The sequence below is a fragment of the Dryobates pubescens genome, chromosome 1 (assembly GCF_014839835.1).
Source record: "Dryobates pubescens isolate bDryPub1 chromosome 1, bDryPub1.pri, whole genome shotgun sequence".
Lineage (NCBI taxonomy): Eukaryota > Metazoa > Chordata > Aves > Piciformes > Picidae > Dryobates > Dryobates pubescens.
The window spans coordinates 31,394,233-31,464,344 of record NC_071612.1 but is presented as its reverse complement, the minus strand read 5'-3'; the positions used below and the strand labels follow the sequence as shown (position 1 = coordinate 31,464,344).

Genomic DNA, 70,112 nt, shown 5'->3' with positions numbered 1-70,112 from the left:
GGTGACGGTGCCACCTTGAAGTGCTGCCCGTGCCTGCAGCTTGGGCAGTTGTCAAAGTGGTAAGTTGCATGCAACACACCAAACAAACCTGGCAGAGTTTTGCTTTCCTCTGGGGGCTAGCCAGATAGTTTTGAAATGCTTCTATTTATTTATTTAGCTACAAAGGCCCCTGTGAAAACATGAACCTCAAAGAGCAAGAAAACAAATCCATGAGGAGCAAATAATGTGACAAAAACCTTTCAAAGGCATTTCAAAGGAAATGCTGGAGTTGGCTTTTCAAAACTCTGCTGGTGGGACTTGATAGTTTCCAAGTTTTTTGTTGGTGGTGGTTCGTTGGTTTTGGGTTGGGTTGGGTTGGATTTGGTTTGGTTTGGTTTGGGTTTGGTTTTGGTTTGGTTTTGGTTTGGTTTGGGTTGGGTTGGTTTTGGTTTGGGTTGGTTTTGGGTTAGGTTTTGGGTTTGATTTGGGTTTGTTTTGTTTTGGTTTTGGCTCATTTTGTTTTGGTTTGGTTTGGCTTGGTTTGGTTTGGTTTTGGGTTTGGCTTGGTTTGGGTTTGGTTTGGTTTGGGTTTGTTTTGGGCTTGTTTTGGGTTGGGGTTGGTTCGGTTTGGGTTTGGTTTGGTTTTGGGTTCGGCTTGGTTTGGGTTTGTTTTGGGCTTGTTTTGGGTTGGGTTTGTTTTGGTTTGGTTTCATTTTGGTTTGTTTCGGTTTGGATTGGTTTGGTTTGGGTTGGTTTTGGTTTGGTTTGGTTTGGATTGGTTTGGTTCAACTTGTTTTGGTTTTGTTTTATTTTTGTTTTGGTTTGGTTTGTTTTGCTTGGTTTTGTTTTGCTTTGCTTTGTTTTGCTTTGTTTTCCTCCAGCAGCAATCATGACAGCCTGAGAATGATGCAAGTTTGTAATGAAGTAAATTTCATGTCATGATATGAGTTTTTGATCTATGCCACCACACCCTTTAGGAAAAGATTAGTGACCTTTGCACCTCCAAATGCTTTTGATGAGTATAGGAAATGAAAAATCCTTCTGAAAATGCTGTTCAAAGCAGTTGTCACACAAAGTAATAATCAGCTGTGGGGTAGTCACATTCTCTTCAGTTTTTCCTGCATGAATGTTATCTGCTTCACGGAAAATAGTGCAGATGTCCTATGCTGGAGGCAGCATTCCATGCCCTTATCAATATTTCTCTAAAATAGTTTCCTTTTGTACGTGAAAAGACTCTCCCATCTCTTGATGTGCCACAGGAACACTCAGCATTGCAGTCACTCTGCCTGCTGTACCCATATGCAGCCACATCATAGAATCATAGAATCAGTAAGGTTGGAAAAGACCTCAGAGATCATCCAGTCCAACCTATCACCCAACACCAGCTAATCAACTGAACCATGGCACCAAGTGCTACATCCAATCCTCTTTTGAACACCTCCAGGGATGGTGACTCCACCACTTCCCTGGGCAGCACATCCCAATGGCCAATAACTCCTTCTGTGAAGAACTTTCTCCTTGCTTTGAGCCTAAACTTCCCCTGGCACAGTTTGAGACTGTGTCCTCTTGTTCTGGTGCTGGTTGCCTGGGAAAAGAGACCAACCCCCACCTGGCTGCAACCTCCCTTCAGGTAGTTGTAGAGAGCAGTAAGGTCTCCCCTGAGCCTCCTCTTCTCCAGTCTAAACAATCCCAGCTCACTCAGCCTCTCCTCATAGAGCTTGTGCTTGAGACCTCTCCCCAGCCTTGTTGCCCTTCTCTGGACACATTCAAGTGTCTCAATGTCCTTCTTAAATTGAGGGGCCCAGAACTGGACACAGTACTCAAGGTGTGGCCTACCCAGTGCCGAGTACAGAATAGAATAGAATAGAATAAACCAGGTTGAAAGAGACCTTCAAGATTATCACGTCCAACCTATTATCCAACCCACCTAATCAACTAAAACATCAGCTGTACCCACATCATACTGGTGACAGAAGGTGGTGCTGGAAAGGAGCTGTTTGCACTTCAGAGAATCACAGAATGCATCTGATTGGAAGAGACTTCCAAGCTCATCCAGTCCAACCCTCAACCCAGCACTGAAGGGTCAGCACTAAATCACGTCCCTAAGCACCAGCTCCACACTCTGCTTGAATACCTCCAGGGCTGATGACTCCAGCCCTGCCCTGGGCAGAACATTCCAATGGCTGAGAACCCCCTCTGTGAAAAACTATTTCCTAATACCCAGCATAAACCTTCCCTAATGCAGCTTGGAACCATTTCCGCTGGTCTTGCCACTTGCCACCAAGGAGAAGAGGCTATCCCCTCCTTGCTGCAACCTCCCTTCAGGTAGATGGAGAGAGAGATGAAGTCTCCCCTCAACCTCCTCACCCCTAGAAGGTCCAATCCCTGTTTTTAACCACTCTCTGTTGTCAAAATTGTTTAGGGAAGTCTTGGATCCCTGAATTGACCAAAGCCATGTCCTGCTCTCTCAGGTGTATTTTGGAGAACATCTCTTATGAGGAGTGACTGGTTAGTTTGGAATAGGGGAGACCTCACTGCTCTCTACAACCCCCTGAGAAGACATTGTAGAGAGGCTGCTGCTGGTCTCTTCTCCCAGGTAATTAGTGACAGAACAAGAGGGAATGGCCTCAAGCTGCAGCAAGGTAGGTTTAGATTGGACAGTAGGAAACATTATTTCCCAGCAAGAGTGGTCAGGGATTGGAATGTGCTGGGCAGAGAGGTGGTGGAGTCCCCAAGCCTGGCTGTGTTTGAAGGTGGTTTGGATGTGGTGCTTGGGGCTATGGTTTAGGGGTGAACCTTGTAGAGTAAGGCTAATGGTTGGACTTGGTGATCCTGAGGCTCTTTTCCAACGTGAGTGTTTCTGTGGTTTTGTGATTACCTCCTGACTCAGTCCAGAACTGCAGCAAGCCTCTGCTCTGCCTCTGCCACTGGCGCAGCTCAAAGCCTCTGTGTTGGTTTTGCCCCAGAGGAGCAAGCACTGACCTATCTTTCTCTTGAGCCAATTTTTGTCTCTCCTTGGTCCAGTAAATGTGGATGTGGGTTGGTATGAAGACAGACAGATGGAGGAAGAGCTTCAGGATGTTGCTGTCTGTTGCAATCACTTGAAAATGAACCAGCAGGACCACATCTTTGCACAAAGGAGTAAACAAGCACAAGTGGAGCAAGCAGTTGAGATAACTCTGGTGTGCAGTGTCAGCTCACAAGCTGGGGGGAATCAACACACAGCAGGGAAGTTTGCCATTCTTCTCTGGCTTTTTTTAAAAGTTTGGGGTTTTTTGTTTTGTTTTGGACTGTTTGTTTTTTAATATGCTCTGTGAAAAATAGGGGGGGAGGGGAGGAGGAAAAGAAGCTCATAAAGAAAGGAAAGTGAGAACCTGGCAGCATTCTGAATGGATATTTCTAGTTTATCATTTGGATCTTCTTAATTTTGTTAAAATCCAAGAGATTTCTTGGGGAAAATAACAACAACAACAAGAAGAATAATAGAAATAACAACAGCAGCAGCAACAGTAATAATAACAACAATAACAACCTCCCATAAACATCTGATAAAACTTTCCAGCTAAAAGCAGTGACCTGTTTGGGCTGATTAAAGTTTTTCTCTAGGGTGCATCCAGAGGAGTGTGGCCAGAAGGTCTCAGCCTCCTTTCACTGGCCAGACTCCAGCCATAGGTATAGTCTCAATAGGTAGGATTAATTTCTTGGGGAAATGGAGACCCAGGCTGATGTGTGCATGCTTCTTCCCTTCAGCTTTTAAGTACAAGGGATTCATTCCCACTGGTGCCTGCACCCTCAGCAGGTTTGCAGATGACACCAAGCTGTGTGGTGGATTCACCTGAGGGCAGGGATGGCATCCAGAAGGATCTTGACAGGCCTGAGGTTCAACAAGTAACAGTGCAAGGTCCTGCATCTGGGTCAGGCCACTCCCAGGCACAAGTCCAGGCTGGGTGCAGAATGGGTTGAGAGTAGCCCTGAAGGAAGAGACTTGGGGATGTTGGTTGTTGAGCAGTTCCCCAGGAGCCAGCAGTGCCTTCATGCAGCCCAGCAGGCAGCTATATGGTGGGCTGCAGCCAGAGGAGTGTGGGCAGCAGGGCAAGAGAGGGGATTCTGCCCCTTGGCTCTGCTCTTGTGAGACCTCCCCCATTCCCACCTCAAATACTGCATCCAGCTCTGGTGTTCCCAGCATATGAAGGACACAGAGCTGTTGGAAAGGGTCCAGATAAAGGCCACAAAGATGATCCATATAGCAAAGGATCTACTGGCCCCATTGCTCTGCTCATGCCACCAAGGGGCCTCTGGGCAGCCTGCATGTCCCATCGGTTCTGCTCCACTAGCTCTGTGCATGGTGGAGTCCCACTGTGTTTCTTCCAGAGGTGACTCTAAATCCCTAGGGGCAGGAGCTGATCTTGGGGGGGCATGCGAGGGTGCTGGAAATGCCTGCATGGAGCCACAGCTCTGCTGAGAGAGGTTGAGGAATGGTCAGCTCCTGGAGGGTTAAGGAGCAGTCTGGTATTTAGCCTGGAGTAAAACCAAATGTTCCTTGCAAGAGCAGATGAGGATGCTGTGTTGCACTTCCTGGAATTCAGGGCTGGCAAAGGCAGGATCCTTTTAACTCATATCACATCAAGGTCTTCTGCACATTCCTGCTGGATAGGAGATGCTGGAAGTGGAAATTTGGCTCTGGTTGTTATGTGTTTCCAAAACAAAGTCCTTTTGGTGGTATTCTTAACATAGATTGAATGAGCAAAACAAAACCAGTAGATTTCTTTCTTTCTTTAATTTTTTGTAAGAGTCCTAGCTTCAGGGCACTGATTTTTTTTTTTTTTCCTGAGAGACATCCCCCAGCCCCCTGTAGATGCAGCCTGTTACATGAGGATGTTGTCCTCAGAGATTTTCTACTTTACCATTTCAGTATTAATAAACTGGGGGAAAAAAAAAATCATGGGGCACCACTGTGCCTTCAGAGGAAACAAACTCCTCCTCTTGGTCTGCTCTTTGGGGATCTTAGAATCACAGAATCTAAGTTCAAGTCCTGTGAGGAGAGGCTGAGGGAGCTGGGGTTGCTTACCCTGGAGAAGAGGAGGCTCACGGGAGACCTTCTTGCTCTTTACAACTCCCTGAAGGGAGGTTGTGGCCAGGTGGGGGCTGGTCTCTTCTCCCAGGCAAGCAGCACCAGAACAAGAGGACACAGTCTCAAGCTGTGCCAGGGGAGGTTTAGGCTGGATGTTAGGAAGAAATTCTTCACAGAGAGAGAGATTGGCCATTGGAATGTGCTGCCCAGGGAGGTGGTGGAGTCACCATCCTTGAAAGTGTTTAAAAAGAGCCTGGATGAGGCACTTGGTGCCATGGTTTAGTTGATTAGATGGTGTTGGCTGATAGGTTGGGCTTGATGATCTCAAAGCTCTTTTCCAACCTGGTTAACTCTGTATTCTGTAAGTAGTCTGCTTGATCTACCAGTGGCTTAGCCAGTCTCAAGAGTTCCCTTACAGTTAATGTTCATCCCATAGCTCTTTCCAGATGACAGTGGAAGAGGCTTGTCAGCATACAGTCAGCAATCAAGCAGTGTCATGAAATTAGGCATCAGTTAGAAGCTGAACAGAATCTCTTTCAAACAATCCCTCAGGCAAGTGACTCAACTGCCTTGGGAGCTTAGTACAGCCAGGACTGTTCACCTGAGCAGGACTGCATTTAATGCAGACTGTCTGGGTGAATACATTACATCTGTTATTTGGAATGTCATGAACTAAAACCCCTAGGTAGTGATACTTGAATTCAGAGAGATCTGGGGAGGTTAGACAATATAGAATCACAGAATGGTCTGGGTTGGAAGGGACCTCCAAAGCTCATCCAGTTCAACCCCTCTGCACTCAGCAGGGACATCCCCAACTAGATCAGGTTGCCCAGAGCCTTGTCCAGCCTCACCTTGAATATGTCCAGGGATGGGGCCAGAACCATCTCCCTGAGCAACCTGTTCCAGTGTTCAACCACCCTTCTGGTGCTGAACTTGTTCCTAACATCCAATCTCAATCTGTTCTGCTCTAGTTTGAAGCCATTGCCCTTGGTTCTGTCCCTGCACGCCTTTGCAAACAGCCCCTTTCTTCTTGTAGCCCCCTTCAGGTACTGGAAGGTTGCTATTAGGTCTCCCTGGAGCCTTCTCTTCTCCAGGCTGAACACCCCCAGCTCCCTCAGCCTGTCCTTGTAGCAGAGATGCTCCAACCCCCTGATCATTTTCATGGCCCCTCATTAACAGCAGCAAAGTCACTGCATCTAGAGGATGAGCACTCCTTTATCCCTCTATAACTAGCACTAACCACAAGCTGATCCATTTGATTTACCTGCTCAAACCCTCCCCTGGACACATCTGCAGACTCATGGGGTGCTCAGGCCTCCCCAGCAAATGGTAGAGACCCAAGGCCACATGGTTTAGTCATTATGTTGCCCTATCAATGTGTCACATTCAAGCTCTGACATCAGGATGGCATCAGGTTTCTCAGCACTGACTCCTTACTGAAGTGAAGCCACAGTGCTGGGATCTTTTGGAGTCATCATCTGCTCTGAGAATTCAAACAGGGTCAAAAGAGTGATGTTTTAGCCTCTGTAGAGATCTGAGACCCTTTCTTGCTGAAGGGTATCTCACCATCAGCCTACTTTGAGTTTGACTTTTGTGATGTTTTCTTTCTGCTGCAGCTGCTGGAAATGCAACAGGAGTTGCAGAGCTGGCAAAGCCATGGAGCTGGGAGGAGAGACCCTGCAGTGCCTGTGCTTACAGCCACCACTGGTTTTATTTTTGCTTCTGGGTGGGAAGCCAGCAGTTGGTTTGACTCCCAGTTTGAATGCCTCTCCTGAGTCTGGCTCTTTTCTCGTGATGGCAGAGAGATTCTGGGGCACTTTTACTAACCATGGCAGAGATGCATTCCTGGAGGAAGGGAGTGAGGGTGTGCAGGACCACAGGTTCAAGTGATTCCAGCTGAGAAACCCACTCTGGTTTGGTGGAGTGCAGGTTTTTACTGACCTTCATAAAACTGCCACCCACTTCAGCAAGACCACCCCCCTCCATGCCATACACATGCCCCTTCATGCTGCATGCCCCAGTGACCTGGCACTTCACACTTGCTTCTTCTGGGCTGGGGCAGGCAAAGCAGTGCAGAGACAAGGATGGCAGCAAGGAGAAGGGAGGAAACCATAGAATCATAGAATTGTTTCAGTGGGAAAAGACCTTTAAGATCATCACATCCAAATATTATCTAACTCTGCAGAGTCTGGTGCTAGACTGTGCCCCTTGGCACCCATGAGCAGGATTCACTCTTGGAGAGATCCAGCAGGGGTTTTTGAAAGCAAATTAGTTACATCCTTAATTCCAAATGATCCTTGCTGCTGAAATGGGAGGCAAACATCCTCTGCTGTGATCCCGCTTCACTTCCAAATAATTGAGGAGTGATACTTACACAAGGTGACTCCCTGCCCTAGCTCCCCTTGTCCCTACCCTAGCTCCTCTTGTCCCTAACCCTAGCTCCTCTTGTCCCTCTTATCCCCATTCAGATGCTAATGACAGTTCAAACCAAGGTTTGTGATTCACAGGCCTGAAGCAAAGCTGGGCAGAAGGTCTGCAGACAGTACTGGAGTGATCTATTTTTAACTCTCCTCCTTTCCTAAGTCAATATTGGTATAGGCAGCAACGAAAAGAGCCAACATACGGAGAAAGAATTTGGAGCTGAGCGAGCTTCAGAAGCTGTCAGAACAAGCAGTTCCACAGGGCAAAGGGCACTGGAGAGGCACTGGCAGGTGCTGAGTGGGCTAAGGGACCATTTGTCTCCCAGAGCACAAAAGCCCTCAACTTTTCAGATAATTTCAATGGCTTCTGTCCACTCAAGCTGTCTAACTACCTATATATTTTAACCTCTCTTAAGCAGCCTCTGACTTCCCTGTTAACAGCAGAGGCTGCAGCTATGCTGCTGAGTGCTGTTTGGACCAGCCCCCAGCCGTACAGCTGCTGATGTTTCTGGAGCAGAGCATTTCCTCAAACCCTTCATCTTGTCAAGCTGACTAAATCCTACTATGTTTTGGAAAAGGCTAATTGGAGCAGGCCTCATAGATTCATTCAGACCACCAGAGGCTCTGCTTCCAGCGTTATTAACAAGGGGTCCCCAAGAAAGTTTTGTAGAGGCATGGACTTAAAAAAACACCAAACCACCACATTTTTCTTAGAATAGTATAAAGCAGGTTGGGAGAAAACTAACTGATAGGAATTGGAAGAATTTATTTGAGTTTACTTTGGCTCTAAAGATGTTTTCTCCTGTTACAAAGAGAGAGGGCAAGCAAATTCTGTATCCTCTTGACAGCGAGAAGAGCACGTTTCTGTTCCCTCAGACTAGGAAAATAGGAAATAGGAATGAAGTGGCCTGCCCTTACTCTCTTCCTTCTTTGCAGTGTCCTTGACTGATGTACAGAGAGATCCTGCGAAGAGGACTGCTCTGATTTGGGCAAACTGCGTATCCTCAGTGCTATTTCCTCAGGCTTAGCCTGTTAATGTGAGGCAAAGGAAGCAAACCGTGGGTGGGAACAGGGGCAGGGAAGGTGAGGGATTCTCTCACAGTTCCCTTTCTCTGAAAGTAACCTCCAAAGGTAGAGATAGGACTGGGGGGAATGGAAAAAAACTAGAAATGGGTAGATTGAGATTGGATGTCGGGAAGAAGTTGTTCCCCATTAGGGTGGTGAGAGACTGGCACAGGTTGCCCAGGGAGGTGGTGGAAGCCTCATGCCTGGAGGTTTTTCAGGCCAGGCTGGATGTGGCTGTGAGCAACCTGCTGTAGTGTGAGGTGTCCCTGCCCATGGCAGGGGGGTTGGAACTGGCTGATCCTTGAGGTCCCTTCCAACCCTAACAATTATTCTATGATTCTGTGAAATCAGGATGGGCCTCCTTTGCCCAGCTCCTGCAGGACAGGTCCTTTTGGAGCTGCAGGCTGGGCCCTCCCACATTTGCTTCCTGCCTCCCTCCGAGGCACACACTCAGGGCAGAGGAAGGATGGTGGATAAGCTCTTCAAAGCATGAGATTGGGGCACAAAGTGTGTCTCATTGCTCCCTAATTCTACAAACCTGTTCAACAAACACTTCACTATTGATGTCTGTGTTCACTGATTCAGCACAGAGTCCTCTAGCAAAAAAAGAAGGCACTGAGGGCTTGGTATTGATTCCTGTACTTTTGAAACAACAAACGTTATTCCTTCTCTGTCCCAACCCCACTTTAAAAAGAGCAAAATACATTTTCCAAGTCCCTATTACTTCACACTCCACAAGGAATCAAAGAGTTTATTTCCCTGCCTCTTTCCTACACACCCTAAAGAAAAAAGTCAGATTAACCTGTGGTGAAAGCCTGCCTGGGGCCACTCAAGAGGATGACAAATATCCTTGGGATTTTGTTGGGGCTGTGTGCCAGGCATGAAATGAATGAATGAATGAATCAATAACCAACACCAGCTCCCCACTTGCAATCAAGTTATGGTGAAATAGTTGCTAGGAGGGACATGTGCCTAGCAAATGAAGTGATATTGGACACACAAACTCTTAGAGGACATCTTGCCTGATTCATGGGAGCTAGGAAATTGCCCAGTAGTTTATAGGTCTTCAGCTTTCCTGCCTTGCTTTAGAAACTCCTCTCAGAGTTTGGTTCCCAGGGATACTAAGCAACTGCTTTTTGGAAGTTGCTCCTGGTCTCTGCATTGAGTTTAGCAGTCAGAGAGCAGGGCTTGCACCAGGAGAAAGACCACTGGCACTTATGGTATAAATCTGGATTCCTTGCCATGCCCACCTTGTGGCTAGAACAAGGAAATTCCTGACTTCCCCAGCAAGGAGAAGCTCCCTACTGCCACAGCAACAATCACATCATTCTCATGGAGTTTTGTTTGTTTGTTTGTTTCACAGAATCACACAATTAACCAGGTTGGAAAAGACCTTCAAGATCATCAAGTCCAACCTATCACCTAACACCATCTAATCAACTAAACCATGGCACATCCAGTCTCCTCTTAAACACCTCCAGTGATGGTGACTCCACCACCTCCCTGGGCAGCGCATTCCAATGGCCAATCTCTCTTGCTGGGAAGAATTTCTTGTCATAGTATCAGTCAGGGTTGGAAGGGACCACAAGGATCATCTAGTTCCAACCCCCCTGCCGTGGGCAGGGACACCCCACACTAGAGCAGGCTGGCCAGAGCCTCATCCAGCCTGGGTTTAAACACCTCCAGGGATGGGGTCTCAACCACCTCCCTGGACAAACCATTCCAGGGCTTCACCACTCTCATGGGGAAGAACTTCCTCCTCACATCCAGGCTGAATCTCCCCACCTCCAGCTTCATTCCATTCCCCCTAGTCCTATCACTACCTGAGATCCTGAGAAATCCCTCCCCAGTCTTCTTGCAGCCCCCTTCAGATACTGGAAGGCCACAATTAGGTCACCTCAGAGCCTTCTCTTCTCCAGACTGAACAGCCCAAACACCTTCAGTCTGTCCTCATAGGAGAGGTGCTCCAGCCCTCTTCCTCACATCCAGCCTAAACCTCCCCTGGCACAGCTTGGGACTGTGTCCTCTTGTTCTGGTGCTGCTTGCGTGGGAGAAGAGACCAACCCCCACCTGGCTACAGCCTCCTTTTAGGTCACTGTAGAGTGTGATAAGGTCCCCCCTGAGTCTCCACTTCTCCAGGCGTGATTCTATGATTATGAAGAATGATGCTGCAGGAAAGAAGGACATGAGGAGTGCTAAGCATGGACTTGATTAATCCATGGAGGAGAATGCTTAGGCAGACCTCCAAAGGGAATTGCAGCCATGGCCTTGCACTGTTCTTGCAGCCTTATGGATCAGAATGAGAGCTGCTACCTGTCCCCTGTAGCAGAGTCTTTATTCATGTTGTAACCATGCAACAAGGGGAGCATCCCTGCTTCTCTAGGCTCCCCAAGGAGAAATTCAATCTTGGAGAACTTTATCACTATTATTATTATTAAAACTTGTTATTTTGATCTGAAAAGCACAGATTTTCCCACCAAGCAAGATGATCATTATGGAAAGATTTCAATGTAAGAGCCACCACTGCACTTTATTTTATCAAGTATGGATGAGTTTGCTCCTTTTGCATGGAGGCCAAGCAAACCACAAACTGCAGTTGTGCATTATGAAAGATTGATGGAAAATAAAGTTATTTTTAGATCCCCTCCTTTCACCACCACCTCCCCTTTCCCACCACATCTTCCCCTTTTCCACCCTACCCACCCCAATTTTCCCCTCAAATCCCAGAGCCTCTGGGCTCTGTTGGAGTCTCCTCCTACCCCAGGTGTGGGTCATATTGCCCTCCCCGCCCACTCCCCTTTTTAATCTCCCCCAGGAAAGGCAGAAGCCCTAAGCTGAGCCCATCTGGGTTGGAGGATCCTCCTCTCATCCCTGGTGAGTGTCCCTGGTGCACACTAGGTGATGGTGGTGGTGACAACAAAGGCTGGGGGGCCTGGTGGCCCCCCAGTTAGGTAGGAAGACAGTTGATGACTACCCCAATATCCTCTCTGGGTGCTGGCTGGGCCTCTTTACTGGGGGGAAGCAGGAGCTGAGTTGGGAAGGTGAAGGCTGGTAGCAACTTGGGGTCATTTCCTCCTTGTTTGTTTGTTTCTTTGGACAATGCACTGCAAAAGGAGAGGATTCCTTAAAGAAGGTGTTTTAAGCACAGCTGGGTCATCAAGGGTTAACTTTGTTAGGGGAAGCAAAGTGAAAGTTTTAAACCCCTGCTGCCATGGAGAGCAAATGCCTTCAAAGTGCCTATAGCACATGTTATTGAAAAGAGCACTGAAGGCATGTTCTGGTTTGAATTATTTTTCTTCACAGCACTCCTCTGACTTTATTGCCAAGGAAAAGACTTCCAGAGCCAATTTTTTAATCCTAATTATACCAGATTCGATCTGGAATATTTCCCTTGAAGTGAAGAGTTACACCAGATTTGCACACAGCAGAATCTGGCCCAGTTTGCAGATTAGACTCTTTCTCAGAAGACAGTTTGGGTTAAACCCCAGAATATCGAAGTCAATGTGCAGTCCCACAGTCTAAACCTGCCTAAGTGCTGCCAGCTTCCCCTGTCCTTCAGCCATGCCAGAGCTTCCTTGTCTGATCCAAGCCTGGGCTGTATCTTCACATCCACAGCTGTGGAGGAGGGACCTAAAGCTGCATTCTTCTCTCATCTCACTTTCTCTTTTTTCCCCCTCTGTGAACACCTTAATCGATTCAAGTGCCTCCAACCGAGTACTCCAAAGGACTGTTAACCACAGGCAAACAAACATGTAACTGAAAGCAGAAAGCTGCTCCCCGCAGCATTAGATGAGGCACAGACTGGAACTTGGGGACAGTTTCAGGCAAAAGAAAAAAAAAGCCAAATAGTCTTTTGTAGGAGTGACAGAGAAGAGGGAGAGGTTTCCCCTGGCTTTTCAGTTTGTCAGCCCCAATTGTCTCCCAGCTGCACTTCAGTCACTGGCACCCTTGGAATAGCTCTAGGTGCAACTGGCTCCTGCTTGTTTGCTTCCATGGCAGATTAGGGTTATGGAACTAAGCTCAGCCCTGTGCTTGAGTACCTCTACAAGAAGAGAGACAATGTGGTTCACAGCCCTGCCAATGCACCTCCAGCCCAACCCTGGTAAAGGCAAGACAGACAAATGCCTGCATTCAATGACTAAGAGGAATGCCTGGAGTGTTCCTGAATGTGTCAGCTTGGATGTTGATTCTTGCAATTCCTAACGGTGGGTTTGGGAAAGTCTTGAGTAAAACTCCTAACCTCCATTGTCTCCACATCAACACCAATTCTGCAAGCTCTTAGGAGGCATTGGTGGCCCTCCCTTCTCTTTATCCTTGGGGTGGGGGAAGATCCAAGCTCAGAATCTCTCCATGTCACAGAAACAGGGGGGATAATATTTTCTTTGTGATGGCACTTTGGAGCACAAAACACTCAGGATGGAGAGGGATCCATAGCTCCATAGCTTTAACTCCAGGTATACTACACCAAATCATCCTGAAGGGATGTGGCTGCTAATCACCAAGCATCAGAAGAAAACCTCTTGTGGGATGAAGTATTGAAATGACCTGCTAAGTCGGGAGCAATCCAGGGTAGCCAGAGAAAAGACCTCTTAAGTCTTTCCTGAGCTTGACACTTTGTGATCTTCAGCCTAGCTTGGCTCTTCCATGCCTGTGGCAGGGAAGTGTGGAGGACATGGGAAACCCAGGCATGTGCAGGGACTGACAGTGACGTAGACCAGGGCTGTCCTGGATTCATCCTTGTCAAGGGTGACTGTGACCACTATGTCCAGGGTGACCTCTGCAACAGCCAGGTTCCCTGAGCAGAATTCAGGATGGGGGTCCCTGAACACAGCAGCCCCAGGGGACAAAGCTGGTACTAGTAGTAGTGAGGGAGCATCAGAACAGCCCGGTCTGGCTGCGTTTGTGTCCTGCTGTAACCCATTAACTGCTGCAGCTTGGAAGAACAAAGGCAAAGATAAGGGTCTGGGGAGTTCTGAACAGAAATCAGAACTGGGCTAAATCAGCAGAGGAGCCCCTTGGATTTCAGAAGGAAGGCTTCTCCTCCGTGGCATGGGAGGTATTGCTTTCTCTGTTTTACTTGAAGCATGCCACATCCCCCTAGGCTGCTGGGCCCGGCTGGATTTGCAGGGGTGAAGGCTTCAGACCCTCGAGGATGGGAGGAGGGCCTCGCTTCAGCACCCTTTCCAAACCGGGCCGATCCCTTAATTAACACCAGAGACTCCAAAGGCTGGCGGTGCCACAGCACGGCCGGGCGCGCTGCTCCGCGGGCTCCGGTGCCCTCTAGTGTCGCGGGCGGCGGCGGCACTGCCCGGGCATCCCCGACGGGACGAGAGGCACCGCCGGAGGCGCTCGCAGCCTCCCTCCCCGTCGGGGCGGTGTCGGAGCCCCGGGGGAATCCCCGCCCTGGGGGTTAGAGGAGGGGGAGGAAGGAAAGACAGAAGCGCGCAGCGAGGCTCCAGTGAAGGGTTAGGCAGAGGAACAACTGTCCCCTTGCTCCTGTGCTGCCTCGCCTCACCCTTGAGCCGAGTTCGGGCTGCTTCTGCGCCAGAGCAGCCTCTCTATCCTGCCCCAGTCGAGAAGTCAGGGCGGAGCAGAAGGAAAAACAACGCCTGCTTTTCAGAGAATAAGGCTTTCAGGGCTGTTTTGGCATCTTTTAACGTCAAGAGCCAAATGCAACAATGAAAGCAAAACAGCTCAGCCTTGTGTCAGCAGTGGCCCCAGCGGGAAACTGACGGGCACGGGGGACTACCTTAAGCAGCTATGTGTGGAATCAAAAATAAAGGTTAGGGAGGGCAGGCTGTGCAAAGTTAATTTCTTTTGTCTGGCTCCCTGTTCTCCCGTTGACGCGGGATCCCTGCTACTCGGAGCCAAACTCGGTTGAGCAAATAGAATAAGGGAATCTGGTGGCGTGGAAAGGATGACAGGGGGAAAACAAAACAAAAAGCCACCTGGTAGGGCTGTAAATGCACACAGGGCTACTCCGCGGGGAGCACACATCTCCTCGGGGACCCGGGGGCTCCATGGTCCTCTGTTTAAGGAAGTCCTCAGAGATATTTCCTCTTCCTGCCGTGATAGATCCGAGCACAGATTTACAGCGACAAGCGATGAGAGGCCGCTCTGCTTTCTCCCCCTCTCAGTGATCTGATGGGTCTCTGCTCCAAGCTGCTCTTCACCACGCGGGGGTTCCTGCTCCAAAAGCAAAACAAAACACCCCAAAACGGAGAGCAGGCTGCAGCTGAGCCTCGCACCGAGCATCGCTGCAACGTGGGTAGCGATAATCAAACCCAGCCCTGCCTTCCCACCGAGACAAAAGGCTGCGGCCTCACGGCGAGGCTTCCCGCGGGGCCCAAGCTAGGGCACCCCCTTCTCGCCGGCCCATGCCCTGCGGGAGGCCGATCGGAGCCCCACGAGCCACCTATTAGGCTGCCTCAGCCAGCTGAACTCTGCCCGGGTCACCCTTGGGAGAGAGCCTCAGGAAAGGGCTCATTCCTTGCAGCAAACCGGGACTCCTCCAGGGGAGAAGGATGCTGAGCGGGGCGGCTCACAGCCTCCCTAGAAGCGTCCCAGAGAGGAGTGAGCTGCTGCTTTGTCGGTGCCCGCTGCCGGGACGCAGGCAGCACTGCGGGCCCGAGGAGGGACTCCCCGTTCCTCGGGGTGGGGCAGGTTGGGAGCAAAAGTAAGCAAGAGCTGCTCTAGCCCAGGCACCACAGTTTTGTCTGAGATGCGCAGCCTCCATCTGTTGCCGCATAAACACGCTAGCGGGATGCCTTGTGCTCCAGCTCTTCGGAGGAGAGGAAGGCGGGAGGAGAAGGGGGCCACAGTGGTAAAAGTCCCCTCAACCCCCAGCCTGTCCTTTCGCTAACCCCAAGTCCCTAGCGCCTCCCTGGACGGGACCCCCGAGCTCCGCACTGGGAGGGGGGTAGAGCTCGGCAGCCCTCCTGGAGGGTTTACTTTAACTGCTATCTCCTCTGCGCGGGACCAATCCATATGCACCGCCGACAATTGGGAGGGGGATCAGCCGAGGGGCTGCCCGGCCCTGGCCGTGCGGGTAGAGCCTGGGGCGGCAGGCTTGGGGCTGGCCGGCTTGGGGCTGGCCCTAAGCGCAGGGAAGGGGGAATCACGTCGGGGAAAGTGTCACCGCACTGCTGGCGGGGGGGTCCGTGACCGACGGGACATCGCCATCCCGGCCATCGCAGAGGCCGTTGGGGTCCCCCCTCGCAGGGCGAGCCTAGCCAGGCTTCACTAGCCGCCCCTCCCCAATTTGCAGCTTTTATTTTTCGCTGGGTCTTGTGAGATCCCACGTGGAAGCCGTTAACGACCGCTCGATAATGATCGTGACAAAGGCATTATTCAAATGAGGCAGGTAATTGCAAACAGAAGGCGCCTCCTCCCTTTCCCTTTTGCTCCTCTCTTGTTTTTTGCAAGAGTCTCTCTGGCGGTACGTGCCGTCCCGACGGTGCCGCTCCGGCCGTTACCTCCACCGCCTTAAACCAGATTAGGTTCACGCCGGTAAATCACGGCCCGAACCCGGCGGGATCACTTCGGAGCTCACAAGCCGTAGCTGCCGCACATCTTCGTGGTCTTAAACCTCCGAGAGCCCTCAGCTCCTATACCCAAGTCGCGATAGGACTTTCCCGCTATACTAGTTAAGGGGGTTCAGGCTGCTGGGCGCGCTCACTGCCCTCCCAGGTAGAGAGTTCGAGGGCGTGGTGGGTTTTGGTTCTTTTTTCAATCTCCTGGGCTGTCGTGGGGGTTGTTTTGCCGTGCTTTGGACTCACTGGGAGCCTGTTGTTTATTCACAAGCATTACGGTATCCTGTTAGCATTCCGACCAGGGGCTGCTCACAGATCTGACTCCGATGATTTCCTGGAGGAACATGTGGAAGCAATAGCGAGGTTGTGCACTCAGCCGAGCCGAGGATGCTCTAGAGGAGGGCGCGCAAGGGGCCGGGAGCACCGCCGGGGACCCTGTGAGCCCAGCCAGGGGCACCTCAGCCTGGGCGTCCGCTTTTCGCGGGGGTTCGCTCTCGTTTCTGCCGCCGCTTCCTTCGGGGCATCTTCGCTTCAGAGGCTTAATTTTGCTTCGCTTAGGAAAGAGACAAAAAACCGCCCAATCCTGGCGCTTGACTCTGAGAATAAACTTTTGTTTCATACCGAAAGGGAAAAAAAGAGGTGCAGGGTAGAAAGGCCGGACTGGGGATAGGAGGAAGGGGAAGAACCCTTTGGGCGCAGCTCTGGGGCTAGCGACCTCTTCGAGAGGTGGTCAGGGGGCTGGCAGACTGGCAGCGGGCAGGGTCCTCCCGCACCGCTCCTTTCCTGGGGTTGCAGTGCCCCCTCTCCCGCGGCCGCCGCATCGCCCCGCCAGCTCCTCTCGCCTCTCTCCGCAGCAGAAAAGGCTGCGAGGGCAGCTCCTCGGCAGCTCCCGCGGCCACCCCTTATCGCCGGCTGATAGCGGGGGCCAACAAAGCAGAGAAACTCGGTGCTGACTCCCCGGCGGGGATCAAAGCGGGGGTCTGAAGCGTGTTCAAATAGAACGGACTCGGACGTGCGCTGCCTTCGCCTCCGCGGGCACCTCCGGTTCTCGCTGTGCCCCCCGGGGTGGCTGGTCCCGGGGTTTGTTTGCCCTGGGCAAAGCGAAGGCAGAGAGAAAGAGAAGAGCTTTCCCGGTCCCGTCGGAGCAGCGGGGTCTGGGGGTTCTGGCTGCTGGCGAAAGTTACCTTTCGTTGTGTCTTTCATTCATAACTGTTAGTGATTCGTCTTTCCCCCTCTCCCTCAGTGCCTCCTGCTCCTGTCTGCCTCACGGCCGTCCATGCAGCTCTCTAGCCCAAGCCCAAGCTCAGTGGTGTACAAAGGACACGAGGAAGCCGCAAATTCGTTTCCAGATCAAACTCCCCATCCATAAACTCAGGCTGTGATCGTGGACACCGAGCCCAGCACCCGACCCACCGCCTCGGACGGTGTGAGGAGGGAGGCTCATTCATGAAATTGGGAGCATTCGGAGTTTTCATGAAAGTTTTTTTTTGGGGGGTTGTTTGCTTCTTCTTTTTTTTTTTTTTTTTTTAGAATTTTCTCCCCCTGCAGTGCAAAACTCCCCTCTTCCCCCTTTCCTCCCCCTCGCCCCTGCCATATGGCTAGCCTCCCCCCTCCCCTGCAAGGCTGGTGAAATCTGGAGGCAGAGACTGGCCCCCCTGCCTGCGTAAGAGCCTCCCGCCGGCGCGCCCGCCTCCGGCCGCGGGGCTGGGGGCGCCGGGCGAGCCAGTGCTGCTCTTATTTTGAAGGGGCCGGAGGGGGGCTTCATTTCCTGACAGCTATTTACTTAAAGCAAATGATTAGTTTTGGAAGGATGGACTATAACATTGAATCAATTACGGGACGCGGTTTGTGAGACCATTACAGTCGGATCGGGAGGGAGGACGAGCGGGAGGGAAAGAGCGCGGCTGAGTGGGGAAAGTCACAAAAGACGTGGACATATTTTGGATATTTTACAATCTGCAGGACTGGGGCTGCGGATTATAAAGGGGAAGGTAAGAGGTAGGAGGCACTTTCCCCATATTTTTATTTTTCCCCCACTTTTCTCCATCTTCTTTTTTCTCTTTCTCTCTCTCTCTCTCTCTCTCTTTTTTTTTTTTCCCCCTTTGATTTGTTGTTGATTTGGGATTTTTGTTTTTCTTTTATTTTTGTTTTTCTTTCGCGATGCTCTGATCTGGGCGGCGGGGCTCTTTCCCTCGGGACGCGGCCGACGGGGCCGGCTGGAGCTGGCAGTCCCCGCGAAAGGGAGCGGGGAGCCGTGAGCCGGCGCACCGCGGGCCGTCGGGGCGCGGCGGCGAGCAGCGCGGGCAGCACTAATGACAAACACATTGGGCCGGCGGGGCCACCGCGCCGCATTCCTGCCGCGGGGGCGGGAGCGACCCGCCGGGGCTCTGCGGGCAGCGACGGTGCCCGCCCGGGGGGGACGCGCACCGACAAAGTTATCGGCTCCCCCTCTTCTCACATCCCTTGCCTCCTTCACCCCCGCTGCTCTCCCGTCCCTTCCCCCATCCTTTGTTTTTCACCACCTTCCCCTCTTCAGATCCCCCTTCCTACCTCGCTCCCCCTGACCGAATAGCCTAAAATGCTCCGAGCTTGCGGGCGGGTGCACTCACAAGACCCCCCCAGGGCAACCCGATCTCCATCCCTAAGCGCCCCGTCTTTTACACGTCTCAGCCGAATGGAAGATGCTGAATTTAGGCAGGACTAGTACCTGGAGCCTTTCCAGCTTACAGCCCTTCTCGCAACGGGAACGACAGCCCTGCCGCACGTCCCGCCGGACCGCTGGAGCCCACCTCCTCCTGCCCCGGGGGAGCGCGAAGTCTTCACGGCCACCCTTTGGATTTTGTCAAGCGCAGAAGGATGCAAACTTGCCAGCCCCTACCAGGCTGGTGTCCCCTGGAGAAGTCCTAGGAGCAAGAAGGAAATGGCTTTTTGGCTGTCCGCGGCATTGCTCAACATTTTTGGACGCGGAACCCGCAGCTCAGGAGCCGTTCCAGAGAACAGGACTTGGACAGCTTTTTCTGGAACCAGCAGCGACAGACCGAGGGAGGCAGAGGCAGCAGCAGCCCCGGGGGCACAGCCGCCAGCCCCAGGGCTTGCCCGAGTCCCGGCGGGGAGGCGGCTGCGGGGCAGAAGCGGGGGAGATGCCCTGGCCCCAGGCCGCCCCGGGGGCTCGTTTCCAGTGCCCCTCGACAGCATTTTCGGTGCGTCTCTTGCAAACATCCCAGCTCGCTGGCGCTCCTCCGGGACTGGAGGCTGCGCTCTGCGGGCAGACAGAGCATCGCCTCGGCCTGTAAGGGGACTGACGGATCCGTCATGTCGTTACCCCGTGGACTCACAGCTCCAAGCCGGGGCACAACGTCTGTTCCCCGCCCGAGACTCTCACCCCCCTCCCGACCCCACGACCACGGGGTCTGTGCCTCGCCTGACGGAGAGGACTGGAGAAGAAGCCCCGGGCCGCAAAGCCAGCAGAATTAGCCATCCCCGGAGGGAAACAGGGCTTCGCTCTCCCCCTTTCCGTCTCCTCCGCATTGATTTTCTTCTTCCCAGCTACCTCATATTAAAAAAAAACAACAAAACAACCGAAACATCAAAATCGAACAAAAACAATCGCTCTAGCTTGGCAAAGGTTTTCCTATTGTTTCCCAAACAGTGATGTGTCTGGGAGTTGCCATCTCTCTGCCTTTGCTGGGCGTCCCGGGCTGCCTTTGATCCGCAGCAGCTCCCGCCGTCGGGCCCCGCCGTGGAGCCGCGGACAGAGGGGCAGCCGCAGCAGCGCCACTTTCCCGCTCCCCGGGGGCTGACGCCCGGGCTCCCCGCTGGCAGGCAGCGTCTGGCAAGCGCCTGCAGCCTGATGGAAGCTGGAGAGTGTGAACGTCAACCCCTCCCCAGTTCCAGTTCCAGCCCTAGCCCCGGCCCGCTGTAGGCGGCTCGCTGTCTTCCCGACGGGGCGCACCGGGGAAAGGAGGGTGGCTTGCGCTGTCCTCGGCGTCTCTAAGGGCCGAGGCATAGCCCAGCTGGGGTCCCACCTAGGCTATCTTAATTCTGTGCCCGTGGATGGGGCAAGAGATGGGATCAAAGCAAGGAGACAAGCATCAAAGCTTCCTCTGTCGTCCTTGGCTGATCAAAATCTGGACTGTGGAGGTCTGCCTTTTACCTCTGGGTTTAGAAACGCCAGGGAAAGATCTTCCAGCAAGGGACTTTGGTTTTAGCTTCTGGTCAACAAAGAGCATTTTAGAAAGACGCTGACCTAAACGGTGGTTTAGCCAACCTCAGAACTTGAAGGGGGGAAAAGAAAAAGCTTCAAGAAAAAAAAGAGACTGCACAAAGCACTGGGACTTAAGGAGTCCACAAGCAGACCAACTCTCCCACTGCTTTAAAACGAGCCCCCTTGTTGTGGTGCTTCTTTCCAGGCACCAAGGGCCAGGAGTTGTGCAAATCTGGCTGCCACTGGGCACGGGGGTGTGTGTGTGTGTGCACATCTTTGCTGTTATTTGCTCCTTGAGTCTCTATGTGACTATGAAAGCAATATATTAGGTGTCAAGAAAGCAGGAAGAAAGAAATAGTTTAACAAAATATCTCTGCAAGAGTTTGGTATGGAGTTAGGATTTGAACACGGTGTCTGTGTGGCAGAGAAAAGAAGTTTGGCACACCCCAGACGTTGCTGGGTGTTCCCAGACACACACCAATTGGTCTCCAAAAGCTTGCTTTGCTCGTTTTAAAGACCAAGGAGTGACTTCTGAGAGGTTATTTTTTTTTCTTTCTTCTCCCTGATAGTGGCAAGAATTCTGATAAGCCTGAAAAAGCAAGCAAGCAGGCAAATCCTTTCTCTCCCTCTTGCCTTGCTCTCCTGCTTGACTCATCTCTTTGCAGCCAACAAAGCTTTGCGTGAGCACCCCAGGGAAGCCTGCAAGAGCCTGGCCTCCCAGCTCTTGTGGTCAGCAGAGATGGGTTATTGGTCTTTCCTTGCAATGCTTCTGAGTTGGGATCTGAAGGATTCCTTGATTTGATCCTGAGAACCTAAGTGAGAGGTAGTCCTTGGAAGTATCAATCTTTTTTTGGTCTGCTTGTTGAGAGGGCCTGGAAAAATCCCTTCTGAATCAATAGGGAAATACAGACTTTGCAAAATGCCCCCCAGCCTTTAGCTCCTAGACTAGTGGAGTCTGTCCTTGAGGGTTAGGCTGAAGGCTAGTCAGGCTCATCAGGTAGCAGCCATCACCATGGGTCCTGCAGAGCTTCAGGCTCTGCAGGAGCCCAGCACTGAGGTAGTGTGGATGCACAGTTACTCCTGCACACAGGCTGTGCTGGGTCCAAGCACTTTTAAGTGGGACGTGGAGCAAGCTTTATTGTAGGAGGATATCCATGCAAATCTTAATCACTGGAGAAATTGTCTGTCTCTGTTGGTTGAGCCTTTCCCCAGTGGAACCTTCAGAGCCAGCTGTGCACTGAAGGGCAGCTCTGCTGTCGTGGAGAACTGAGTTTGAAGCTTTGGAATTGATAACCAAGAGCAGTCTCAGGGCATTCTGTTTGAAGTTTTTCATACAGCCAGTGACATATACCACAAGGAGGAAATGCTCCCCTCTTTTTCTAGGGCTGGCCTTAGCTCTTCCTGGAAACATTCAGTCTTCCCAGAAGGACAGACTGCCCCTCTGACAAAATCACCACTGAAATTATCCAGCCGTCTCATAACAAGGATAATCACATCAAGACGTGCCAAGAGCTGTAATCCAACTACTGTCCTACCACTTGTGTAAATACTGAGGAAAAGGGACCAGTTGGGGGTTATTTGTTTATTTTTAAATCGCCGAATTCGCGTGAAATTAAAAGATAAGAGATGCGAGTTTTAAGTTGGTGCAGGAGAGGCAGCTCAGATTGCGTCTCCCGCGGTGGGGGTTAGCGCTGCCGCCCTCCTGCGCAAGGCTTCGCTGCCTTTCCTGTGGATCAACATTGCCATCCTGTGGCCGAGAGGGTGAACTGCAGCGACGGGGCAGCTGGCAGGAAATCGGTCTGGTAGTTTCCAGTCCTCTGGTAGATGGGGAGGTCTGTCTTGAACGAGGCCTTTGTTTGATTTGCAGCAGTGCGAAAAGAATGATATGCATACTGTTGGCTTTTCTTGGTCCTCCACCGTTCTCTCTGTCTGGGTCGTGTAGAAAATCACCAAAGATTAGCATCATTTTCAGAATGCATATTTCCAGCAGATGCTTTCTGGATGTTGATTTTATTTTGCCTTCTGTGGTGCAGTCAATGAGACCTTTCTTGGTAGGAAGCCCGAGCTTGGCAGTGAGTATTTGGAAGATTGACTCCTCACTGATAACAGTCCTTCAGATGGTATTTGTCTGGGATTTGTTTGTTTTAATCACTGAAGCACACAAGCGAGGTATCAGGATTTCAGCCAGCTCCTTTCAAACCCCAGTGGTTAAAGTAGATGCAACGACTGTTGCACCTTGGGCCATCAGCCTTCCCTGCAGAGGGGTTGGCAAACCCCCTCATGGCATCACTTATTTAGTCCCATGTTACTGTTTTTGCTAGCAAAGTGTAAGATAGGTGAGGAATTAAGGTTGGGTTGAACGTGTTGCATGTGTGCTGTCAACACTGGGCTTCACCTGGCATCAATCTGTTGGCTCCAGGGAAGTCAAACCATCTGCAGTTTGATGGAGCAGTGTTAAGAACTGAACCTGATGTATTTACTCAGGGCTGAGGTTTGGGTTGTTTAGGACAAAGAGGGCTGATTTTCCACAAGGAAGGTTAGGAAAAAAAAAAGACAAATGGGTGCATACAAGAAATTAGGTGAGCAGAAATAATCAAAACCATGATAGGTGTGCCTGCTTGGGGTGCTGGGAATGAGGAAAGTCTCTTTTGCCCAGAAATGTGGATTTGGACCTGTGTTAAACCTTGCTTCCAGGATCTGCTGGTCATAGGACCTCCAGCAAGCTTAAATCAGATGCATGAGGTACCTAGAACCAATTCAAATACATTTTAGATAGTGATGAAGGTGAATCCTTGCAAGCTTAAATCAGATGCATAATGTACCTAAAACCAGTTCAAATACATTTTAGATAGGGATGAAGGTGAATCCTATGAGGAAAGTCTCTTTTGCCGAGAAATGTGGATTTGTACCTGTGTTAAACCTCCATTCCAGGTCACAGGACCTCCAGCAAGCTTAAGCCAGATGCATGATGTAACTAAATCCAGCTCAAACACACTTTGGATAGGGATGAAGGTGAATCCTTGCTACATTATTCTGCCTTTCACAGAGAGGAGGTGTTGCTCTGGGTCTTGATGAGATTAACGGGTCGTTGAGGGAAGATCAAAGCTCTGGGTTGTGAAAGGACAGGCAGACGGGAAACGCAAATTTAGCGAAGTCCTTGGTGTTTTAAAACTGCAACGGTCGACTGAGGAACTCTTACTGACTTCTGCGGCAGCCCAAGCAAAGCAGCAAATTCAAAGAATCGCTTGGGAAATGCCATCACCTGTGCTCACAGCAAGCCGCAGAGTCGTCCCCACTTGCACACACAGAGCTCTGTAAGGGTGGAAATCACACCTCAGCAGAGCTGCTGCAGGCTGATGTACTGGAGATGAGCTGGCTTTGTTTTCTCTCCTTCTGTGCTGCACCACTTGCACTGAATAGCCTGGAAAAACAACGGGAAAGGGAGTAGAGGTCTGCCCTTTCAGAGAGAGAGAAGGCAGAAGGAAACTTCACAGACAGTGTGTTAACACTGTCTAGTGGGTCTTGGGAGGTGAGGAATCAGATCAATTAAGCAAACCATGGTAAGTCTCCAAAGATTTACAGTGAGTTGCTTTACCAGGGGCAAAAAATTGAGGATATGAATGTGATAAAAATGAGCAGGGAGGCTGAAACTGAGAGACTTCTTTGTTATCTGAGAGTCTGTTATCAATGGGAGGCAAACACCTAAACAAATGGCAATTATTGCTAATTGAGGAGCTAGGCAAAATGCCTTGTGCCTGCTGGAGTGCTGTCAGCTGAGTTCCTGAAGTTGTTTCCACATGGTTTTGAGGCTTGTAGTTTGTGAGTCTTTTAATCCTGCTTCTGAGACCTTTATGTTTGATTTAAGTACCAAACCCTTTCTGTTTTGCAAAGGTGAGCTGTTTGCTCCACAGGCTGCAGGAGGAGAGTGGGACTAGCCTCAGAACACTCCTGGGCACGCTGTAGGCAAGGGGCAATGCATAGAAACTCCAGCACAGGAGGTTCCACCTCAACATGAGGAGGAACTTCTTCCCTGTGAGGGTCACAGAGCCCTGCAGCAGGCTGCCCAGAGAGGTTGTGGAGTCTCCTTCTCTGGAGCCTTTCCAGCTCCATATGGATGTGTTCCTTTGTGACCTGTGCTGGATTCTATGGTCCTGCTCTGTCAGGGGGGTTGGACTGGATGATCTTTGGGGGTCCCTTCCAACCCCTAACATCCTGTGATCCTGTGAACCCCCCACCCAGCACAGGCCTATTGGTAGCAGCTAATGCAGCTACGTGCTTTTCTATCTCAGCATCAGCAGCTGAATACCAGAGGGTGAATAGGAACTCTCCAGAACCTTTGAAAAGCAGTCCCTGTCTTGACACACCATCCTTTATTCCATCCCTTGGTCCCTGGTTCAGATTAGAGGTTCTTCCGTGCAGTCTTTTTGTTATCTGTCTCGGCTTTGGGCCAAATCCTGCTGCTGTGAAAGTCACCAACAAATCCCCCATTGATTCCCATGGGAGCAGGTGTTGTAGGAGCTTCTGCCCTGGAAATCATCTAGCAGGCTGCTGGGGGGTTTGAAGCAGAAGTGTCGTTAGGTGACACAGTAATTGCATAGATGCTTGGGGTGGGTTGAAATTCCGCCCCCCAACCCCGACCTAACATTACCAGACCAGCTCAGCTGGAAAGCAAATGAAGCTCTATTTACAAGCAGAACTAATCACAGAGAGAATTCCAGGGGCTGGAAGGGACCTTGAAAGCTCATCCAGTCCAACCCCCCCTGCCAGAGCAGGATACAGAATTAACCAGTTGGAAAAGAGCTTTGAGATCATCGAGCCCAACCTATCACCCAACACCATCTCATCAACTGAACCATGGCACTGAGTGCCTCATCCATCACCTGCACCAGGTCACACAGGAACACATCCAGGCAGGTTTTGAGTATCTCCAGAGAGGGAGACTCCACAGCCCCCCTGGGCAGCCTGCTCCAGTGCTCTGGAACTGCAGTCTAAAACATGAAATGTGTTGAATATGTACAAAATAGACAACATTTACACAGGTTTGCAACTTACAAACAGCACAAGAACCCTCCCTGGACAAAGCCAGGGGGCTACCAACAGCTTCTCCCTCCTTGCTCCTTTCCCTTTCCCCTGTATGTGGGACAAGAGAAGAAAGGAGAAAAGCAGAGGGAGCTGTTTGTTAATACTCAGCCACAGCAAAGCAATGCAGCTAAGCTCAGCAGAAAGCCAGAAGCTAATATCTGCTAGAGTGAAGGAGTCAAAACGAGAGAGAAAGTTGGTTTACACCTGTCCAATGGCATTATTCAGACCTTATCATTATTTTCCTTTTGCCACACAGTAGTAATTTGTTCACATTCTGTCACTTTCTGTTCGAGATCTGTGGAAAATTTTCCTAGGCACAGCCTAAAGCTGCCACAATCTCCTTGCCATGGTTGCCTCTGCAGGGTGGATGCCTTAGGAGTATGTGTTTGAATGCTGAAATCATGGCCTGTGATCTATGACTGCCCACACTGCTGGGGGGGAGCAGAAATGCTCTGTGGATCATAGGATCACAGGAGGAAGTTCTTCCCCATGAGGGTGGTGAGAGACTGGCACAGATTGCCCAGGGAGGTGATGGAAGCCTCATCCCTGGAGGTCTTTAAGGCCAGGCTGGATGTGGCTGTGAGCAACTTGATGTAGTGTGAGGTGTCCCTGCCCATGGCAGGGGGTTGGGGCTGGCTGATCCTTGAGGTCCCTTCCAACCCTAACAATTCTCTGATTCTATGTTAGGGGTTGGAAGGGACCCAAAGAGTTCATCCAGTCCAACCCCCCTGCCAGAGCAGGACCACAGAATCCAGCACAACTCACAGAGGAACACATCCAGATGGGTCTTGAGAGTCTCCAGAGAAGGAAGGCTCTGCTGGCCTACAGTCTGCCATGGATTTATTTCACTAGAAGATGTCATCATGTGTTTTAAATAGCATGTCTCTTGATCAAGGGGATTCTTGCTAAATAAGCAATAAACACCATTGTACTGCATTGTCCTTAGGAAGCTATATATATATATATACACACACACACACACATGTGGACAATGGCAATGCAAAAGCCTCACTCAGGGCTGTGCTGTGGGTAAGAAAAGGAGTTTTAAATTATGCTGTTGCTTCCCATGAAAGCTGCTTGCAGCTAGAAGATCAGAACTTAGTGCATAAGGCTGTTGGATCCTCCCCCATGCCTGTGAGGGCACTGCCTCTGCACAGGGGTGCTTCTGAGGGCTCAGTCCTGGGGGCTGCAGTGAGCATTGAAGCTGCCTGTGGGATGCACCAGGACTTGGCTTCTTACCCTGCCAGTGGGGAGAAGGGGTGATGGGGTCTTAGCTGCATTCCTCATGCTGGGTGGGGTGTCTGTGATGTGAGTTTGAAGGGGCTATGGGAGTCAGCTGGGGTCCCTGGGCTGTTGCTGTCCTGCTAGAGCAATCCTGCAGACTGTCATACTGTTGTCAGACCATTAACTGTCTGCCTCTTGTCTCCTTTCTGTTCCAGGGGTTGGTAGCTATGGGTATTTCCCCACGGACGCTCCTGATCCTGGGATGTTTTCTCACAGGTAATGTCCCTCACTCCTCTGAGCCTCTCCATCCCCATTCCTTCATAAATCCATAGCTGAGTTCGCTTCCATCCTGCCAACAATAACAAATGCCAAGTGGCTGCCAGCTGGCTAGACACTCATTTTTTCCCTGCCCCTCAGTAGGCAAAGGCAAGAGCTTCCAAGAAGGCAGCACTCTTCCCTTGAGCTTGTGCTGGCTGCTCTGACTCCCCCACAGCTGCTCTAACCTCCTGCCCTGTTTGTCTGCCCGTGCAGGGAAAGTGAGCCTTCCTCCCTTCCTCCCACTCTCCCAGCCCTACCCCACTGGGGTTTCTGCAGCAGCATGGTGCAGGCCAGGCTGCCTGTGTGGGCTGCCCACATCCTCCCACGCTGCACCACCACCTCCCCACGCTGCACCACCTCCCCAGGCTGGCCAGGGCTGCTGCCGAGCCTCCCGACATCTGCCGAGCGAATGGTGCTGGGAGGGGAGGGCAGGGCAGGGCTTGCCACAGGCTGCCAAATATAGAATCACAGAATCATCAGCCAGGTTGGAAAAGACCTCAGAGATCATCGAGTCCAACCTATTACCTAATACCTAGCACCTCCTGACAACTAAACCATGGTTCCAAGTGCCACATCCAATCCCTTTTTGAATGCATCCAGGGATGGTGACTCCACCACCTCCCTGGGCAGCACATTCCAATGGCCAATTACTCTCTCTGAGAAGAACTTTCTCCTCTCCTCCAGCCTAAACCTCCCCTGGCACAGCTTGAGACTGTGTCCTCTTGTTCTGGTGCTGCTTGCCTGGGAGAAGAGACCAACTCCCACCTGGCTACAACCTCCCTTCAGGGAGTTGTAGAGAGAAAGAAGGTCTCCCCTGAGCCTCCTCTTTCCTCCAGGCTAAACAACCCCAGCTCCCTCAGCCTCTCCTCACAGGGCTGTGCTCCAGACCTCTCCTCAGCCGCCTTGCCCCGATGCACATTTTTTTGTAGGCCTGCTGCAGAAATTTTTGGTCCAAGCCCCTAGCTCTGGGCCTTTGCAGAAATGGAAGGCAGATGTAAAATGCAGCTGTTGGTCTCGGGAAGTGGTTTCTAGCTTTCAGTTGTGAGCACACTGGAAGGCAGGCAGAGCTGCTCACTTCCCGACCAGCGCTGTAAGGAACTCTTCAGATGCCCACAGCCCAGCAGCCAGGCTGTGGGATTCACTTCTCTGCATCCCGCATCTGGGGCCGGGAGGCTGAGGTGTGGATTGGGAACCATCTCTAACCTCACCTCTGTCTTTCACCTCTCGATTCGACAAACACAAGTCGGCAAGCGGCCGCCGCTCGCATTTCAAAGGGAAGCTGTTTGCCGTCGCTTTGGGCAAAGCTCAGGCTGATTCCCTGCTCCGGCGGCGTGTCTGAAGTGGTCGGAAGAGCAGCTACTCCGGATCCACTCCGCTTTCTTTTGAGGGCGCTCTGTGTGTTCACACGCTCTTTATTCATGTCTTCCTGCAGGACCGTTCCTAGCGCTCTGCCAGCTTCCTCTGCCGACTATTGTTCCCAACAGGAACGAAATGGTGGTGCAGCTCAGCTCCAATTTCACACTCAAATGCTCTGGAGACAGCGAAGTGAGCTGGCAGTACCCAGTGAGCGAGGGAAGCCACAGGATAGACATTAGGCATGAAGAAAACAATAGTGGCCTCTTCGTGACGGTGCTTGAAGTAGAAAATGCCTCGGCGGCTCACACGGGCTTGTATGTGTGCTACTACAACCACACTCAAGTGGAGGATGGGGAAGTGGAAGGGAAGGACATCTACATCTATGTGCCTGGTAAGCAAGGGGTGCCACAGCCTTACCCTGAGGGCTGGATAGGGGACTTGAACCGTGGATGTTCAGAAGAACTGTGTGGTTGGTGACAATTGGCTACCAGAGGCAAGGAAATGACCCTCAAGGGCTGTTTCCTAACCTGTAAATCAAGAGCAGCTCTTCTGAATCTAGGGATATAGAAGCACAGAATTGTCAGGGTTGGAAGGGACCTCAAGGATCAGCCAGCCCCAACCCCCCTGCCATGGGCAGGGACACCTCACGCTACAGCAGGTTGCTCACAGCCACATCCAGCCTGGCCTTCAACACCTCCAGGGATGAGGCTTCCACCACCTCCCTGGGCCCCCTGCAGATACTGGAAGACCACAATTAGGTCTCCTGGGAGCCTTCTCCTCTCCAGACTGAACAGCCCCAAATCCCTCAGTCTGTCTCCATAGCAGAGCAGCTCCAGCCCTCTGCTCATCCTCATGGCCCTTTTCTGGACACCTTCCAGCATGTCCAAATCCTTCTTTCCTTCTGTTCTCACTTGTTTGGCAACAGTTTTAGTTGTAGAGAAGAGGAACAGAATTGAAACTTCAGAGCTGAGGTCTTCTGAACACCAGAGGCTGGATAGCAGACCTTAGTGGCCAGGTCAGCTGTAGGAGCGTGTCCAGCCTTCAGGTTTGCCTGGCCCCCAGGTGTGAATTGCCCTCACCAGCAGCCCTTTCACAGGTGACTTGGGTGGATGCTTTGGGATGTGTGCTGACCAAACCAGTGCCGTGTCTGGCACTGAAGCAGCTGCCAGATAAGGAAAGCTGCATCTCATTCACAGCCTGGATTAAGAACTGAGAACTGAGAGGAGCTCATGTGTGCACAGCTCCTGGGAAGCATGAAGCAACAGAGATGTCTTGGGGTGGCTGTCATAAGGGAGGGTGAAATGAGAAGCATTGTTCCTGGCCAGCCTGATGCAAGGTTAAAAATCTGGTGCTACCATGCAGTCCCCTGTAATTCTCCAAGCAAACACAGCCTTCCCAGGCCCTGTGCCTCCTTTCTCTGTAGTGGTGGCAAACCTGTTGGGCCCAGGAAGAATTGGCACGCCTTCTTTTTTGGCAAGTATTTACCTCCAGCTTTGCCCTCCCAGCTCCCTGTTCTTACCGGAAAGCTGTTTAAAGGTTTTCCATGCTACCCATGGGATGAAGATGTTTATTGTCCTAGCTGAGACAGGCACCAGAGGCTGAGCCACAACCCACTTGCTTTGAAAAGCCCTGTCTGGATGTTTCCTCAGCACTGGCTGAGGTTCAGGGGATGTGTGGCACAACTGCAGGGCCGGGAAAGCCCAAACCAGTAGATTTGCAGTAAATATTTAGAACAGGAAAGGAAAGAGAGAGGGAAAGACTGCAATTCACCCTGCAAAACTGCACTCTGTTGTATGAAGGAGTGGATGTCTGCAGCTGTGAGGAAGACTGTGGAAGGGGAAGCAGTCAGGAATCATAGAATCACAGAATTGTCAGGGTTGGAAGGGATGAGGCTTCCCCCACCTCCCTGGGCAGCCTGTGCCAGTGTCTCACCACCCTCAGGGGGAACAACTTCTTCACTTTCAATCTGAATGTACCCATTTCTAGTTTTGCTCCATCCCCCCCAGTCCTATCACTCCCTGACACCCTCAAAAGTCCCTCCCCAGCTTTCTTGTAGGCCCCCTTCAGAAGGTGCTGGTGGTGTTAAGCAGTCTTGTGCAGGTGTTTCTTGGCTTCCAGACAGCTCTAATCCAATCATCAGAAGGTGTTGGTGGTGTTAAGCAGCTTTGTGACTGCCCTCAGCAAAGGAATATCAAGACAAGAGGTGGAAGATTTCTTCCAGCAGGCTCTTTAGGTTTGTTTTCAGAAGCCTCCCAGCTCAGCAGGGCAGAGCCACCCTGTAATTTTTTCCACTCTCTAACCATCAAGATGTCATCAAGGGCAGGATCACAGCCTTGTCTCCAAATTACAGGCAGGGTTTCTGTTTCCCACTACATAAACTTTTGTCTTCCCAATCGTTTTTCCTGCAATGAATTAGAAGGGCAATGGGTGGCAGCAGACCCACTTCAGCCAAGGAGGATGGCGTGGAGGCTTCCCACAGCATCCTATTTTCACTGAAAACCAAAAGTAGGTGAATCCTGTTCCTGTTTTAAATTACAGGGGGGAAAAATGAATACATGGAGCTGGCAGCATCCTTGGGATGTAGAACTGTGTTTGGAATGCTGCTACAAAGAGCCTGCCAGTGCAGCAGAAAGCCTATTGTTGGAGGGATTTGGATGGCTATTGATGAAATTTTATTATACACAGCTTTGCACAGAAGTTTCAGGCTGGCAGGGATTATTTGTTTATTCCAAATGGCCAAAGGGAGATAATTTGAGGGCTGTGCTTTGTGAAGTTGGCTTTGTGTGCAGTCGTGGTTTAAGCTCAGGCTGTGGATTGGCTGCTAGGAAAGCTGGCAGGCGTTGTGTTGGCTTTAGAAGAAATGAAACTACCAGGTGTTTGTTTGCCTTTTTGGTTGGTTTTGTTTTGTTCTTTCCCCACTTAAATACTGTGTTTTGAAAACCACATGCTGTGACCATAATTAAATGTGCCTCCCAACTGTAATGTTGGACATGGTAGAAATGCATGAAGATAAGTACCTTGGACTATTTTTGATGGAATGTGGCTTCAGGGATGCTCAGCATAAAAACTTGAAGCTGATTTCATAGGATCACAGAATTGTCAGGGTTGGAAGGGACCTCAAGGATCAGCCAGTTCCAACCCCCCTGCCATGGGCAGGGACACCTCACACTACAGCAGGTTGCTCACAGCCACATCCAGCCTGGCCTTCAACACCTCCAGGAATGAGGCTTCCACCACCTCCTTGGGCAAAATAGCCATGAATCTTTGTGGCCAAATGACAGGGAAGAAACAGGCAGCTCTGGTGTGGGAAATCTTCGGTGACCTTAGATTCTCACGTGATGAGACCTGAGAATCTGATGCAGTGATTCTGGAGGAACCACGAGGAGCTTGCTTGTGTGGAAGTGAGCAGCTCATAAAGTATCTCTGTACCACCTGGGCAAGCCACTGTACCCCTGGAGAGGGACAGACAGACTGGGGCAGCTCTTGAGCTGCATCAAGTGAACCCTGTTCCAGTGTCTCACCACCCTCATAGGGAAGAACTTCTTCCTAAGGTCTAATTTAAATCTCCCCTCCTGTAGCTTGGAGCTGTTCCCCCAGTCCTATCATTACCTGACACCCTAAAAAGTCCCTCCCCAGCTTTCTTGTAGCCCCCTTCAGATACTGGCAGGCCACAGTAAGGTGTAAGACAGTGTAAAAATCACCTCTTGTTTTGTTTGTTTGTTTGTTTTACAGACCCAGCCATGCCTTTTGTTCCTTCTATACCAGAAGACCAGTTCATCCTAGTGGAAGAGGGTGACCCCACCATCATCCCTTGTAGGACAAGTGACCCAAATGCTCAAGTGACCTTGATGAACAGTTTAGACAAGGCTGTCTTTGCTTTCTATGACAGCAAACAAGGCTTCATAGGGAATTTCCCTGCAGGCTCCTACACGTGCAAAACAACAGTTAAAGGCGTGGAGTTCAAGTCTGATGAGTTCCTCATCTATATTTTAAGAGGTATTTAATTTTGTGTGTGTGTGTGTGTTCATTTAAAAGAAATAGAGTAAGTATTAATGACAGAAACATTCAGGTTGGGAAAGACTCTCAGGATCACCAAGTCCAACCATGAACCCTACTCTACAAGGCTCACCCCTCAACCATGGCCCCAAGCACCACATCCAAAACACCTTCAAACACATCCAGGCTCGGGGACTCCACCACCTCCCTGTCCAGCACCTGACCACTCTTTCCATGAAAAATGTTTCCTTCTGTCCAGTTTAAACCTACCCAGTGGCAGCTTGAGGCTGTTCCCTCTTGTTCTGTCACTCTATGAGAAGAGACCAGCAGCAGTCTCTCCACAAGGTCCTTTCAGGTAGTTGTAGAGAGCCAGGAGGTCTCCCCTCAGCCTCCTCTTTTCCAAACCAAACAGCCCAAACTCCCTCAGTCTATCAGATTTCTTCTCCAGGCCCTTCCCAGCTTCCTTGCCCTCCTCTGCCCTGGCTCTAGCACCTCCACATCTCTCTTGTGTTGAGGTGCCCAAAACTGGACACAGCACTCCAGGTGTGGCCTGAGTGCCAGGGGACAATCCCCTCCCTGCTGCTGCTGGCCACAGCATTGCTGATCCCAGCCAGGATGCCTTTGGCTTTCTTGGCCACCTGGGCACACTGCTGGCTCCTGTTCAGCTGCTTGATAATGTTCAGCCCAGCTCTTTCCTCACAAGTAGAAATGGAATAGAATAACAAAGAAGTGAAGCAGAAACTTCCCCTTGAAATTCTAAACACTGAATCTGTTCCTCTCTCTTCTCAGCTACTTCACAGCTGCCAGTTGAAATTGAAGCTATTAAGACTGTGTACAAAACAGGGGAGACCATCGTGGTAACCTGTGTGGTCTTTGACAATGAGGTGGTCAATTTGCAGTGGAATTATCCTGGGAAAGTGGTAAATATATCTCTCTTCTCTCTCTCTCTCTCTCGGTTTTTTGTTGTTGTTGCTTTATTTGGTATGACTGTTTGCAGTTCCTTCCTGGGGAAGAAGGTGAGGCTGGGAAATATTCTGCTTCTCTCTGAATGAGGACAACTGAGGAGAGGAAAACAAAGTAATTTCTTTTACTTTGAGGTTAATACAAGAAAAGGTCAGTCCCAGTAGTTATAGTTTGCTGTTAGTAAGTATGCAAAGCATGACAAGAATCAGAATCATAGAATCCTAGACTGGCTCAGGTTGGAAGGGAGATCAGAGCTCATCTCCAACCTCCCCACCATACCCAGGGACAACTCTCAACTAGACTCATGCTCAAGGCCTCATCCAACCTGGCCTTGAACACCCCCAGGGGAGGTATGACTGTAAATCCATCCTCTTGAGGGAGGAATGCTGTCTCTCAGGTCTTGTGTTGATTCCAAAAGATAGAAATGTTGTGGAAATAGAAAGGTCTAGGAATGTGTTGGGCATCTGCATAGAATCGCAGAATTGTCAGGGTTGGGATCAGCCAGTCCCAACCCCCCTGCCATGGCCAGGGACACCTCACACTACAGCAGGTTGCTCACAGCCACATCCAGCCTGGCTGCAAAAACCTCCAGGGATGAGGCTTCCACCACCTCCCTGGGCAACCTCTTCCAGTGTTCCACCACCCGCATGGTAAAGATCCTCATCAGTGTGCTTTCAGCTCAATTACTTAAACCTCTCTTCTCTTCTCTTCTCTTCTCTTCTCTTCTCTTCTCTTCTCTTCTCTTCTCTTCTCTTCTCTTCTCTTCTCTTCTCTTCTCTTCTCTTCTCTTCTCTTCTCTTCTCTTCTCTTCTCTTCTCTTCTCTTCTCTTCTCTTCGCTTCTCTGCTCTTCTCTTCTCTTCTCTTCTCTTCTCTTCTCTTCTCTTCTCTTCTCTTCTCTTCTCTTCTCTCTTTTCCTCTCTCCTCTTCCTCATCCTCTCTCCTCTTCCTCTTCCTCTCCCCTCTTCCTCTTCCTCTCCCCTCTTCCTCTTCCTCTCCCCTCTTCCTCTTCCTCTCCTCTCTTCCTCTCCTCTCTTCCTCTTCCTCTCCTCTCTTCCTCTTCCTCTCCTCTCCCCTTCTCGCCTCCCCCTCTCCTCTCCCTCTCTCCTCTCCCTCTCTCCTCTCCTTCTCTCTTCTCCCTTCTTTTTTCTCTTCTCCAACCTACAGAAAGAAAAAGGTCTGATAAAACTTGATGACATCAAAGTCCCCTCACAGAAGCTGGTTTACACCTTGACCATTCCTGAGGCATCAGTGAAGGACACAGGGGATTACGAATGCACCGCTCGGCATGCAACCAAGGAGGTCAAGGAAAACAAGAAAGTGGTGATCACAGTTCATGGTATGGCCTGATTGTTAGTGGCCCTGTTGGAAAATGCCATGCTTAAAAACCTCTCAGTGTTGTTTACATGAGGCTGCTTCTTTTACAGACAAAGGCTTTGTTCACCTGGAGCCTCAGTTTAGCCCCCTGGAAGCTGTTGATCTGCACGAAGTGAAAAACTTTGTGGTTGATGTGCAGGCATACCCAGCACCGAGGATGTACTGGTTGAAGGATAATGTGACCCTGATTGAAAACCTGACTGAGATTGTTACTAGCTCCAACAGAGTCCAGGAAACGAGGTAAACACACCCAGCTCCCTCAGCCTCTCCTCACAGGGCTGTGCTCCAGACCCCTCCCCAGCCTCATTGCCCTTCTCTGGACACATTCAAGTGTCTCAATGTCCTTCTTAAACTGAGGAGCCCAGAACTGGACACAGGACTCAAGGTGTGGCCTGACCAGTGCTGAGTACAGGGCAGAATGACTTCCCTGCTCCTGCTGGCCACACTGTTCCTGATGCAGGCCAGGATGCCATTGGCCTTCTTGGCCACCTGGGCACACTGCTGGCTCATGTTCAGCCTGCTATCAACCAGTACCCCCCAGTCCCTTTCTGCCTGGCTGTTCTCCAGCCACTCTAACCTCAGCCTGTAGCTCTGCATGGGGTTGTTGTGGCCAAAGTGCAGCACCTGGCACTTGGACTTGTTGAATGCCATCCTGTTGCACTCTGCCCATCTGTCCAGCCTGTCAAGGTCCCTCTGCAGAGCTCTCCTACCCTCTAACAGATCAACACCTGCCCTTCTGACCCATGATGACTTGGAGTTTTTCTCCCCCCAAAAACCTGGGCAGTGCTCCTGCTTTCTCCACCTCACTTTGTTGCTTCGTCCTCAGTGACAACTAAAACAAATTTCTTTGTTTTCTCCTCTGGAGGGCAATGCCTTATCTGCCTCTTCTTGTTCTCTTCACAACATCAACCTCTCCAAACCATAGACATCTTGGTTTCAGAGCACTCAGCCTCTTCAGCCCCTCCAACATCTCTCCACACCCACAATTTTTAGCTATTTCCAGCTGTATCAGAGGTTTTGTCAGATCCCTGCAGAGCAGAGCTCTGCTCACTTGTTTCTCAGCTGTGTGATGGTAGCTTTTGACCACTTGAGTAATGACTTCAGCTAAATGCATGCTAGAAATGCTAAATTTCACTACACTGTAATCTCCCCAGCCCCAGATTGCATGTTTTGAAACTGCCAACACAAGCCTCTCATTTCTGCAGGTTTCAGAGTGTATTGAAACTGATCCGGGCCAAGGAAGAGGACAGCGGAGACTACACTTTGGTTGCTGAAAATGAGGATGAGAGCAAAAGATACACCTTCTCCTTACTAATACAAGGTAAGGAGCCCCAAAACCCTGTCCACCAGAGCTGATGGCACACAGCAAAGGCTTGATTCACTTACACATTGGTGAAATCAGAAAGGCATGTGTCTGGAGGAGTGTGTGCGTGCCGAGTCCTTGGAGCTCTCCTACCCTGGTCCTGGCTTTCACTTCTTCACTGGCCTTGAGCCAAAAAGAAACTTTATCCTCCTGCCTAAGTTGTTCCAGCTGACAGCAAGGACCCCAGCTCCTTTAGTATGACATGAGGACGTGGCACAGCTACAGCACTTCCTTTCCATAGCTGTAGCTTATGCTCTGCTTCGTCCTACAAGAGATAAGGACCTCCTGGAGGAGTCTGGGTTTGTTACCAAGCCAGACAACACCAGTCCTTGCTTGATTGGAAAAGTCAGACTGCTTTTGTTTTTCATAGATCTTCTTGAATATATTTTTTAACAAAGTCCTGACTCCTTCCCAGTTCCAGCCCTGATCTTAGACCTCGTGGATGATCACCATGGCTCTGCAGGCGGGCAGACGGTGAGGTGCTTGGCCGAGGGCACGCCGCTTCCTGACGTGGAATGGCTGGTTTGCAAGGACATGAAAAAGTAAGAGGAGAGGTTGCTTCCTTGTCTAAAATGTGACTTGTTGTGCCCTTGATTAGCTTTGCATGGACAGATTGTCACTGTGCAGATGACACCAAGCTGGGGGCAGGAGTTGATCTGTTAGAGGGTAGGAGAGCTCTGCAGAGGGACCTTGCCAGGCTGGACAGATGGGCAGAGTCCAAGGGCATGAGATTGAACACAGCTAAGTGCCAGGTGCTGCACTTTGGCCACAACAACCCCATGCAGAGCTACAGGCTGAGGTTAGAGTGGCTGGAGAACAGCCAGGCAGAAAGGGACTGGGGGGTACTGGTTGATAGCAGGCTGAACATGAGCCAGCAGTGTGCCCAGGTGGCCAAGAAGGCCAATGGCATCCTGGCCTGCATCAGGAACAGTGTGGCCAGCAGGAGCAGGGAAGTCATTCTGCCCTGTACTCAGCACTGGTCAGGCCACACCTTGAGTCCTGTGTCCAGTTCTGGGCTCCTCAGTTTAAGAAGGACATTGAGACACTTGAATGTGTCCAGAGAAGGGCAATGAGGCTGGGGAGGGGTCTGGAGCACAGCCCTGTGAGGAGAGGCTGAGGGAGCTGGGGTTGCTTAGCCTCCAGAAGAGGAGGCTCAGGGGAGACCTCATTGCTGTCTACAACTCCCTGAAGGGAGGTTGTAGCCACATGGGGGTTGGTCTCTTCTCCCAGGCAAGCAGCATCAGAACAAGAGGACACAGTCTCAAGCTGTGCCAGGGGAGGTTCAGGCTGGATGTTTGGAAGAAATTCTTCCCAGCAAGAGAGATTGGCCATTGGGATGTGCTGCCCAGGAAGGTGGTGGAGTCACCATCCCTGGAGGTGTTTAAGAAGAGCCTGGATGAGGCCCTTGGTGCCATGGTTTAGTTGATTAGATGGTGCTGGGTGATAGGTTGGACTTGATGATCTTGAAGGTTTTTTCCAACTTGGTTAATTCTGTACTCTGTCAGTTAACTCTACCCTGTATTTCTCATCAAAGGTCAGTAAGGTCTGGGTCATTTTTGGTTTCTTTGTAGAGGTATGATGCTCATATTTTGAGAGAGATTGGCAGGGCCCTTCCTGTCAGTGGATCCTGCAGCAGCAACAATGCATCAGCTCAGGAGTATCTCTTGTGAAAGCTTTGTCTTCAGCCAGCAAACTCAATAGATTTCAGCCTCAGTTTGAGTAAGGATCTCAAGAAGTAGATGAAGAAATTCTTCCCCATGAGGGTGGTGAGAGACTGGCACAGTTTGCCCAGGGAGGTGGTGGAAGCCTCATCCCTGGAGGTTTTGAAGGCCAGGCTGGATGTGGCTGTGAGCAACCTGCTGTAGTGTGAGGTGTCCCTGCCCATGGCAGGGGGGTTGGAACTGGATGATCCTTGAGGTCCCTTCCAACCCTGACAATTCTGTGATTCTTTATCCATACCTGCATCTGGCACCCATTCCCCTTATTATCCTTCTTCGTAGATGCAGCAATGACTCTTCATGGACTCTTTTGACCAACAACATCTCTGACATACACATGGAGGCCCACCTGGATGAGAAGAACATGGTGGAAAGCCAGGTGACCTTCCAGAAGGTAGAGGAAACCCTGACTGTGCGGTGTGTGGCAAGGAACGACCTGGGCGCTGTCACTCGGGAACTGAAGCTTGTGGCTCCCAGTGAGTTTGGTTTCTTCTTCTGTCAAATCACAGCAGCCAGTCTGAGCCTAACACACCCAACTCAGTCTTAATAGATACAGATTCAAATTGCTGCAGATAAAAAAAGTTAAAATCAGTAGGGGTCCCCACCCCAGGATATCTGAGGAGGAGGAGGAGGAGGGCGATCTGCAACTATTTATGGTGCTCCCTGTGATTAATTTTGTCATGTTATGACCACTGGCTTTGGGATGTTCTAGGCCAACCTCTGCATCTGGTTGTGAAAGAGGAAGGCAAAGCAGCTCTGGGCTTGCAAAGGCTGCATAATTCCCAGCCTCAGGGGCTGCTCCTGTCCAGTCTGCAGGATGCGGGAAACACAGCAGTAGGGGAGGTGGATGTCTGTGGTGGGTTGAAGCTCCTCCCCCCCCCCCCCCCCCCCCCCATTAACTTTGCCAGACCAACTCAGTGAGAAGCAAATGAAGCTGTATTTACAAGCAAAAACTGCACTCTACAATGGAATGCAATGAATGTGTACAAAATATCCAGGAGTTACAACATTATATAGATATTCACAATTAATAAGAGCACAAGGACCTCTCCTGGCCAAGGACCAGGGGATGCTACTAGCTTCTCCCTCCCTTCCTCCCCTTACCCTGGACAAAGTGGCTCAGTTGGTAGCACATAAGACCTTTAATGGGGAAGGTTGTGAGTTCAAGCCTGCAGTGGGCACTAGTGTCCTCCCTACTCTAGTCATGAGGTCTGTGGTGACAGGTTGGACTCAATGATCTTTGAGGTCTCTTCCAACCTTAGTGATACTGAAATACCCCCTGTACAAAAGGGACAAGAGAAAGGAGCAGAGAAGTGAGACTTAGCTAAGGCCATCCGAAAGCACACAGGTTATCTCTCCTGAGCAAAGCCCAACAGCCAGGGATCAGAAGAGAAGAGGAAAAGGGAAGAATTGTTATGGCACAGCTCCTCTTGTTCTAGATATTTACCCCATGAATGTGTTTAGAATGATCTTTTGTTTCCCTTTTTACACCCAAGAGTGATGGATTTTGTAGTTTTCTACTTTTCTGCTCAAAATCTGTACCCAATTTTAAAGGCATAGCCTAAAACCACCACAGTGCCTCAGGTGTGTCATGTTCCTTGTGGCCCAGGAGGAAATCACTCTCTGCCTTTTTACTCCACAGCCTTGCGATCGGAGCTAACAGTGGCTGCTGCAGTCTTGGTGCTGTTGGTGATTGTGATCATCTCACTGATTGTGCTGGTCATCATATGGAAACAGGTAAGAGGGGGGAGGTTGGGTGCTGAGCTCTGCTGGGTTTGGCTCTGCTCTGAAGGCAGGCACAGGACTAATGGCTGCTTTTGCATCCAATGTGCTTTGCAGAAGCCAAGGTATGAGATCAGATGGAGAGTCATCGAGTCCATCAGCCCTGATGGCCATGAGTACATTTATGTGGACCCAATGCAGCTGCCTTATGACTCCAGATGGGAGTTTCCTCGAGATGGGTTAGTGCTTGGTAAGTTTCCCTTAAGGGACAATTAAGAACAGTTCTGAGGGCTCTGCTCCTGGAATTTGTGATATGCAGAACAAAGAATTAACCAGGTTGGAAAAGAACCTTTGAGAGCATCCAGTCTAACCTATCACCCAACACCATCTAATCAACTAGACCATGGCACCGAGTGCCTCCTCCAGGCTCTTCTTAAACACCTCCAGGGATGGTGACTCCACCACCTCCCTGGACAGCACATTCCAATGGCCAATCTCTCTTGCTGGGAAGAATTTCTTCCTAACATCCAGCCTGAACCTCCCCTGGTGCAGCTTGAGACTGTGTCCTCTTGTTCTGGTGCTGCTTACGTGGGAGAAGAGACCAACCCCCACCTGGCTGCAACCTCCCTTCAGGGAGTTGTGGACAGCAAGAAGGTCTCCCCTGAGCCTCCCCTTCTCCAGGGTAAGCAACCCCAGCTCCCTCAGCCTCTCCTCATAGGGCTGTGCTCCAGACCCCTCCCCAGCTTTGTTGCCCTTCTCTGGACACCTTGCAGCATCTCAACATCTTTCATAAACTGAGGAGCCCAGACCTGGACACAGGACTCAAGGTGTGGCCTGACCAGTGCTGAGTGCAGGGCAGAATGACTTCCCTGCTCCTGCTGGCTGCACTGTTCCTGATCCAGGCCATATGAGTTGGGACCATGAAGTTCAGAGCCTCTCCATATCTCTCTGTTCTCCTCAGCTCTCATTTCACATCTTCCTCTTCTCCTACAGCAGTGCCAGCCTTCAGCTCCTTGTCTTAGTGTCTTTTGTGCCTCTGTTTCTGCTCTTCTCCACATGCCCCACGTACAGTGTCCAGCTCCATGTGGCTTATGGGGCCTCTCCCAGCATTAAATGACCTCTTCAACACTCTCTTCTATTAAGGCACTCACCAGCAGTTTTCATTTGCAAGATACTTGTTTTAGGAACAAGTTCTGCACCATGAGGGTGGTGGAACATGGGAGCAGGTTGCCCAGGGAGGTGGTTGTGGCCCCATCCCTAGAGATATTCAAGTTGAGGCTGGACAGGGCTCTGGGCAACCTGATGGGCTGCCTAGGGAGGTGGTGGAGTCACCATCACTGGAGGTGTTTAGGAAGAGACTGGATGGGGTGCTTGGTGCCATGGTTTAGTTGATTAGATGGTGTTGGGTGCTAAGTTGGACTTGATCTCGATGGTCTTTTCCAACCTGGTTAACTCCTGTTCTGTTCTGTTCTGTTCTATTCTATTCTATTCTATTCAGTTGAGGATGTCCTTGATGAGTGCAGAGAGGGTTGGGCTGGAGGAACTTTGAAGGTCCCTTCCAACCCAAACCATTCTATGATCTACAGAATGACAGAATAGACCTGGTTGTAAGAGACCTCCAAGCTCATCCAGTCCAGCCCTTGCCCCAGCAGGGAATGGTCACCACTAAACCATGTCCCTAACACTAAACCATGTCCCTAAATGGGGACATGTGTGTCCCTCATGTGCAGGGGCCAAAGGAAATCTGCAAACACTTGTGCAGTTTTATTACAACTATTTTTCATCTTACCAATCCAGGCTGTGGATGGCTCAGTGCTGACTAACTGCAGGGCTTATTTTTGTGGCTGCTGTCTTTCTTTCTTCCTCTGCTCCTTCCTTACTTTGTTATTCCTGCATTGGAGAGCAGTGCTTTAAACACATAAAGTGCTCCAAGCTGTATCACAAACTACAGGACAAGAAGGTGAAGCAAGGTTGGGTTTGGATTGATGTATTTTTAAGGCACGTTCTCCCTGGGTGCAGTTCTTTCCCCATCACCAGAGAGAGGACTGATGGTAATTCTTGAAAGCAGCAGCACAAAAAACCCAAACCCAAACAGAACAAATCCACCTCAAAAACCAAACAACAAGTTCTGCTCCAGGAATGATATCCTTGAATGGAATTCATGTTGCTAATTAAAAACTAGAGGAGGGTGGATGTTTAATGGCATTATTTTATTACAACCCAGACTTTAATTACATGCCTAAATAGGATTTGTCAGATCTGAGCTGTTAGCAGACCACCACTGTGACTTTGTCTCCTTCTGACTCATGAGCAGCAGCCTGCTTCAATGCCTTCCTGTTCCCAGTGCATCCAGGCCACTCAGTGCCTGTTCCCGGTGCATCCAGCACCAGCAGGCAACCAGGCATCTCCCAGGCAACAAGCAAGACCTTCTTGCTGTCTACAACTACCTGAAGGGAGGTTGTAGCCAGGTGGGAGTTGGTATCTTCTTTCAGGCAAGCAGCATCAGAACAAGAGGACTCAGTCTCAAGCTGTGCCAGGGGAAGTTTAGGCTGGAGATGAGGAGAAAGTTCTTCCCAGCAAGAGAGATTGGCCATGGGAATGTGCTGCCCAGGGAGGTGGTGGAGTCACCATCCCTGGAGGTGTTTAAGAAGAGCCTGGATGAGGCACTTGGTGCCATGGTTTAGTTGAGTAGATGGTGTTGGGTGATGGGTTGGATTTGATGCTCTCAGAGGTCTCTTCCAACCTTACTGATTCTATGATTCCATTATTCCAGGCCACTCAGTGCCTGCTCCCAGTGTATCCAGGCCACTCAGTGCTTTGAGAGCTAAAGCCACTTGTCCTTTCAGCAGCCTAGACCACACGAGGGCTCTTCCTGACCTTATGGTGTTTTTATCATCTCAAATGCTTGCTGATGGAGACCTCTTTTGTTTCTGGGGCTGGCAATTCTGATTTGTGCAGGTTTACTCCTAGCAAAGTGGGAGATCACATTCTCACAGTACATTAGAGGTTGGAAGGGACCTCCAGAGATCATCCAGTCCAACCCCCCTGCCAGAGCAGCATCACCCAGGGCAGTCTGCACAGGAATGCATCCAGGGGGGGTTGGAAAGTCTCCAGAGAAGGAGACTCCACAACCTCTCTGGGCAGCCTGCTCCAGGGCTCCGGCACCCTCACTCTAAAGAAGTTTCTCTTTATGTTGAGCTGAAATCTTCTATGTTCCAGCTTGACCCTGTTGTTCCTTCCCTTATTCCTGTGCACCACTGAGAAGAGTTTGGCCCTCTCCACTTGACCCCCAGCCCTCAGCTATTGATAGACATTGATCAGATCCCTCTCAGCCTTCTCTTCTCCACACTAAATAGCCCCAGGGCTCTCAGTCTCTCTTCACAGAGGGGATGCTCAAGTCCCCTAAGCATCCTCATGGCTCTCCTTTGGACACTCTCCAGCAGGTCTCTGTCTCTCTTGAACTGGGGAGCCCAAACCTGGACACAGGATTGCAGCTGTGGTCTCAGAGTAGAGGGGGAGGAGAACTCCCTAGCCCTGCTGGCCTCACTTTTCTTGATATACCCCAGATGACAGCAAAGCTCTTACACCTGTAGCTCAGGGAGGCTCTGAAGCAGGATATGAACCTGTTTTGGCTCAGCCAGATGAGCATTTCTCATCCTAGCTGTGTCAGCCAGCTGGCATTTGATTGTTTTGCTAGTTAGTAGTGCCTGGAGTGCAGCACTGTGTTAAATGCCAGCTCTGAACACTGGCTGGCTGGAGCTTCAATTGATAAATTTGGGTTAGCCTGCAGAAGAAAGGGATTTCTGCCACCCCTCCACAGCCTACGGAGGCTGCTGCTGTTTTAAGTGCTCAGCAGCTGGCCAAGGCTGGGAGATGTGTGACAGAATGAGAAATGGGATAACACAGTGAGCTGCTGGAATGCCATTGCCTTCTCCTGGCTGTGCTGAGAAGTGGCAAGGTCCCAGCAGGACCTGGACCTCCTCTTTTGGCTGAGGTGGCAGAGGGCAGGGCCTATAGAGGAGCCAGCATCCCGAGTGCTTAGGTTTCTCAGGATCCTGGTGTGGCTGAAGAGAGGTGGCAGAATTGCTCCCATTGCCTCTCAGCAAGCCACCCATTTGTTTTGGGGGCCCTCAGAAAAGGAAATTCTGGCCTGACTCAGAATCAGACCCATCCCCATTTTCAGAAGGCAGGTTCAGGCTCAAGTCACACAGCACTTAGGGATGTGATACCTAATTTCTCATGTGCCTAGAACTGGATGTAGCTTACAAATGTTGCCACTCGTTTGGCTTTTGATACAGAGCTATCATTTAATTTGGGGCAGGCAGGCCATCCCCATTCAAATTTTAGCCAAAGAGGAATCCAGTTGTGCCTGGAACAAACTTACAGCCTTCACCTTTGTCTTCGTGTCCCCTCCAGCAGAACAATAACACCTCTCTGCCATGCTCAGCAGATAAGCTCTGTGGATGAGCATGGAGGCTGAAATGGCTCTCACCCTCAGGCTCTGTACCTCTCCTAGTCTGGGGAGATTTGGGCTGTTGCTGGATCTCCATGTTCCCTCCATGGATGAGAAGCAGAGCTGCTCTCCCAGCACCTCTGTGTCTGCGTGTTCCCCTCCATGGAGGAGAAGCAGAGCTGCTCTCCCAGCACCTCTGTGTCTGCGTGTTCCCCTCCATGGAGGAGAAGCAGAGCTGCTCTCCCAGCACCTCTGTGTCTGCGTGTTCCCCTCCATGGAGGAGAAGCAGAGCTGCTCTCCCAGCACCTCTGTGTCTGCGTGTTCCCCTCCATGGAGGAGAAGCAGAGCTGCTCTCCCAGCACCTCTGTGTCTGCGTGTTCCCCTCCACGGAGGAGAAGCAGAGCTGCTCTCCCAGCCAGCAGACCACAGCAGTGCCTATATACTGAGAAAAGTAAATGCAAGCTATAATTTTGGGCTCCACTGCTGGCCTCCACATCAGGAATGGGATGGCATTACAGAAGCCTCCAGCTCTTGATCAGTCAGCTCCTATACCTGGCTCCCAATTTCAGGTGTAAACCACATGGGGCCTGGGCTTTGTCTGTAGAGAGGATTGAAACTGGGCAAGAGCAGCAATCGCTCCCCACCACTCTGGAAACACTCTCACCACCCCCACATGCACCCTGGCTCAGTGATGGAGAGGTGGTGGAGAGGGAGATGTGCACCTCGTGCTCAGCCAGCAGCGTGGTGTGGGGAGGAGCTGGCTTGTGAAGACAGGAAGATCAAGGAGCATCAGCAGCAAATGCCATCGCGTTCTGAAGGGCTGCATCCTGCCATATGGCTCCCAGACCTTTGGTCTGATGAGTTTCAGGGGCCAAATTTCAGACTCAGGTTGTTTGAATTAGCCTGAGATTTAGTGGGAAGCTTTCTCACATCCTGATTGGGAAGAATAACCTTTGGAGCACAGGAATCTTGAAAAGGAATCAGTCAGTTTCTGTGCGTGACAAACTCTGCTGTCACAGCCTTGGAGAGGTCCTGTAGTGGTAGCTCAGCTGAGCATCCTCTAGCTGTTCCCTGTGCTTGTTAATGGTGTAGCTATGCTTTGGCTGGAGTTTTCCTTTGGAAAACATGTGTGTGATAAAAGCAGGAGCTGTAGCTAGAGGACAACAGAAACATCTGGCACTGCCTGCCAGAAAACCCCTGCAGAAGGGTAAAAGGTGCCAAGTTCAAACTGCAGACTAATGCCAAAGACACAATGCTGTGTACCTGCAGCATAAAAGCCACCCCTTGCTCTCATTGTGCTGGGAAGCTGACAAGGAACATGAAATGAAATAGAGAGCTGGTCATGAATATGAAACTCTCCTGACATCTGGAGCTCATAGAGAAGTTTGTTCACTGAGTAAGCATTGCCTTGATGAACTTGATCTTCGGTCTGGAAACTATGAAACAGAGTGTTTTGGAGTCAGAGTGTTCTGGAGTCAGTCAGAGTGTTCTGGAGTCAGAGTGTTTCGGAGTGTGTGTTCTCTAAAATCTCACACAGAATCAGCCAGGCTGGAAGAGACCTCCAAGATCATCAAGTCCAACTGATCACCCAGCCCTAACTAATCAACCAGACCATGGCACCAAGTGCCTCATCCAGGCTTTGCTTAAACACCTCCAGGGACTGTGACTCCACCACCTCCCTGGGCAGCACATTCCAATGGCCAATCTCTCTTGCTGGGGAGAATTTCTTCCTAACATCCAACCTGAGCCTCCCCTGGCACAGCTTGAGACTGTGTCCTCTTGTTCTGGTGATGCTTGCCTGGGAGCAGAGACCAACCCCCACCTGGCTGCAACCTTTCAGGTAGTTGTAGAGAGCAAGAAGGTCTCCCCTGAGCCTTCTCTTCTCCAGGCTAAATACCCCCAGCTCCTTCAGCCACTCCTCACAGGGCTCTGTATCCATATCAGGAGACAGGATATGATGATCCCAATTTTTTGCCTAAGTAGATTTGTGGGAAGAATAAAATATGTATAAACATCAGTCATTTTATTACAACACTTGGAAAACTGCAACAGGATTCCTTCCAGCATATGAAACACACTTGTCCATTAAACTTCAGAGGAGCTTCCCCTCATGTGTGCTCAACATGGATTGCAGCTCCTTGCAGATTGCTGCTGGTCCTGCCTGCCTGTTTCTAAAGGAGCTGCTGATGTGCTTCATCTTTAGCTTACTGCTAGGAGAGGCCAGCACTGAGCCAGCAGCCTGAAACTACAGCTACAGAGCCCAGATCAGCTGTTTAACCACAGAACCACAGAACGTTAGGGGCTGGAAGGGACCTAGAAAGATCATCCAGTCCAAGCCCCCTGCCAGTGAAGGACACAACTGTGCTGTGGTCAGGCACTGACTGAGGCAGAGAGCTCTGCTTAAATGGAGGAGAATCAGAGGCGAGAAAGGATGAAGTGAGGGTGGCAAGGCGCAGTAGGGATGAATTTGAAGGAGTTTTGCTCCCATCTGCAGATGTGCTCCTGCTGCTGGCTTGCTTGTTTTTGCTTAGGAGTTTCATTTAATGACAGCATTTCCTATTTGCCTTTTTAATTTGCTTGATTACCAACAGGGACAACAACAATGCCAGCGGGCTGGCTAAGTGAGTGTGCTCTGCCCACACAACTTTAGAGCAATGGAAGTGGGAAATGAGGTGAACTGCTGTGACTTTCTGAAATGAATAACACTCTCCCTTGTGTCCAGGTCGAATCCTTGGCTCTGGTGCATTTGGAAAAGTCGTGGAAGGCACTGCCTATGGATTGAGTCGCTCGCAGCCTGTGATGAAAGTCGCTGTGAAAATGCTGAAACGTAAGTTGCTGCAGCTCCCTTTCCCTCTCTGGGCAGAGGATCTGCCCACAGGGTTGTCTGAGCATTGCTTGGGTCCCTGTCTGCACAGAGCATCTGCCCACAGGGTTGTTAAGGCATTGCTTGGGTAGGTTCATAGAATCAACCAGGTTGGAAGACACCTCCAAGATCATCCAGTCCAACCTATCACCCAGCACTATCCAATCAACCAGACCCTGGCACTAAGTGCCTCATCCAGGCTTTTCTTGAAGATCTCCAGGGATGGTGACTCTACCACTTCCCTGGGCAGCACATGCCAATGGCCAGTCTCTCTCTCTCTATGAAGAACTTCTTCCTAACATCCAGCCTAAACCTCCCCTGGCACAGCTTGAGACTGTATCCTCTTGTTCTGGTTCTTCTTGCCTGGGAGAAGAGACCAACCCCCACCTGGCTACAACCTCCCTTCAGGGAGTTGTAGACAGCAAAGGGCAGTAATGAGCAGCTTGTAAAGTGTCTCTGTATCACCTGGGCAATCCACTGTACCCCTGGAGAGGGGCAGACAGACTGCGGCAGCTCTTGAGCTGCATCAAGTGAATCCTGCAGTGCTTTGTGACTCCTTTCCAAGTCTTAAGAAAAGCCCTTTGTCAAGTGAAGGGCATTGTCTCCCTCAAGAAACCATGGTAGTGATGCTTTAATGAGGCAAGCAAGGAGACAGCAGTTTGCTCATGTGAAAAAGGTGATTGCTCTCCCTGAGTGGCTTTTGCTTGGTTTTTTTTTTTTTTTTTTTTTTTTTTTGTTTTTGTTTTTGTTTTGTTTTTTTGTTTCATCAGCTACAGCTAGATCCAGTGAAAAACAGGCCCTCATGTCTGAACTGAAGATAATGACACACCTTGGGCCCCACCTGAATATTGTGAACCTTCTGGGAGCTTGCACAAAAGCAGGTGGGTTGGGCTGACCCAAGGCAGGTTTGCTGCCGAGCCCTCAGTCACTGTTTAACACAGCAGATGAAATTTCAAGCCAAGGGTTTCACAATGAGTATAAAAGAGCCAAAGGTTTGACATTTGGTAGCAGTTGGAGCCTTAACTTAGTAGAGTAGAGTAGAGTAGAATAGAATAGAATGGAATAGGATTGAATGGAATAGAATAGACTAGACTAGACTAGAATAGACTAGACTAGAATTGAATTGAATTGAATTAACCAGGTTGGAAGAGACCTCTGACATCATTGAGTCCAACCTATCACCCAACACCATCTAATCAACTAAACCATGGCACCAAGTGCCTCATCCAGGCTCTTCCTAAACACCTCCAGGGATGGTGACTCCACCCTGGCCAGCACATTCCCATGGCCAATCTCTGTTGCTGGGAAGAATTTCTTCCTAACATCCAGCCTGAATCTCCCCTGTCAATAAAAATGCATTTACACACACAATATTTTTATGTTTTACATTGTTTTCTGCTATTTTTGAGTCTTTTGTTTCTTTCTTTCCTAGTGCACTGTTGACTGTTTTGCTTTATTTCACCAGGTCCTATTTACATCATCACTGAGTACTGCTTTTACGGTGACTTGGTGAACTACCTGCACAAGAACAGAGACAACTTCCTGACCCGTCATCCGGAGAAGCCAAAGAAGGATTTGGATATCTTTGGGATGAACCCAGCTGATGAAAGCACAAGAAGGTGGGGAAAAGGAATTAAAGTAAAGAAAGTATGACTTCATAGAATCACAGAATTGTCAGGGTTGGAAGGGACCTCAAGGATCAGCCAGCTCCAACCCCCCTGCCATGGGCAGGGACACCTCACACTACAGCAGGTTGCTCACAGCCACATCCAGCCTGGCTGCAAAAACCTCCAGGCATGAGGCTGCCACCACCTCCCTGGGCAACCTGTGCCAGTCTCTCACCACCCTCATGAGGAAGAGCTTCTTCCTAACATTCAATCTGAATCTGCCCATTTCTAGTTTTGCTCCATTCCCCCCAGACCTATCACTCCCTGACACCCTCAAAAGTCCCTCCCCAGCTTTCTTGTAGCCCCCTTCACATACTGGAAGGCCACAATTAGGTCTCCTCAGAGCCTTCTCCTCTCCAGGCTGAACACCCCCAGCTCCCTCAGTCTGTCCTCGTAGCAGAGCAGCTCCAAGCCCCTGATGATTTTCATGGCCCTCCTCCAGACTTGCTCCATCATGTCCATGTCCTTCCTGTGTTGAGGGCTCCAGAGCTGATGTTTACATAACTGATTAGTGACAAAAGGGTAGATTTGAAGCACTTGTGTTTAGCTGCAGTGATACCAATGTGTAATGAGACATGGCTCTGTTCTGTGATTTTTGTGCATACCTTAGCAAGAAGCCAACTCCTCTGCATGAAGACCACAAGGGAAGCGTTAGATCTGCAGGATGCTGTGCCAGGGCAGGCACCTGGGCACCCCTAGCTGATGTCTCTGTGTCTTTTCCCAATTCCAGCTATGTGATACTGTCATTTGAAAACACTGGAGAGTACATGGACATGAAACAAGCTGACACCACCCAGTATGTGCCCATGCTGGAGAGGAAGGAAGGATCTAAATACTCTGACATCCAGAGATCTGTCTATGATCGACCAGCTTCATATAAGAAGAAATCTATGTCAGGTAGGATAGAACTGTCCCTTCTGCATACATCCACACCCTGAATTCTTGCCTCAGAGCATAAATCATTTGTGAGTTCTGTGTGGATGTAAACTACTCAGCTGTGCTCTGCACACTCATGAGCATAAGCTAGAGCTAAAAGCTTGTGCTTGTGTCCTTCACTGTGCTCTGGGGATGGGAGATATGGTCCTGGAGGAGCAGGGGAACAGTTGGTGAAGCCCAGGATGTGATTGACCTTCTGGGCTGAATCATCATAGAATGGTCTGGGTTGGAAGGCATCTCCAAGGTCACGTAGCCCAAATACCATCCCCAGTATAAACTAGAGCTAAAAGCTTGTGCTTGTGTTCTTCACTGTGCTCTGGAGATAGGAGACATGATCCTGGAGCAGCAGGGGAACAGATGGTGAAGCCCAGGATGTGATTGACCTTCTGGGCTGAATCATCATAGAATGGTTTGGGTTGGAAGGCATCTCCAAGGTCACCTAGCCCAACCACCATCCCCAGTATAAGCAAGTCCAAGGCCAGACTAATGTCCTCATACTGTGCTCTGAGACACTTGGGGCTAAATGAATCATTGAATTTTGACTGGGTTTTTGCTGACATCTTTCAGAAAAGAAAATGAGAACTGCACATTGCCATAAAATGCCTGACTTTTTTCCTTCTGTTGCTGGTGTTGGATTAGCCCCAGAGAATTCTTGCTGGGATACATAACAGTGCTCAGCAGAAGTAAATGACCAAAAACCTAACGAGGGCACCACCTCTAAATAAATGTTTGGGGTACCACACACTGAGTGTTGTAAGAAACCTGAGTAACACTTCAGTGAACCTTTGTGACTTCTTCTTTTCATAGAATCAATCAACCAGGTTGGAAAAGACCTCAGGGATCATCAAGTCCAACCTATGACCTAATCCCTAACACCTCCTGACAACTAAACCATGTCTCCAAGTGTCACATCCAAGCCTTTTTTGAACACCTCCAGGGATGGTGACTCCACCACCTCCCTGGGCAGCACATTCCAGTGGCCAATTACTATTTCTGGGAACAACTTTCTCCTCAGCTCCAGCCTAAACTTCCCCCTGGCACAGCTTGAGACTGTGTCCTCTTGTTCTGGTGCTGCTTGCCTGGGAGAAGAGACCAACCCCCACCTGGCTACAACCTCCCTTCAGGGAGTTGTAGAGAGCAATGAGGTCTCCCCTGAGCCTCCTCTTCTGGAGGCTAAGCAACCCCAGCTTCCTCAGCCTCTCCTCACAGGGCTGTGTCCAGACCCCTCCCCAGCAGTTCCTGCAGTTTTCTGTGGAAAAAAACCCCAAACCCAACAAAGCACAGACAAAAGAAACCCCAAACTCTCTATTTAATCCTGGGTGTGTTTAAGTAGCAGCATGTGTCAGTGACTCCTGCAGAGGGTAAAAGTGGCTAACTGTCAGGAAAAGTCTGCTTTGGCCATGGGAACTCTGCTAAAATCATAGAATCATAGAGTCAATCAGGTTGGAAAAGACCTCAGGGATCATCAAGTCCAACCTGTCACCCAACACCTCATAATCATCAGCTCAGAATCAAGATGGGAGGGGAAATGGATGCTGCTTTCACACTCCACAGCACAAACACCTTCTCCCCCTCCCCCTCTCTCTTTTCCAATAGAATCAGAAGTCAAAAACCTCCTTTCAGATGACAGTTCAGAGGGCCTCAGCCTGCTGGATTTGCTGAGCTTCACCTACCAGGTTGCACGGGGAATGGAATTCTTAGCTTCTAAAAATGTAAGTAAGGAAAATGGAAGAAAGAACAAAAGTATCTTCATTAGCAGCTGAGGGATTCAGTTCACCTGCTGAAAACATGAGGCATCATATTCTTTTTTTGGGGTTGTAGGCAGGTTTCTCACTTACCTGGCAACTGAGATCACCATGGGTGGAGAAATAAAAGCAAAAGGCAGAGAATCACAGAATTATGGAATCATAGAGTCACAGAATGGTCTGGGCTGGAAGGGACCTCCAAAGCTCATCCAGTCCAAGCCCTTCTGCACTCAGCAGGGACATCCCCAGGTAGATCAGGTTGCCCAGAGCCCTGTCCAGCCTCATCTTGAATATCTCCAGGGATGGGGCCCCAACCACCTCCCTGGGCAACCTGTTCCAGTGTTCCACTACCCTCATGGTGCAGAACTTGTTCCTCACATCCACTCTAAAATTCTCTGCTCTAGTTTGAAGCCATTGTCTCTGGTCCTGTCCCTGCAGGCCTTTGCAAACAGTCTCTCTCCATCCTTCTTGTAGCCCCCTTCAGGTACTGGAAGGTTGCTATTAGGTCTCCCTGGAGCCTTCTCTTCTCCAGGCTGAACACCCCCAGCTCTCTCAGCCTGGCCTCATAACAGAGCCGCTGCAACCCCCTGACTGTTTTCATGGCCCTCCTCTGGACCCTCTCCACCAGGTCCATGTCCTTCCTATACAGGTCCAGACCTGTACATAGCACACCAGGTGAGGTCTCACCAGAGCAGAGTAACATGGCAGAGTCAGCCCAGGATGTGATTTGCCTTCTGGGCTGAATCATCATAGAACCATTGAATGGTCTGGGTTGGAAGGCACCTCCAATGGTCATCCAGTCCAACCACCAACCCCAGGCCTTTTATCCTCAAGCAGCCCACAGAATTCATGGAGTCAGGGTGACAGAGATTGTGGTGGATCTAGGCAAGGTCTGGCTGGAGGGTCCCTACAGCAACAGACCAGCATGGTCAGAAGCACAGACATATCATTAGTGCATAGAATCACAGAAACATTCAGGTTGGAAAAAGCCCCTCAGGATCACCAAGTCCAACCATGAACCCTACTCTGCAAGGCTCACCCCTAAACCATAGCCCCAAGCACCACATCCAAACCACCTTGAAACACAGCCAGGCTTGGGGACTCCACCATCTCCCTGGGCAGCATATTCCAATGCCTGTGAAAAAGTGTTTCCTGATGTCCAGGTCTAAACCCACTCAGTTATAGCTTGAGGCCATTCCCTCTCTGTCAGAGACCAGCAGCAGCCTCTCCACAACCTCCTTTCAGGCAGTTGTAGACAGCCAGGAGGTTTCCCTTCAGCTTCCTCTTTTCCAATCTCACCATCCCCAGCTCCTTCAGTTGCTCTTCCTCAGATTTATTCTCCATGATGGGTGGAAGGGAAGTGGTGGCACCACCTTTGTCTCCTCCCCGCTGCAGTGTGTCTGCAGGAGCCCTTGCTGGGTCTCAGCACTGCTGCCTGTTCTTGGAGCAATGCAGGTGCCTGCTCAGCAGAAGGTCTTGTCAAAACCATGTCTAGAAAGCAAACAGAATATTTTTTTTCAGGGATCTTTGTAGTGGAAATGGGCCCAGGTGGGATTAGCACCTCCTTGACCAGCTTACCTTCTCTCCATGCAGTGTGTGCACCGTGACTTGGCAGCTCGAAATGTCCTCCTGGCTCAAGGCAAGATTGTGAAGATCTGCGACTTCGGGCTGGCCAGGGACATCATGCATGACTCCAACTATGTCTCCAAGGGCAGTGTATGTACCTCTTCATCTCCTCAGCTCTGCTGCAACCCAAGTGTCAGAAGTGTCAGCTGGAAATGCTGCTTAATGTTCTCTCCCTTCACTAATTCACCCTCTGGGATGAATGCTCCCGAGAAGGGAAATGTTCCTTCTACAAATCACACAATACAGCATTAACCAGGTTGGAAAAGACCTTGGAGATCACCAAGTCCAACCTATCACCCAGCACCATCTCATCTACTAAACCATGGCACCAAGTGCCTCATCCAGGCTTTTTTAAACACTCCTAGGGACAGTGACTCCACCACCTCCCTGGGCAGCACATTCCAATGGCCAATCTCCTTGCTACCATTTCTTCCTACCATCCAGCAAATCTTCCTTCCCATGAGAGCTGTGGTGTTTTGATTTGGCACCATGGCTTTTCAAGTCTAAACTGGCTTCTAGCTCACATCTCCTCCCATCCCAGCACCATCTCTGCTGTGTAGTGCATGCAATACTGACTAGCACAAAACTAGTGAGAAGCACTTCTTTAATGACTAATCTGTGTGGTCTTTTCTTTTCTTTTCTTTTCTTTTCTTTTCTTTTCTTTTCTTTTCTTTTCTTTTCTTTTCTTTTCTTTTCTTTTCTTTTCTTTTCTTTTCTTTTCTTTTCTTTTCTTTTCTTTTCTTTTCTTTTCTTTTCTTTTCTTTTCTTTTCTTTTCTTTTCTTTTCTTTTCTTTTCTTTTCTTTCCTTTTCTTTTCTTTTCTTTTTTTTGTCTTCCTTCCTTCCTTCCTTCCTTCCTTCCTTCCTTCCTTCCTTCCTTCCTTCCTTCCTTCCTTCCTTCCTTCCTTCCTTCCTTCCTTCCTTCCTTCCTTCCTTCCTTCCTTCCTTCCTTCCTTCCTTCCTTCCCTTCCTTCCCTTCCTTCCCTTCCTTCCCTTCCTTCCCTTCCTTCCCTTCCTTCCCTTCCTTCCCTTCCTTCCCTTCTTTTCTTTATTGTTTCTCCCCTTCTCCTCCTTCCTTTCCTTCCTTTCTTTCCTTCCTTTCCTTTCTTCTTTCCTTACTTTCCTTTCTTCTTTGCTTACTTTCCTTTCTTTGTTTTTGGCTACAGACTTTCCTGCCAGTGAAGTGGATGGCACCTGAAAGCATTTTTGACAACCTGTACACAACGCTGAGTGATGTCTGGTCCTATGGCATTCTGCTCTGGGAAATCTTTTCTCTGGGTAAGTGGTGTGAACATTTTCTTCTGTGCTGGTGACTAAGCTTTCCTAGCTCAAGCTGTTCCACAGGAAGATTTTCAAATCCTGCTGTAAAAATAGAGCTGTGAAATCAACTGCTACTTACTCTGTTGTAGGGGTTTTCAGATGCCTGGAGTAGGTGTGAAGAGAAATGTCCATCCTCTCTCAAAGATCTCTTCTCTTTTTGGAAAGATTCTTCTTCTTGGTTTTGTTCTTCTTTCTTCTTATTTTCTTCTTTCTTCTTTTCTTCTTTTCATCTTTCTTCTTTTCTTCTTTCTTCTTGTCTTCTGTCTTCTTGTCTTCTGTCTTCTTTCTTCTTGTCTTCTTTCTTCTTGTCTTTCTTCTTCTTTCTTCTTTTCTTTCTTCTTTTCTTCTTCTCTACTTTTCTTCTTCTTTCTTCTTCTCTTCTTTCTGTTTTCCCCTTCCTCCCCTCTGTTCCCCCTTCCCCCTTCCTCCTGTCTCCCCCTTTTTTCCTTTTCCCCCCATTTCTGCCTGTCTCCCCCTTTTCCCCCTTTCTTCCCCCCTTTTCCCCCTTTCTTCCCCCCTTTTCCCCCTTTCTTCCCCCTTTTTCCCCCTTTCTTCCCCCCTTTCTTCCCCTTTCTTCCCCCCTTTTCCACCTTTCTTCCCCCCTTTTCCACCTTTCTTCCCCCCTTTCCCCTTTCTTCCCCTCTTTCCCCCTTTTTCCCAGAGGATGCACAGCTCCCAGCTGGGAGCAGCCTGGCTCTTTGCTCAGCCTCATTAATGCTGCTCCTGGGCTGGTGGCTGGGCTGCTTCTCCAGCAGTGCATTGCCCAGATTTGATCTCAGCAGAATTAATCATGCCTCTGTGGGGTTTACCACTGCCCCATGGCAATCCCAACTATAATGTCATTTGCTAGGACAACTTGTCATATAGTTGCACCACTCTTCATGGTATTGATTACTGTAATCTACGAGCATCACAGGATCCTGTACATATCCATACCCCAAGCATCCCTGGGAGGCACTGGAGTGGCACTAGGGAACTGAGGCACAGCTAAGCTTGTGCTCACTGCCCTATCTGTAAGGAAGGTTCTGAAGGGCCAGTTTTAGGTGAAAATCCTGCTTTTGAAAGAGCTGAGGTTTCTGGACTAATGTTGTAGCATGCATGTAGCATCCTCAGAAAGCAAAACATAACCTCAGCAGTCAGCTTTGACAGCCTGCTGCCACACTGACTTCACCTTGAATAAGCCTTTCACACATGAGTGACAACTGAGCATGAGTGCAGTGGTGTCTTGTATGCTGTGGCCTCAGATGATCACTTAACAGTGCTAGCTCAGGGGGCAAGTCCACATTTTTCTACAACCCACACATCTGACCTGTTAGCTGCTGTCTAAAGCCAGCTGTCCCAATGGGAAGGCCTGGGGTATGGAGGGCACTGCATCACACTAAGGCTTTGCCCTTGCAGCCAAGATGAGATGAGTAACTCAGGCCACCTCACTCTCAGCTGTTGTGCAGGTGCCAAGGACAAGTGATGTGCCTTAGGTGACACAAAATCAGTGACAGAACAGAGCTGTCAAGTGCAGGCTGATCATCTGGTCCCAGCTACCACCCACCCTCTGTGCCCAGTCAATGCATTTTATAAACACTGTCAGGGGATTTATTTCACTTATTTTGTTTCCCCCTTTTTAAATACTACCTACTTCAGTCTTTCCTAGCCAGCATCTCACTTCAAAGCTTCATGTGGCCAGGGGAATGGCTCTGATGTGAAACGTTAGCTGGGAAAGATTAATCCTGGAGGCAGATCTAATGGTGATGGTAGCAGTTGTGGACATGAAGAGCAAGGCAGAGTTTGGGAATTCTACATGGCTAGTCAAGTACAGAGCAGCATTTTTCCTTCTCTTCCACCCACAGGAGGCACACCATATCCTGGCATGATGGTTGATTCCACTTTCTACAATAAGATCAAGAGCGGATACCGAATGGCCAAACCTGACCACGCTACCAATGAAGTGTACGGCTGCACTTGGCTTTCCCACGCTGCTTTCCACATGACTTTGGCTTTGGCTTCAGCTTCTCCCCTCAGCCTTCTCTTCTCCAGACTGAACAGCCCCAGTTCCCTCAGACCCTCCTCGTATGATGCCCTCCAAACCCCTCCCCATCCTCGCTGCTCTTCGCTGGACACTCTCCAGCACCTCAGTGGCTTTATCATACTGTGGCACCCATACTCGAACCCAGTACTCAAGCTGTGGTCTCACCAGAGCCAAGCACAGGGGCACCAGCACTGCCCTACTCCTGCTGAACACTGGTTTTGATCCAGACCAAGATGCTGTTGGCTTTTTGGGCCACTTGGGCACACTGCTGGCTCATGCTCAGCCCCCTGGCCACCAGCACCCCCGGATCCTTTTCCACCAGGCTGCTTCCCAGCCACTCTGCCCCAAGCCTGCAGTGTTGCTTGAGGTTGTTGTGACCAAAGCGCAGGGCCTGGCACTTGCTCTTGTTAAACCTCATTCTGTTTCCAGTTGGTTAAACTGATTTCCATCTTTCCTGCAGGTATGAGATAATGGTGAAGTGCTGGAACAGTGAACCAGAGAAAAGACCTTCTTTTTACCATCTGAGTGAAATTGTGGAGAGCTTGTTGCCTGGAGAGTACAAAAAGGTTTGCTCTTTGGGATTTTCTGGGGGGTTTGGTGTTGTTGGTTTGGTCTTGGTTTGATTTGATTTTGTTTTGGTTTTGCTTTGTTCTGTTTTGGTTTTGCTTTGATCTGTTTCAGTTTTGCTTTGTTCTGTTTCAGTTTTGCTTTGTTCTGTTTTGTTTTGTTCTGTTCTGTTCTGCTCTGTTTTGCTCTGCTCTGTTCTATTCTGTTTCCCCCCTCTATGTACAATTTTAGAGGTAACTATGTTATTCACAGAATGGTTTGGGTTGGAAGGGACCTTAAAGACCATCCAGTTCCAACCCCACCTGAAGGAAGGCAGCCTCAGTGATCAGCATCTAATGAGGACTTTCAAATATCTGTTTCCAGAGCTATGAGAAGATCCACCTGGACTTCCTGAAAAGCGACCACCCAGCTGTCACACGCATGAGAGGGGAGTGTGACAACACCTACATCGGGGTCACCTACAAGAATGAGGACAAGCTGAAGGACAGGGAGAGTGGATTTGACGAGCAGAGGCTGAGTGCTGACAGTGGGTACATCATCCCCCTGCCTGACATCGACCCTGTGTCTGAGGATGAGCTTGGCAAAAGGAACAGGCACAGGTGGGTCTGGTTTAAAGGCCGTGTGGCCCTTGGGCACAGTTTGGCATCGTGGTTGGCAATGCCCATTAACACTTTTTGAGCATCCTAACTCCCACATGGGTTCCTTAGCGCTGGTCCTCAGCTCTCTTGCTAAGGTCTCATGTAAATATGGTGGTATGACTGGCCACAGGATACTCAGAGATCACAGAAACATTCAGGATCATATAATCACGGAATTGTCAGGGTTGGAAGGGACCTCAAGGATCAGCCAGTTCCAACCCCCCTGCCATGGCCAGGGACACCTCACACTACAGCAGGTTGCTCACAGACACATCCAGCCTGGCCTTCAAAACCCCATGGATGAGGCTTCCCCCACCTACCCATTTTTAAATTTGTTTCTATTTCCCCCAGTCCTATCATTCCCTGACACCCTCAAAAGTCCCTCCCCAGCTTTCTTGGAGCCCCCTGCAGATACATCTGGGGACGTCAGGTGAAGATAAGGTAACAAGGCTCAGGGGAGACCTTCTTGCTGTCTACAACTACCTGAAGGGAGGTTGTAGCCAGGTAGGGGTTGGTCTCTTCTCCCAGGCAACCAGCACCAGAACAAGAGGACACAGTCTCAAGCTTTGCCAGGGGAGGTTTCGGCTGGATGTTAGGAAGAAATTCTTCCCAGTAAGAGAGATTGACCACTGTAACGTGCTGCCCAGCGAGGCGGTGGAGTCACCATCCCTGGAGGTGTTTAGGAAGAGCCTGGATGAGGCACTTGGTGCCATGGTTTAGTTGATTAGATGGTGCTGGGTGATAGGTTGGACTCGATGATCTTGAAGGTCTTTTCCAACCTGGTTAATTCTGCATTCTGTATCTGTACTTCATCTTTGAGCTGTTTGTCTCTCTTCCAGTTCCCAGACATCTGAAGAGAGTGCCATTGAAACTGGTTCCAGTAGCTCTACTTTCATCAAGAGAGAGGATGAGACCATTGAGGACATTGACATGATGGATGACATTGGGATTGACTCCTCAGACCTGGTGGAGGACAGCTTCCTGTAAGCTCATGGACACCTTCCAGCTCTGCTCATGGAGAAGCTCACTGCGGGGTCTGCAGACTTCTGTTCCACAGAGAAAAAACAAACCACTTTATGGCAGTGTCAAGGATGTGAAGAGGAGGTGGATTTGTACAGAGGAACTCAGGGTGCTGGGCAGAGGACTCAGCCCCAGTGGGAATGAAAAGAGACAGGTGGAAGATGGCTTTTGTTCGTGTTGCTTTTTGCAGCCCTTCAGTAGCATCTCAGCCTTGTTTTGCCGCTCGAACTGGTGGGAGGACGGAGGGGGAAAAAAAGGCCACAAAGGGAAGCAGCTTTGTGTTTCAAGGGCATTCTAATGACTTGGAAGGATGGAATTCCACTGCAGCAATACTTCACCCTTGTAATTATGTAAATAACTCTCTGCTCAAGGATCTTTCGAGGTGCACATCGGACTTTAGGCCACGGGTGGGAGAGAAGAGAGATCGCTCATGAATCCTGTGTGCCTCCTCCCTCAATCTCAACGTCAGCTGCTGTTGAACTCTGATGTGAAGTAAAGAAGATGCAAAAGAAAAAAAACAAACAACCACTTTTGGACCACAAAAAAAAGAATTAATGAAAGGTCTAAAACCACAAGGGACCAACTGGTACTACAAAACATGTTACTTATTTTCTTTTACCATTAATACAAGTAAAGGGGAATAATAATAATAGTAATGATGATGACGATGATGATAATAATAATAATTAAACCCCAGTCTATCATAGGTGTTAGAGGAGCCTTTATTAACTCTAGGAGGTAGCTGTTTTCAAGATAATCCTACTACTACTGCTTTCAGTAACACTAAGTGTATATTTTTTACAGTTCATTGTCCTTCAGCAAAAGCACAGCCTCAAGAAATGGATTCTTTTAAGTAGGAGGAAAACAAACCCAAACCAAAACCAAACCCAAACAACCTCCCCCAGAATTCTGACCTGAAAATATCTTTTATGAACCAATTACCAGCTCTGCTTAGGTAAAAATTAACTTTCACATGAAGGAAATAAATAAGGAAATAAATGAAGGAACATAAGGAAGATTTTTTGGGAGTTCTGTCATCAGTTTTGCTCATCAGATAGAAGGAAACCCATAAGTAATTAAATAGATGAGGATTTTTGGGGAGTTCTGTCATCAGTTTTGCTAATCAGAGAGAAGGAAATAATAAACAAATAAAGATTTTTGGGGGGGTTCTAGCGTCAGTTTTGCTAATCAGAAAGAAATAAATAAATAAAGGAAGATTTTGGGGGTTCTATCATCAGCTTTGCTGATCAGCCAGCCTAGAAGCAATTTTCGGGTTTGCCCTCTGATGAAATGAGGTCCAGAAATGATAGAATTCCCCCCCCCCCTCTTTTGACTAAAGAATTACTTGGCAGATTTTCAAAATGCTAGAGAATGGCAGATTCATGCTAAATCCCCAGCAAATCCCCCATTCCTGGCTACTCAAAAGAAATCTTATCCTTGGGGCGAGCTGTGAAGAAGAATCCATTTGATAGTTGAATCCAAGGCATCTCGCCCAGCCTGGAAGCTCAAGTTTAAATAAGCAGAGCTAATTCTGCAGCCAATATTGTGCTCTTAGTTTTCAGGTATAAACAGGAAGAGAAAACTCTGACTACTATCTGTGACTACAAATGGTAACTGCTTCCAAAAGTCCTTTCTCTTTGGAAGGAGGTGCATGAAAATGAGCCTGCAAGAGTGGTTGTTTTGGTTTGGTTTTGGATACCATTTGATGCAAACAAAGCGTTGTGGTTCCTGCTGTCCCTGGACAGTCTGGTGTTGAGGTATAATGCTTTGGAAGACTTCCATGTGAAAGAAAGGTACATCCCTTCCAAGGGACCCATCCTTCCTGGTGCTCAACTTCCCGACTCAACCTTAACTCAGCGTGATGAGTGCCTCAAAGGATGTGCTGAGCCACAGCCAATGCAAATTCATCCCTCTGTTGCAGTACTTTCCCTAGGAAGCACAAAAGAAGAGAAAAAAAAATAATGAAGTGGAACCAGCAGTATCAAACTATGGTTTAACTCAAACAGCCCTAAGGAAAGCTACCCAAGTCCCCTTGACTTCACTGGCTGTGGAGCAGAGGAAAGCAAATGTGTTCTTATCAGCATCACAGGAAAATCATCCTGGGTCTGGCTTATCAAAGTATCACCTGGCTGTGGCCACCTACAAGGTGTGAAAAGGACCTGGAGCAAGGCACCTGTGTTTTCAACCCTGGTGGAGGCTGACAATCAGAAGGAGCCGGGAGTGATGGCAGCATCCCTCGCTTCCTAAAGTCAACCGCTCAAGACTCCCGGGAGTCTTCCCAGGAGCTGTGCTTGAGCCGGGCGCACCTCGCTGGGCTCCGTGCGGTGACAACTGTGAAACACAAAGACTCTCGACAGAGCCGGGACAAAGGAGACAATGCCGAGTCTCCCTCCAGCTATGAACTACGAATTGAGGAAATGCCAATTCTCTCTCGGACGTCCCAGCTTTCTGAATGGCCACTTGAGACCACACATGCCTTGGTTCGCAGGTGTAAGCACGACAGCTACACGTTCACATCAGGCAAGGAATGTCACCTGCGTATTTTTTTTTGCACATGGCCTCGTGTTCTTCAGGGTTTGGAAGAGCAGCCCCAGCATGGTTTATTCTGCCACTTACTGGAATTTAAGGACACTTTCCTGCGGTCTCCCCTTCCCCTCTCTGGTTTCATTCTGTATCTCGCAGAGCATCTCGGGGCTAGATCCTACAGGTGGACGTGGCTCGCTCTCCGGTGCACGGTGATGCTTCAAGGCAGGAGTACCATGCAAAAGAACTGGCAGGGGGTCTAGCCAAACCCAGCTCACTGCAGGCTTGCAATCAGAGAAGCTGGCCTGGCAACTGGAATGAGAGGCAGAGAAAAAGGATTTCTTAGAGAGGGAGGAGCGTGAGAGGGGACGATTGGTTTAGTCCTACAACGTGATCAGTATTACAGCCTTGGTTTTTGTTTGTTTGTTTTGCTTTTATGGCTTAATTTTTGAGAAGCCACTGGAAGAGAGATTCCCAACCCTTTCACTACAGCAATTGTAGAACGACAATCAGTGTTAAGGCTTTTGTTCTTATTGAGATTTGGAACGGCCAACCAGTTCCTCATGGCACGGTGGGGGGCGGGGGGGAGTGGGGGTGGGCTGCAACTTGTACAAAAAGGTCCTAATTACACGAGGAAGGACGTGAGATATGGTGATGTTATACATCAATATGTATATAAGTATTTTTATATAGACTTCTAGAATACTGCCAAAACATTTATGACAGCTATATCACTGCCTTCTGTTTATAATTTGGGTTGGGGTTTTGGGGGGGGTTGTTTTGTTGTTGTTGTTACCGTTGTCTTTGTTTTTGTTTGGTTTTACTGTGATATATTCCACAGGCACGTTAACTGTTGCACTTTGAATGTCCAAAAGTTATATTTTAGAATAATAAAAATGGATGATAATAAAAAAAAATAAAAAAGAAAGAAAAAAATGGAGTAAAAAAGAAGTAAAAAGAAAAAGAAGTAAAAAAGAAAAGAAGTAAAGAAAGAAAAGGAGTAAAAAGAATGTAAAAAGAGTACAAATAAAGGAAGTAAAAAAAAAGAAGTAAAAAAAGTAAAAAAGGAAGTTAAAAAAAGAAGTAAAAAAGTAAAAAAGGAAGTAAAAAAAGAAGTAAAAAAAGTAAAAAAGGAAGTTAAAAAAAGAAGTAAAAAAGTAAAAAGGAAGTAAAAAAAAAAGTAAAAAAAGTAAAAAAGGAAGTAAAAAAAGTAAACAAAAAAAAGAAGTAAAAAAAAAGAAGTAAAAAAAAAGTAATAAAAAAGAAGTAAACAAAGAAAGAAAAAAAAAAGATTTTAAAAATGTATTAAAAAAAAAAAAAGGACAAAAAAAAAGAAGAGGGAAAAAGGGAAATGTTTCCAAGAGGGTGGCTTGGTGTGAAATGGTTGAGGAAAGGACAGAAGTGGTGGCAGGCCCAAAATGGAGTTCAAAAATGCTCCCTCCCCCCGTTGATATTTTGTCTTTGAGAAACAAAAGGAAAACAAACACACACCCCCCCAAGCAATCCTGTAAATGAAGATCTCTATATTTCAATAAATGCCATTGTAATTTAAGGAGCTGTTGAGGGGGGTCTATACTCACTTGTTGGAGAAAGATATGTGAGGGCCCTTGCTCTGGATAAGAGGTAGAGCAAGTTCAGAGGCTCACAGGATGTTAGGGGTTGCAAGGGACCTCCAAAGATCATCCAGTCCAACCCCCCTGCCAGAGCAGGACCCTAGAATCCAGCACAGGTCACACAGGAACACATCCAGTATGGTCTTGAAAGTCTCCAGAGAAGAGAAGGAGACTCCACAACCTCTGGGCAGCCTGCTCCAGTGCTCTGTGACCCTCACAGCGAAGAAGCTCCTCCTCATGTTGAGGTGGAACCTCCTGTGCTGGAGTTTCTATCCACTGCCCCTTGTCCTACCCCAGGGTGCAACTGAGCAGAGCCTGTCCCCTCCCTCTTGAACCCCATCCCTCAGATAAACATTTATTAAATCCCCTCTCAGTGTTCTCCTGTCCAGACTGCACAGCCCCAGGGCTCTCAGCCTCTCCTCACAGGGCAGTGCTGCACTCCTTTCAGCATCCTGGTAGCTCTCTGTTGGACTCTTTAGAGCAATTCCCTGTCCCTCTTGAACTGGGGAGCCCAGAGCTAGATGCAATATTCCAGGAGTTCCCTCTCCTTTGCATTCTTGCCAAAGAGGAGTTACACCTCCACAAGGAGACACAGCACTTTCTGCCCCCACCCAGGGGTTTGGGAAAGCAGCATGGCAATGCTTGTGTCCTCCTGTCTGTCCTGCTTGGCTGTGCTCCTGCTCTTCTGGACATTCAGCAGCTGTGTGAGACATGAGGACTGCTGGACTCCTCATCCCTGCTCTGCATGGTAAAATGTGGTGGTACCAAAAATCTCTTGCAGCTCTTGGGGATGGAGAGGATGGAAATTCAGCTCTCCATCACCTTCTTGCCCTTTGCAGAGCAGGAATGCAGTCTCCTGTGTGCAGGGGACAGCTGTGTGGTCATGTTGGAGAGCTTGGAGAGTGAGTGTCTCACACTGTTGTAGGAGTAGATCCATTCTGGGAAAAAGCCTAACCCCTCACACTACTGCTAACCACAGCCCAGGTGTCCACAGGAGTCCTCCACAGTGTCTTACTCCCTGTCTCAAGGCCACACATACACCACAGGAGGGCACTGACATCCTGGCTGGGATCAGCAATGCTGTGGCAAAACATTCAGGTTTAACTCAATTCACCTACAGTTTCTTACTGGATAGAAATGTTATACCTACAGGCAGCTTTCCTCCTTCAGGCCAGTCCACTAAATTCCATCCAGAGGAACTCCTGTGTCATATCCACAGCAGCAGTGTTGTGTGCACATAACCAAAACAGCCAAAGAAAGCCAAAGGCATCCTGGCTGGGATCAGCAATGCTGTGGCCAGCAGCAGCAGGGAGGGGATTGTCCCCTGGCACTCAGCTCTGCTCAGGCCACACCTGGAGTGCTGTGTCCAGTTCTGGGCAGCTCAACACAAGAGAGATGTGGAGGTGCTGGAGCCAGGGCAGAGGAGGGCAAGGAAGCTGGGAAGGGCCAGGAGAATAAATCTGATGGAGAGCAACTGAAGGAGCTGGGGATGGTTAGTGTGGAACAGAGAAGGCTGAGGGGAGACCTCCTGGCTGTCTACAGCTCCCTGAAAGGAGGTTGTGGAGAGGCTGCTGCTGGTCTCTTCTCACAGGTAATTAGGACAGAACAAGAAGGAATGGCCTCAAGCTGCAGCTGGGTAGGTTTAGACTGGAGACAAGGAAAATTTCTTTTCACAGAAAGGTATTGGAATGTGCTGGTCAGGGAGGTAGTGGAGTCCCCAAGCCTGGCTGTGTTTGAGGGTGGTTTGGATGTGGTGCTTGGGGCTATGGTTTAGGGGTGACCCCTGTAGAATAAGGTTCATGGCTGGACTTGGTGATCCTGAAGGTCTTTTGCAACCTGAATCTCCTGTGACTCTGTGATTGTGACTGGTGGCAGAGGCAGTCTACCCAGGAGAGAAGAGCAGTGCTGTGCCCACAGCAGCAGAGATAGGATTCCTGGCTGGGATGGGAAGGAAAAGGTAGGGAATTGCTTTCCACAAGGTCCCCATGCAGGAGACTCCAGATTTGCATGGACACAAGTGTATGTGCACATGTATGAATGTACGCAAACAGATCTTTGACTGAGCCCCTGCGTTGCTATGAGTGTTGCAAAGGGGAGCAGCAGGTTCTTCAACCAAAAGCAAGCCGTGCAGCCACCCTAAGATGCCCTCAGTGGCTCTGAGAGCCTGGGTTACCCTTGCAACTGTCTCAGTGAGACAGTTGGGTTCCCTCACCTTGTCCCCATTGCTGGAGATTGTGGGGTACAGGAGCTGTGTGCTGGGAAAGGTCAGAGGAAAGAGTTTCATACACTCAAGAACTAAGAGGGAAAGTCACCTCATGGACCTGGGCTGCTCTGTGGAGCTGGCAGCTGAAGCAGAGTCCATACACCTTGGGAGTCCCACCACCAATGCCTGCAGCGAGAGGCAGGGCTGGGCTCAGCACTCCATACGGCCCTGGGCAGCCTGATCTAGCTGGAGGTGTCCCTGCTCACTGCAGGGGGGTTGACAAGGTGACCTTTGAGGCTCCCTTCCAGCCCAACGCAATCTGTGGAGCTGTGACCTTGTCAGCTCGGCTCCATCTCTGTCCTGCACCCCTCAACACAGCTTGAGTGAGGTCAAAACACAGTGGGCAGGTGGAGGAGGCACCAGCAGCACTTCCCCTGCTGGCACTGACGTTCGATTGGTTTCCAAGGGCAAACTCACCTAACTTCCAACCCCCTTCATCCCTGCCCACATGAGTGGAGACAAGGATTTAGGACACATTTTCTTGGTGTTTCTTAATACCTCCTCTGAAACTGGGAGGCAAAGGCTTTCCTTTCTGAGCTGGCCACAAGATGGAAGCATCAGACAAAAATCTGTCAAAGAGTTGTCCTTTTCCTCCTCCCTTCTCGGGTTTTGTTTCCACAGCAGGGCAGCTGTGCTGCCACTGCAGAGGCAGAGCACCTGGAGACCTTACAGCTACAGGAGGCAAAGGGACACTCAATGCCCTCTAACAAGAGGTAAGGGGACACTCAGTGCCCTCTAACAAGAGGTAAAGGGACACTCAATGCTCTCCAACAGGAGGTAAAGGGACACTTAATGCCCTCCACAAGGAGGTAAAGGGACACTCAATGCTCTCCAACAGGAGGTAAGGGAACACTCAATGCCCTCCACCAGGAGGTAAAGGGACACTCAATGCTCGCCAACAGGAGATAAAGGGGGACACAATGCCCTCCACCAGGAGGATGTCCATCAGCTCCAGGTGTGTTCTTTGGAAGCACTTTGATCCTGTTCTGTTAACCATAGCTTTCCATAGGATGAGCCCTGTGATTGACACCCCTCTTTAAGGATGGAATAGATGTGCTCCAGTCTGCTCTTACCAAAGGGAAAACTGAAACAGCTTCAGGGAGGTTGCCTGGGAATTTCCTGGGCCACCCTTGCCCATTTTGTGTGAGAGCACACAGCCCAAGTTCTTCCAAGCTGGAAAATCCACTGGCAACTGCCATGCAATCCCTGATGGAGCTGAAGGACACTCTGCCTTCTACCTCAAAAAATTCCCTAGAGGAGAGAGGGAGGGATTTAGGATGAAAATATGACTTTAAACATGGTGAGGAGTGAGACCTTAGATTTCCCAGGCTCAGCTGAGACCACATCCATCTTCTTTGTAATCAATCTTTTGTAGCTTTAGTGTTGTGCTGATCTTAGATGAGGAGCCAGGAGCACTCCTGAGCTGAGGGCTAGATTCATCTCCCTTTGTGCTATTAAAAAAACCCCACATTTATAAGTTGGGACCAGTCTAATGCATGTGGTTAGACCCCCAAACTCCAACACCCAGGAGATGTGCAGGCTTGAGGGTTGGCTCAAGTCTGTAAGCTGCTCCAAATCATAGAATCCTGGAATGGCTCAGGCTGGAAGGGAGCTCAGAGCTCATCTCCTCCAACCTCCCCACCATGCCCAGGGATACCTCTCAGCTAGACTCAGCTGCTCAAGGCTTCATCCAGCCTGGCCTGAAACACCCTCAGGCAGGAGGCAGCCACAGCCTCCCTGGGCAGCCTGGGCCAGTCTCACCACCTTCCTGCTGAACAACTTCTTCCTCAGCTCCACTCTAACCCTGCTCTGCCTCAGCTTCAAACCATTCCCCCTTGGCCTGTCTCCAGACACCCTGATGAGAAGTCCCTCTGCAGCCTTTCTGCAGGATCCCTTCAGGTCCTGGCAGGCAGCTCTGTGGTCCCCCCAGAGTCTTTTCCAGGCTGAGCACCCCCAGCTCCCTCAGCCTGTGCTCACAGCAGAGCTGCTCCAGCCCCTGCTGCAATTTGATGTGCCAGGCACTGCTGTATCCACCTTGCCATGGGTCCTGCTGCTCCCTGCCAGCAGGAGCATCACCTGCCTTATCATCTCCCCACAGCAGTGCTGCCAGCTTTGCCAGAAGGGCCATGGGACTTAGCAGAGCAGCTGATCCAGCTGAAAAACATGAGAAGAAGCTCATGCCAGGAGTGGAGGTAAGGCTTGGGGACCTAAAAATTGGGCTGTAATTTCCAACTCTACCAACTGGCCTCAGCAAAGACATCTTCTTAGGGGACTGGAGCACTGCCTGGTGAGGAGTGGCTGAGGGACCTGGGGCTTTTTGGCCTGGAGAAGAGAAGAATGAGAGGGGATTTAATAAATGTTTATGAATATCTGAGGGCTAGGGGTCAGGAGAGAAGGGACAGGCTCTGCTCAGCTGCACCCTGGGATAGGACAAAGAGCAATGGATAGAAACTACAGCACAGGAGGTTCCAGCTCAACATGAGGAGGAACTTCTTCCCTGTGAGGGTCACAGAGCCCTGGAGCAGGCTGCCCAGAGAGGTTGTGGAGTCTCCTTCTCTGGAGCCTTTCCAGCCCCATCTGGATGTGTTCCTGTGTGACCTGTGCTGGATTCTATGGTGCTGCTCTGGCAGGGAGATTGGACTCAATGATCTCTTTGGATCTCTTCCAATCCCTGACATCCTGTGAGCCTGTGATTCTGCAGGTTACAGCCACTGCACTGCCAGCAGCAGCATATGCCAGCTGATGCCCAAGCCTTAGAAATGCCTATTTCAAGGCATTTGAAATGGGAACCACCTTGCTGAAGGTAAGGCTGTGAAACTGGAGCCTCCTTGCTGAAGGCAAAGCCAAGCACCTGTGTGCTACCAGCAACAGCACTACCATGGAGTGGCTTCCCAGCAGCAAGCCTGTTTGGGTGTGTTTGTGTTTAGACCAAGTGCATTGGTGAGCTCATTGACTGATTGCTTTCAAAGCCTGAGTTTTTGTTTTGCTCACAGTCTGCTTGAGATGCAAAGTGCTGGGTGTTGTGGGAAGTAAAATTGCTGCTGTATTGATGTGCGAGCTATGGAAATGTTGTGGCTGTGAGCAACCTGCTGTAGTGTGAGGTGTCCCTGCCCATGGCAGGGGGTTGGAACTGCCTGAGCCTTGAGGTCCCTTCCTACCCTGACAGTTCTGTGATTCTTTTTGTTTGCAGATGAGACCAAGCTGGGTGGCTGTATTGATCTGCTAGAGGGCAGGGAGGCTTTGCAGCAGGATCTGGACAGCTCAGACCCATCCATGGGCCAAGGATAATTGTGTGAAGTTCATCAAGACCAAGTGCCAGGTCCTGCACCTGCGTCACAACCACCCCATGGTAAGCGACAGACTTGGGGATGTGTGGTTGGAAAGCTGCAGCTTGGAGAGGGACCTGGGGGTAGTGGTTGATAGCTGACTGAACATGAGCCAGCAGTGCCCAGGTGGCCAAGGAAGCCAAAGGCATCCTGGCTTGGGTCAGAAACAAGGTGGGCATCAGGGTCAGGAGGTGACCATCCCCCTGTGCTCAGCACTGCTGAGGCCACAGCTCGAGTGCTGTGCTCAGCTCAGGACCCCTCACTCCAGGTAGGACATTGAGGGGCTGGAGCAGGGCAATGAGGCTGGAGAAGGGCCTGGAGCACCTGGGCTGGAGGAGGGGCTGAAGGAGCTGGGGGTGTTCAGTCTGGAGACGAGGAGGCTGAGGGAAGACCTCATTGCTCTCTACAGCTCCCTGAAGGGAGGTTGGAGTGAGGAGGGGGCAGCCTCTGCTCCTTGGTGGCAAGAGGCAGGACCAGAGGAGATGGTTCCAAGCTGCCCCAGGGGAGGTTCAGGCTGGATGCTAGGAGATTATTCTGCACTAAGAGGGTTCTCAAACATTGGAAGAGGCTGCCCAGGGCAGTGCTGGAGTTGCCATCACTGGGGGTGCTCAAGCACTGTGTTGTGCTTAGGGACATGGTTTGGTGTTGACCTTTCAGTGCTGGGTTGAGGGTTGGACTGGATGAGCTTGGAGGTCTCTTCCAACTGGATGTTTTCTGTGATTAAAATTCAATCTTTGCTTATATATGGAAAAAAGAAACCTACTGCCATCATCCAGCCTGGCCTGCTGCATGACACAGACCAGAGGGCTTTCCCAAATGAATTCCTATTTCAACATGAGCCTGTCACCTGGGAGAAAAAAAAACCCAAACCAAAGCAGTCTTCTCCTCTCTGTGAATCCTTGTGTAAATATCAGGTTTCGAAGCTGCTTACATGCAAGACAAGTGTTATCACTTCAACACTCTGGGCATGCACCAAACCAAGCCGTCTGTTCCCACCAGTATTTGCTGAAGAGGAGCTCAGAAACCCCTTAGCCATCATTTCTAGCCTGATTGGCTGGGTGGGCAGGGCAGTAGGATAGCATCAACGTATTGCAGTCCCTCTCTGCCTACATTCTGGAGCTGCCCTTCACACACACAGAATCACACAGAAATGTTCAGGTTGGAAAAGCCCCTCAGGGTCACCAAGTCCAGCCATGAACCCTACTCTACAAGGGTCACCGCTAAAACAGAGCCCCAAGCACCACATCCAAACCACCTTCAAACACAGCCAGGCTTGGGGACTCCACCACCTCCCTGCCCAGCACATTCCAATACCTTTCTGTGAAAAGAAATCTTCCTTGTCTCCAGTCTAAACCTACCCAGCTGCAGCTTGAGGCCATTCCTTCTTGTTCTGTCCTAATTACCTGTGAGAAGAGACCAGCAGCAGCCTCTCCACAACCTCCTTTCAGGCAGTTGTAGACAGCCAGGAGGTCTCCCCTCAGCCTCCTCTGTTTCACACCAGCCATCCCCAGCTCCTTCAGTTGCTCTTCATCAGATTTATTCTCCAGGCCCTTCACAGCTTCCTTGCCCTCCTCTGCCCTGGCTCCAGCACCTCCACATCTCTCTTGTGTTGAGGTGCCCAGAACTGGACACAGCACTCCAGGTGTGGCCTGAGCAGAGCTGAGTGCCAGGGGACAATCCCCTCCCTGCTGCTGCTGGCCACAGCATTGCTGATCCCAGCCAGGATGCCTTTGGCTTTCTTTGGCTGTTTTGGTTATGTGCACACAACACTGCTGCTGTGGATATGACACAGGAGTTCCTCTGGATGGAATTTAGTGGACTGGCCTGAAGGAGGAAAGCTGCCTGTAGGTATAACGTTTCTATCCAGTAAGAAACTGTAGGTGAATTGAGTTAAACCTGAATGTTTTGCCTCTCTCTCTCTTTCCCAAGTACTTCTCATGCCTTTCCCAACAGTGCCTCTGCTTTGGATGGCCCAGTGAGGTTGCTCTGAGCAGAGCAGGAGGGTGCCATTGCCAATCCTCCCAGGGCTTGGGTCAGAGCTTCCTGTGCTTGACTTTGATGCATGAAAAAGCAGGAATGGGCAGAGGACCAATCCCAGCTCCATACCAATCTCTACACCAATCCCAGACATAACATCATGTAG

The 70,112-nt window shown here is 49.9% G+C and overlaps 1 protein-coding gene across 1 annotated transcript; it reads left to right on the top strand.

The window, feature by feature from the left end:
- Positions 1-17,758: 17,758 nt before the first annotated feature.
- Positions 17,759-58,743, top strand: PDGFRA (platelet derived growth factor receptor alpha). Its single transcript, XM_054163415.1, has 23 exons — positions 17,759-18,058; positions 26,793-26,853; positions 28,328-28,642; positions 31,984-32,247; positions 33,037-33,167; positions 34,376-34,547; positions 34,636-34,825; positions 35,791-35,906; positions 36,364-36,490; positions 37,949-38,142; positions 39,309-39,403; positions 39,506-39,638; positions 46,564-46,668; positions 47,475-47,585; positions 48,170-48,323; positions 49,102-49,268; positions 50,904-51,019; positions 52,646-52,768; positions 53,843-53,954; positions 55,841-55,940; positions 56,480-56,585; positions 56,950-57,185; positions 58,064-58,743. The coding sequence occupies exons 2-23, from the start codon at positions 26,805-26,807 to the stop codon at positions 58,209-58,211; spliced, it is 3,264 nt and encodes a 1,087-aa protein (XP_054019390.1). The 5' UTR covers positions 17,759-18,058; positions 26,793-26,804; the 3' UTR covers positions 58,212-58,743.
- Positions 58,744-70,112: the final 11,369 nt, after the last annotated feature.

Coding starts and splice junctions, on each gene's coding strand:
- PDGFRA (XM_054163415.1), top strand. CDS start 26,805: ATGGGTATTTCCCCACGGACGCTCCTGATCCTGGGATGTTTTCTCACA. Junction 39,404..39,505: donor TGGTCATCATATGGAAACAG/GTAAGAGGGGGG, acceptor TGTGCTTTGCAG/AAGCCAAGGTATGAGATCAG. Junction 47,586..48,169: donor GGGAGCTTGCACAAAAGCAG/GTGGGTTGGGCT, acceptor TTATTTCACCAG/GTCCTATTTACATCATCACT.